The sequence below is a fragment of the Lutjanus erythropterus genome, chromosome 1 (assembly GCF_056507025.1).
Source record: "Lutjanus erythropterus isolate fLutEry1 chromosome 1, fLutEry1.hap2, whole genome shotgun sequence".
Classification (NCBI taxonomy): Eukaryota; Metazoa; Chordata; class Actinopteri; order Lutjaniformes; family Lutjanidae; genus Lutjanus; species Lutjanus erythropterus.
In genome coordinates this window covers 23,841,765-23,907,498 of record NC_139317.1, presented here as the reverse complement: position 1 = coordinate 23,907,498, position 65,734 = coordinate 23,841,765, and the positions used below count along the sequence as shown (strand labels likewise).

The 65,734-nt window shown below is 39.7% G+C and overlaps 1 long non-coding RNA gene across 3 annotated transcripts; it reads left to right on the top strand.

Annotated features, from left to right (window-relative positions):
• Positions 1-6,256: 6,256 nt before the first annotated feature.
• On the top strand, positions 6,257-55,194 carry LOC146332927 (uncharacterized). Of its 3 annotated transcripts, none has more exons than XR_014771292.1 (4): positions 6,257-6,374; positions 10,591-10,681; positions 23,302-23,351; positions 54,742-55,194. It is a non-coding gene; the product is annotated as an uncharacterized LOC146332927 (long non-coding RNA). The 3 variants fall into 3 exon arrangements; XR_014771294.1 differs by lacking the exon at positions 54,742-55,194 and adding an exon at positions 45,465-45,658; XR_014771293.1 differs by lacking the exon at positions 54,742-55,194 and adding an exon at positions 45,462-45,658.
• Positions 55,195-65,734: the final 10,540 nt, after the last annotated feature.

The following is a 65,734-nucleotide window of genomic DNA, read 5'->3' as shown; positions in this document are numbered from 1 at the left end:
TGATATTGTACAACACCATGCCTCACTACAGGGGGTGACATTTGCTTACAGTGTGTAGTCGTCTCCATAGTGTTGATAAACAGTGTTTTATTTTCATCATGGAGAGAGACTTCACTCTGTTGTTCACCATCGCCCAGAAGTAGCATGTCATCATATCTTTGGTGTTTATTGATCAGCACTGGAGTCTTACTACTTGTTTACAAAAGAAGATAATCTATACCTCTTTGATTCAGAAAATGCAAGTATGCAAGACAGTTTTGCTCTCTGGCAAATCACTTCAAAATATCATTATGTCTTAATAAATCTATTCACTCTGCATTGTCACAAATACCACTGTACATTTGCGAAATGTCATAGATAAATCACCACGGTGCGTTCACTACTTATTCACTGAAAACAAATAGTTTATATTCATTCTATTCTGGGTAAAGTGTTAACTCCATGGACAGGTTTAGGAAGAAAAATAAGAGTCCACACAGATACTACCATAAACATTCATTAGTATACAACCATGTGAGGTTTAGGGCGAAGGCTCTTCTTCAGACATGAAAAAAATTCAGAGACACACCTTACTAGTACTGCAGGGGTCACCTGACAGGTCATGTGATTGGAAAATGGTAAAATAGATAAGATAGATAAGATGCACTTATCTATCAGGTCAGTAACATTATACAGTACCAAGAACTTAATCAGAGGAACTTGAATATCACATGACCAGAGCATCAGGTATGAACTGTCATACTTAAAAGCAAAATCAAGACAAAAAAAGGAAAATGTGTACAATGAAGCTTTTTACACTTCTTGTGTGTGCAGCAGTGTAAATATAGATGTTCCAGCAGTGCAGTTGCAGGCTCTGCTTGCACTGGGGCCTGTGGGAGGCCCTGCAGAGAGAGTGGACCCTCCAGCAATGTGTTGGGTGGACAACAGGCCCATCCAAGGGATTCAGAACGACACCTTAAAAATACACCTGTAATCAAAGAAGAGCTCATATTAAATTCAAAATGGTGCCGTTTGTTATGCGTTTGAAAATGCAAACCCGTCTCTCCTGTTGTCATTTTTTGGGGCAAAATAGTCAATATATATTGATTGTACATAAACTACAAAAACAGTAAAACACAAAATAACTAACTAAATAAATAAATAAATTCTTATTTTGGTTACATGTAGTGATGATTGCTGGGTAATATTCATGTTGAGGTTGTCTGATGTTAAATAAGCATTATCCATGATTCTGATTCTGAGCTTTGTCTTAATGTGTCTCTACTTTCCTAATACAATAGCCATGCAAACACCATGCTAAAGGGCCCATCATAACAGTGTGCACTGAGGCCTAGCATTACCTTACACCACTGTGTGTGTGTGTGTGTGTGTGTGTGTGCGTGTGTGTGTGTGTGTGTGTGTGTGTGCGTGTGCACGTACATGAGCATGTATGGTACATTTTGAGTGGACTTTATTGTGTATATTGTGTATTTTCACTATAAATTATATGTTTTTCTCACGTGCTTAATAGGTTTTTCTCCTCTCAATATACCATAGAAGTGATGATTTTGTTATGGTATATTTAGGTGGTTTAGAATTTATTGTAAATATAAATTATACTCACAGGATCCATTATTTTACCATTGTCAGTGTTTACCATTTTCATTCTTTTTCTTTTTTCCTTTCTTTTTTGGATATGTACTTGAAAGGTGTGTCTCTAAATTAGTTTCATGTCTAAAGAATGACTTAAGCCGAAACGTCACGCAGTGATAAATGTTTATGGGAGCATTATCTAGCGTGGTGATTCTATTCTTATTTTTTTGAGTAGAGGTTCTGTGCAGCATAGTATTTATCACATTTGAGTGTGCATGGTTATGTAAACCTTTTGAAAGTTTAGCAAGTGAAAATTATTTTTTCCAGATGCAAGTCTGTCTGATGTTTACTGTCTATGTAATAATTTAATGTTGTACAATCAATTTATCATTAAAATGGCCAATTTGCCATCTCAGTAGCCTTTATGATCTCAGATACAAGACAAATGTATATTTGGTTCTAGATGTTGGGAATATGAGTTAGACTGCGTGTACTTGGACAGTTCTGAAAAAAGTAAAAGACAGGGATAAAGGTGAATGTGGTCATACTTTTTTTTTTTTTTTTTTTTTTTTTCTTTTTACAAATTATAACAAATTATATGTCAGACCACATATGAGCGTTCCCAGTACTGATATCCATCATACTTTGGTGTAATGGGATTTCCTGGGTGAGTAGCACTCGTTCCTTGAATGTCACGCTAGGCCGCAGGTCAGACCTCCCCTGGCAGTGGCTCGCACACTCAAGCTTTGTTTAGGTGATTGATAGATCATCAAAACCTCAAAGTCATAAGAGGACTACAGAGCAGGCTTCTGTGCTCTGTGAGACTCCATCAACAAAGGGTTAAAAATGACACATGAATATTGATTGTCTAGCTTGTGAACCTAGAAACGTCACCTTCAAAATAAAAAAAAATATCTTACACTATGACCTACATACTATAACTATACATTTCTCCCTTTAAACTTAACTGAATATAAAATTAATCAGATACAATAAATAATGTTCAAATAATCAGTTCTGTCCATATTAATTGATTAATTATTGTGGACAAGGAAATCAAACAGACAGATGAACATCATTCAGGACAAATGGTAAAACAGGTTTTTGTTTTTCCACTAGGGGGAGCAAGAGTACACCATATGAGACTAAACTGCCTCAGTGTTAATCTGCAGGAGCCAAAGCTGACTAAAGCAGTGCATCATGAAGGTAATTATAAACACGTTTTGAAGTATAATATAATTGATATTTATTTGTTTGTTCCTGAACATCAATACTACTAAACTGCATACTCAAAAAATGTCAGCATCCATTCATTATTTAAATAAATATAAGTATTGCTGCATTAATTAAACAGTGATGAGAAGTTAGTACATTTACTTTAATGCTGTACTTAAGTACACTTGCACCAACCTTGATTATTTTATTTCATGCTACTTCATACTTCTATTCCACTACATTTCAGAGGTAAATATTGTATTTCTACTCCACTACTTTCATTTTATACTCATAGTAACTAGTTACTTTTCACATTTAAAACATAAGATATGCTAATTTAATGTAATGCAGGACTATATGACTAATCTACTCAGTACTATACAAAGCATCTAAAATTGGCTCCACATTAACAAACTAAAGTATTAAAATACTCTTGTATGTGTTTGTTAGTACTAGAAACAGATTATTATAATATTGTAATATGAACATTCAGTATTCCTACTTTTTGGGGGGTAAAAGATCTAAATGCTTCTTCCACCTCTGAGTAAACATGATAAAGATGTGTTGGCTTGATCATGATTCTTTTATCTGACTAAACCATTGTTAGGCTATAACTTTATTTCCCAGCATACCATCTATTTAAAACTTCCTTTTTTGTTTCACCCCAACAAAATGACTTTTTGTCTTCTATACATGTATATTAGAGCTGTAGTTCTTAAATTTTAGTAACTCAAGGCCCACTTCCGAGGTATGAAAATTTCTGAAGACCACCCTCAAAAAACTGATCCATTCTGTGTCACTGCATCATCACTGCATTAGCTACAGCAGCTAACATGTTTGTCTCCACTTGATGATGTGTCTTGATTTGTTTGATGATAATAAAAAACTAAATGGTCACTGAAATTATGCACTTTAATTGGACATTTTTTATTACTGTGAAATGTGTGGCACACTTGGATATAAAAATAACTAGTTTTGTAAATGAACCTTTTTAAAATTTTTTATTTTACTTTAATCTAAACCTTTGACTGTGCCACTGCCTCCTGGGATCACTAGATGGTGCTCTGGGGTCCACCATTGTGCGAGAATCACTGGGTGAGAATGGCTGGATTAAATGACTAGGAAGTCATAGGGCTGTAACTATTTTTATTATTAATCCACTGATTACTTTCATGATAATTTCGCAATTCACAAAAGTCACAATTTCTCAGAGCCCAAAGTGACATCTTAAAATTGTTTTGTTTAACCAACAGTCCAAAACCCAAAGGCTCTTCATTTACTGTCATAAATGACAAAAAAAAGCTGCAAATTCTTACATTTAATGCAAAATATAATGTAAGAAATGTTTGACAGTAACATGACTGAAACTATTAATTAATTATCAAAATACCTGGCAACTAATTTTCTTTGGCTTGACAAATAAACTAAACTAAATAAAACTTGACTAATCATTGCTGCTCTAACTAAAAATATAAAAAGAGGGGGAAAAAAAGCTAACTTCAGTGATCTTTACCCACTGCAATCCGAAATCACAACACATGCAAAATTAGACCATTAGCTGTCTGGGGGATTCATCACAGAGTGCAGTTTTTAAGATTGAAGCAAGTACATACAGACTAGGACATCCATAAACACAGAGCAAACTCCATTGTCTGGTAATTTATCACGCCTCTGGAGAAAAGAACTCTGTCTATTCTCAGGCCCTCTCCTCTGCCCTGATATACTGTCTGCCTGTCAGTCTCTGGGCTGGGACCAACTCCAAGTGTGACTCTCACTCACATAAATAATTGATGCTTTTCCAGAATTCACAATAGAAATAAAAGACAGGTGTGCTGCATAACAGATACAGCTTAAAAAACACTAAATGAATGAAATGAAATATTCTGGATAAGAGCATTTCCTGTGGAACATTTCTTCAGGCCAAACAAGATCTGACACATTTGTCTGAGTGAATTTGATTAATAAAGCCAGATCTCAAATCTCCACCTGAATACCAATGCAATGATAAACCCTCAAAGATTAATATGATGTACAGTGCAGGATTGAAAAAATGAAACCACAGCCTTTGGAGTTTCATTCAAAAAACGCGGGGAGAGTAAAACAAAGCAGCAAAAATTGGTCATAAAAGCATGGTAAGCGCATGATTTAGTGGGGCGATAAAGAGTGGAAAGGTGGCCATTCATCATGGAGGCTAGCTCACCAGGAGAGGGCCTGTCACAGACACCACCAGGTCTGGGAGGCATTTCCAGAGAAAAAGAGGGAGAGAGAGCCTCCAGTTGCCCCTTCAACCTGTTTGTTCCAATGTCTTTTCCAGATGGACACATACTGACTGTAGATGGGTGACGAGTGCTTTGTCTTTGCCGCTCTGCAACTCCATTGTCACAGCAGTGCTGAAGGATGGATGCTGTTAACTGCAAAGTGGAGGAGCAGACTTAAGGGGGCTTAAAGCTGCAGAAAAAAGATGATGGCAACAGAAAAAGCTTTACTGAAGTAACTTCAGATCACACTGTAACAACACAGGGAAAAACGATTGAAACACTGACACTCATCAATTAATTGCAAAAGAAAAAAGAAAAGAAAATGTCTCTTTCCAGAAATCTTTCCAATTTCTTAAGATAATCCATAGACCTTGTTATGTATTTCATATAGGAAGAATTTTCTTTCTGTTGAAACGTTACCATGCAGCATGCTCACAACAAGGTCTGATAATGTTGAGTGACCAGGTCATGATCACTAGAAAGAGACTGTTGAGTTTTTAAAAGTGTGACATCTAGTTCCATTATATTTGAGATATCTCAAAGAAATCTCCAAAACTCTGCAACTCACACCAATGAAATGTTACTTACAGGTAGGAGGAAAAAAAATATTTTGGGTTGAACTGTCCTTTAAACTAATAATAACCTCTGAAGCAAAACGGTGTGTCACAAGCATGATGATTTGTTTGTCTGTCACGTCATATAGCTCTCCCCTTTTTCACTCAGGTACACATCAAGCCAGATTGACAAGTCAGATAACAGGCATGAGAAAAAGTGACAGATTTAAATTTTACTTTTTACATGAACATTTCTCGTTTTTTTTTTTTTTTTTTTTTTTTTTTTTTAAGCTTGTTTCAGCTCAGCGATTTAGTTTTCTGGCCCTGGCAGAATATGACAATACAATCCACATATCTCACACATATTTCAGAGACAGCAACAAAAACTGCACAGTAAAGATTTTTACAGTTACCCAGATTATTTTGTTCAGCTAAGCAGCTGACTGACACATCTCCTAGAATGATTTTTGTTGTTGTTGCCAAATTGTTTAAATTACATGAATTTCCATTATTTTTTATGCCTTTGTAGCCTACAATACCGCCCTCATCTCCTTGCTGTTTCTAAAAATATTATTAGCATTTTTTTTTTTTAAATCCGCAGTTTCGCTTAATTTTCAACAAGCAAAGAGAAACGTCACTTCCTGCTGTCGTCTTTGGTTTAGCCGTTAATTGGAACAATCGCAAATTCTGCTGAGGAGTTAAAAACTTCTTTATTGTGCCGCAGACGGAAAAAATGTTGACTTGGAGTTATCTGGAAATGGTCTTCAAAACCGTGGTAAGTGTTGTCAAGTGACGCGTGGGGTTTTTCAAACGTGACATTTCAACATTACCTGAACAGGTGCTAATGGTTAACTAAGCTAGCTAAGTCTGTGACGCATACATGACGCTGTTAGTCAAATGCAAATCTTCCATAGAGAAACTTGTTTAACGTTATATTATTGAGACTGAAGGCCACAAATCGGGTCTACAACCTGCCAAACATTTACTGCTAGCTGTTAAAATAAAGAAGTGATGACAGATAGAGTGGGTGCTAAATAGATAAACTTGTAATGCTCAAACGGAGATATAGCTAGCTAACTATTAATTTAAGTTAAAGTCCAGCAGATTTGACTGAAGATTCAAAAAACAGACCAAAGCTAAGCTTCAGGACAGAAAAATAGCACCAGCCAAATGCTGGTGAATAATATTTTATTTTGGTCATAATCTACCAGCCACTTACATAATAAGGGCTGCTAGATTTGCTTCAATCAGAGGTGAGCAGCCAAAACAAAAACAAAAACCAACCAAACGAAAAATAGAAACAAACCTACCAAGTGGCTGGCAAAATTTGATCATTCACCAGCAATTTCGCTAGCAGACAAAGAGTTTTGCACCCTGTTTTCAGTCATTAGGTGTGCCACAGACACAGCACCAAGAAGGAGCATGTTAATATTTGCATCTTGTATCTGCAGGATAGTTTGGCAGTTGATGTCTAGATAACTTGTTGTCTGTAACTTGACCTCGATAAACCTGTATTATTCCATGGGCTTTATATTTTTGTCCTCCAGTGCTCAAATATTGGTTTGAAATTGACTAAAAACTTTTCAAAAAATGAAGCTACCAGGAAAAAAAAAATAATAGTGGCTTGAAAGGCTCAATAAGGGGAAATTGAGTTGAGTACTCAGTAGCCAGTTCTCTTAAGTCAAAGTGCTGTGGGGAAAGGGTCATTGTTTTCTGTAATTCAGTGGACTGTTATTGCTTTTGAAACTTTCTGAGAACAACACAAGATAAGTTGGGGCAGGCTACAGGTGAGGTGGGTAGAAATGTTTGCTGTGCTCCTCCATTGCTAAACAGTTTTTCAATTGTATTAAACATTACAGTAGGAATCTACTGAATTTAATACAGAATAAGGCAGAAATACATATTATTCATAATTACCAATCTTGTTTTTGTTATTTGAAAATGAGCCATTTATTATTACATAGGGTGCAGGACTTTTTCTTTTGAGGCCATCGTGTTGCACCGCGCCTAAAATTGTTTATAATCTAGAGATATACATTTATAAAAATTAAGAATTCAAATTAGAGATAGAGATATAAATTTATTTATAAAGTTGTTTTTTTTTTGCTACTCTTTGACAGTGACGAAACAAGTTGGTGACATAAAAGCTCAGTGCTTTAGTCTAGTGGCTCCTTAACTCTGAATTGTTATGGTGATTGTGCCCTTATGTTACCTTTATTTAAAGTCTCAAGATCATGGTGTCAAAACGACCTTGAGACTGAATTTCTTCAAGTGCTGTTGATTAAGTAAATTGAGATGTGGGTTAAACAGACTGCTGCTAACAGCAGTTAAAGACTGGCTTGAGTGGAAAACCCCCACTGCCTGTTTCCTTGTCAGAATTAATAAAGCAAATCTTTGTGTGGCCTTCTCAAGATGCTTTCATATGCCATTCATCTGTTTTAAGGACTTTTTGTATTGTAAGCAGAAGACCCAACAGCAACACGTGTTGGGACTTTGTGTGTCACGGTTAGTCTAATAACAGTTTGAATCATTGGATGAATCTGTATCATTTTCTTCATGCTCTTTTCCTTTTGAGGTCTGAGCGTGGCCACGACTGCAAATAAAAGAAAAACATACATACTGTGAAGAAAGATTAAAAAAAATGTCCTTTTTCCAAGGTCCTCTGTGAGCCAGAATTTTAATTAAAACCACTTGTTCCCAAACCTGTACTTAATGTTTCCCATTAGTCATGTTTGAGGGATTACAGACAGCACCAATGAAAGTCAAAGATTAAATGGAAAATGCAGATGTGTGAACAATGCGGCTTGTTTTATAGCTATCACAGCTTTTTAGTAATTTTGAAAAATTAACTGGCACTGACAAGGTTCCCTAGGTCCACTTAAAAATAAAGATGACATTTTTCGGAAAAACTTGAAGGGGTTCCTTGGTTGCAGGTCAGCAGGGGAGCACCTTAAGGAAGTTAAGAGATTTTTCACAAAATGTTTTGTCCTTTTTCAAACACATTATTAGTTCTGCCCACTAAAACCTGAAACAGTTAAGCAGTCAACCAATTCATGCATTTCATTTGCATTTTGTGTTAAAGGGACAGTTCTCCCCAAAATAAAAAAAAAAATCTGATTTTTCCTATTACCTTATCTATCTAGATAGTTTTGGAGTGAGTTGCAGAGATTTGGAGATATCACCTGTAAAAAAAATCACTTGAATATAATGAAACTAGATGGCACTCTGCTTGTGCTGCTCAAACACCAAAAAATACATTTTAAAAACTCACTAGTAATGTGTCTTTCCTGCAATCATAACCCAGTCTCTCAAGATTTTTGCTCTTAGCACCACAAACTGAGTGCAATGTAGTTACATTATATTAGAGAAAATGCAACTCACACCAAAACAATCAAGATGGCAGATAGATATCTATTTTTTCATACTTTCATACCTTCCTGGCATTGTACTGGGATATATAGTTGTATGGCTGTAATTGTGTAGAACTTCTGTAAAAAGGCACAAGTCGACACTGCTCCATCATAACAGCGTTATTCCAGGAGTTGGGAAACAGCACACACAGGAGCTTTGCTTTGGTCTTGAGAAACCCAAACCCAAACTGTACATTTACAGTGCCGTTGCTGTACATTTACTGCCAGACCGACAACTTCACTGCTCACCTTTCCTCCGCTCAGTGTGCATTCACCTTTACGCTCTGCCACCATAGACAGTAGTCAGTCTGCCACTCATTCTCACTCATGATGGCTAAAGTTGCATGCTCACTAATAAGCTACTCTGATCAGTCAGTGATCTGTGGTGTTTGCTGGCTCACCTTCTACCTTATCATCGGGACTAAATCCAAAGTACTCCTGGGGCAGAGGCATTTTCCTTTTTTACTTGCTAGTCCTGTGCTGCCTTGTCCACCAGTAGAAAGACTGATGTCTTGTTGTGCGTGCTGCACAGTACAATATGTCACTTCAATACAGCATCTCCCTATCAGTTAAATAAAAAGAGGAGCATCTGTATCTTTGACTGTATTGAAAATCCTACAGTTGTGTTTTTTTTCCTGGCAATTTACCCTGGCAATACCATTATACTGCCCAAGTGTACAGGATATATAGGTAATATATATTTTATAAGATAAATAGCACTATAGGTAAGAGGAAAAATATGTATTTTTCATTTTGGGATGAACTGTCCCTTTAACGTTATTTTAATTATAATGGAAGTTGGTCCACACAAAAATACATTTATTATAGTCATCATGATCATACAGACAGAGGGGTGCCAAGCAGAACCTTGGTTTCATCAAAAGATTAGTGAATCATTTTCATATGTGATGCAGAAACCCTAATAATGGCCCTGTTATCAGGTTTGATATGCTGTAGCTTATCTGTGTGCATTGTTAATCGTTACTGACCCTTGATCCAGGGTTAGGACCCCTGTCATTCAAGCCTTGTAACAACTTCCTCAGAAGTTCTCAAATGTCTCTGGATAGACTGGATAGCCTCTGCCCCTGACTCATTTCCTAGTGACCTCCAGTCAGATATCTGGACCTGGCAGAGGGTTAGTGTCTTTGAAAAGCATGCCTTAATTAGATGGTGCATGTATCTTAGGTATTTGTCTTTAAACATGTTCTCCTTATTTGATCTTTCAGAGATGTTTCTTTTTTAAACCTACCTCCCACAGTGGTGTATCAGCAGTGTGATTCAGCATTTAAAATGCAGTGAAGCGTATTATTCAACTAAAGCAGAAGATAAAAACATTTTTCTTGCTTGTGTCCTGATGTGAGACTGTGAAAGAAGATGAGGGATGGAAGAGCAGTTCATTTTTATACTGCATCCAGCTCCAGAGGAAGGGGAGGCAATGATCAGTAATGAGTTTGGCCGTTGGCCCAGTATGATTATTAAGAATTGCTACTGATAACAACACAGTGTATGAATTATATCATGGCACTGACATTTGTAATCACATCTTTGCTTTTCCCCTCTCTCTTTCTGTTTGTGAGTTAGCACCCTGTCAGCTCTGCAGCAGATTTTCAAAGGGGGAAGAGAAAGGAGAGAAAAAAGAAGAGAAATGACTGTGCAAGGGTTTCCAAACCAGGTATGAGAGTAATTTTTTTGCTTTTCAAGACTTTGGCATATTTATGGGGGCATTACTGTAGGAGTGGGCCATTTAATGTTATTTGCAGAAAGCACACATTGTTCACATCAGGCTTACAAAAGCTGAAGGCACAGCCATGTGATCATGACCTCGCAGCTGAAAGGCCAAGCTGCATGAGGCAAATGGGATTCGGCGTTTGTGAGAGCTCCACACAATTAATAATAGAACCAGGTTATGAAAATAAAAAAATGTAGGACTTGTCCTAAAGCTTTGTGTTAAGCAGCCTAAGGCACCGGCACAATGCTCAACTGGAGAGGCATGATATGATGCAACTGCTTAGTATATCAGAACACTTGCTCAGTAAGAAAGGGAGAAAAGAATAGACCTTAGTAAGTTGTGTGTAGCAAAAATGTAATTCTGATCCCTGCTGGGCTCCCTCAAGATGTTTTACGCATGATTGTGTTGAATACTGCCTGCATCATCATGTTATCTTGAATCACATTATCCTCAGTACTCAGTCAATAGTGTGCTTTTTCTTCCTGCAAGATTAAAACTCCATCACAAGTGTTTTAATGCTGAAAGCAGTACTGAGGATCAAATGTTTTGATGAAAATTTGCTTTTTTGAAAACTCGGTTTTTTGAAATGACAAAAATAGTACCATGTCCCCCAAAAATTCAGAAAGTACAGCAGTATGAATTCCCCCTACAGTAGGGGTGTACCACATTTTATCATTCACAATATATCATCATTATTTATTTCATGATAAAAAAAAAAAAATGTCAGTATTCTGACTTGCTAGCATAATGACATCATACCGTTGCATGCAGCAAAAAACAAGTGTGGCTGAAAGTGCAAGTGATGTCGCTGTCGGCTTTACAGTGGAGAAGTTGGTTCTAAAACGGGGAGCGACTTGAGTATTGTGGAAGTGGTTTGATTACAAAAGATGAGATGTACAGCAAATCACTTTAATATGTAAGAATTCAAAAAGCTGTTGTGAGTTCAAAACCAAAATAATTTCTCAGTGTTCTGACAAGAATATCATCAATGCAGAATTACACTAACTATTTTGCTGTTATTTTATGGTCATATCGCGCACCATGTGTGGATTTTGACTATACCTTGCTGACCGATAATGTCAAAGCTTTGCAAAATTTCCGATTTCCAATTCTGATATCTGAATTCGGATAGACTATACTGATATACTGACACAGTGCTCTTTTTTCTTGATGTTTATTTAGTTATTATTATTATTATTATTATTATTATTATTAGTGATGTTATTCCCACAGCTGGTAACAACACACACACACACACACTCAGGAACCCTACTTCAGTCTTGAGAAGCTACAGCTTTCATTCACCAATGAACTTAAACCCACAGTGTACATTTACAGTGCTGCCACTGCTCATTTATTGCCAGACCAACAACCTTTTCTTCAACTCAGCACCGTTCACATGTATCATTGGGACTGAATCCAAAATAGTCCCAAACAGAAGAATTTTTCTTCTTTTTTTGTAGTTAGTTCTGGAATTTTTTCCTCCAGATGCCATGTTTGTGTGCTCAGCTGCACTGCCACGCATAGACCGACTCTTGTTTGCATGTTTTAAGCACGGTACAATATAGCATCTCCCTATCACTAAAGAGGCGAGTCTCTATTTAAAATGGCATTGCATGTTATACCAACAGGGGTTTTTTAATACTCTAGTATAATAACTCTATACCACCCAAGCCTTTTGGTTGTGCTGGCTTATTGTTATATCATGAGTGAGGTGGCCAATACATTTCTTTACTCCAACTGTATCACTGCATAGAAATTTGGAACACATTTCCCTTATACTACATGTAATCATAGAGCGTAAGTGAACAGTGCTGTCCAGCACTGATTCGTACTGTTACAGCACGGTCCTTATAAATAGAAAACATGTGGCAAATGTGTGGTGCAGACTGGTGTTGTAAGTGAGATGCCTGACGCCAGTATTATTATTATTGTTATTATTATTATTATTACTATAATAACAGCAATGTTGGGCACCAGTACTGATTTTGGATCAGATCGGTCTCATCTCTACCAGCATTACAGTTAAGAGTGCAGTAATAGCTGTCATGTAGCTGCCATACCAGTGCTTTACTGCTTCAGAAGCATTTCTATTTAGATTTTAAGAAAAACAAATATATTGGATATATACTGTTGCTGTCTGTACTCTAAATTGTACCATGATACAAATTTTAGGCCCTACTGCTCAGCCCTAGATTTTAATATCATGTATAACCACTAAACATTGTACTTCCAACATCGATGCCATGTTATACAACATCTGCATGAATGCAAAGATGGAAAGCTAGAGGCCTGCATTGTCCTGACCACAGAAGTGTAACCACTGACTCTTGGGGCTGAGTCAGACAAAAATATGGTGTGCTTTTACTCTGCTCGGCCAAATGTGAAATAAATAAAAAGAAAGGAAAATGGCTGCTCTCTTGGCTGTACCCTTGGTCCCTTGCTCTTTGTTAAAACCATATCTCTGCTGCTCCATTGCCCCCAGCTACATTAAATCCCATTAAATTCACCTTCATTAAAGCAGTCCTCTCTACTCCTTGCAGCAGCCCTGGTGCGGGCCTCTCAAGGACAGAGCAGTAATGAGGGTGGACTGGATTTAACCTTGAAGAGTACAGGTTTTCATTTCCAAATCAATAACTTATGGTTCAAAACTGCCACTAGATCCAGGCTATAATTTTCAAGCATTAATTGTGTGGATTATGTTTCTCCAGCAGTGAGAAGGTATTTAACTTTAAGCTGCAGTGTAGATATTGCATTTATCATTTATTTTTTTTATTTTTTTACAATAGGAATTGACAGCTTGCACATTTTCTATATTAGTGACTTTGTGTGCCTGTGTACACTTTGCTGCACAGATGGGATAACTTAGAGAGATTGTATTTCAAAGAGTCTGTGTGAGTATAAGTAATTATGCTGTTGGTGCAATTTTCTACAGTGAAACCAAGCAAGAGGGCAGTAGGCTGGAATTTCTCCTTCTCCTCAGTCCAGTGTTGCAGTACAGTGTCATCATTCACTCTAAAGAGGTAGAAATATAAGAAATCTCCTCCACAGCTGTGTAAGGCAAGTGTTGGCAGTCACCTGCTGTCAGAAGAAGTCGGAAAATATGAATTATGAATGAAAAAATTAACACGTGGGTGATAGGCAGACAGCAGGGACAAGGGGGAAAGAAAAAAATAGCCTGACCTACAGTAAAGGAGTGAAATTGTTTCAACTCCTGTAATTCTCCACATTTTAATGGGACATTCTCCGTAGTGGGGTTTGCTGTCATTGTCATATGATTGTATGGAAAGCATTAACTTGTCCTGCGGTGATAATTTCTGCCCGGCATGTTCATAATATGAAATATTGGATCTTTTCATAAAATGGGGAGGGCTGAGGCTGTGGTGATCACTGGAGCTTAATTTTTTAATCAACTTCTCTCTTAAATGAAGCTTTATTAAATTACAAAGCTCACACAGTGGGAGTAGGACACAGTCAGAGATGGCCCAGTGTAAAAAAGAGCTTTGTGGGATAATTAAATAAAATTAATAAAAAACCCTCCGCTAGCGTAGACTGAGGAGAATGGGACAGCGAGGAAAGCCAGTAGCCATTTTCATGCTCTGGTTTTCTTTCATTCTTTCTCATTAGGCTCTCAGGAAATTTACCATGTGGAATTATGAAAAGAAGAAAGGGATACAATGTCTACAAGATATTGATGGATAGTAAATGGAGACACAATTACATTCAGGGTTTTTTCACACTCATTTTCACACACAGTGTACAGAGAAATTAAATGTTGCTGCTCAGCCAGAGAAAGGACATCTGATCACATTTGGCTAAGCTTTGGCAGATTTGGTTATACTTTAAGGTCAGTCAGTAAAGATTTAGCAGAATTCTTTGTGTAACTTGTAGTATGTTATAATCATATTGTATCACAGTTGAGAGCAGGGTCGGGTTACTTGATCATTTTCAACTTGTGTGCAGCCTCATGCAGGAACTCCTTAACTACTCTTTAATCCTTGTTAAAGACTAAAGATAGTGATTTTTGTTGTCATTGCTCTGAAACTTTCAAAGAAGCTGTCTGTGAATCCATGAGAGTTTCGTGAGTCAGTCTCATCTTGTGAATTGCATTTTTTTTACTCTTCAGGCTCCATTAAATGGTACCAGTTTCACTGGCATTTTCTTCTCAGTGTAATTTCTCATCATGTCTTCTAAAAAGATGGAACATGATACTAGGGTTTTCTTTATATGTTCTAGTTAAAATGGTCATATTGTCCAATAAAATTAAAACATTTGGTCATTTTAACAGAAAGATTGATGAAGAAATGAGCGTGTTAGCATTCAACAGCTTTCATTAAGCTTTGACATTGCATATGTGATAAAGGCTAGTGCTTTGTCACTTGTATACTGTCCAAGGTTCATGAGCAATTGTTTTGGCTTTACTGGTTTGACAACAGTGAGCTTTAAGTGGCATAGGTGTTCAGCTGGGTTTGGATTCTTTAGCAACATTACGAGCAAGGCTTTTAAGAGTTTGTTTTCTTAATGCAAATTTCTTGAAGCAAATCACACAGAATTTGAATTCTGAATTTGTTGCCTCTTCTCTTCATGTGTTTATCTGTTGTATGCATCAATTGTCATCCCACGGTCTTTAGTTACTGAACCAAACTTTTTACAATTTGTTGTGAACGATGGACAGAACATAACTCAGCTAAACAGTTAATTAATAAATTATTTAATAATAGCTCTCAATCTGCGTAAACTCTAAAGCAGTGTTCAGACTAACTTGAGGCCTGCCTGAAAAAAGCCCTGCCTTGAGCCCTGCCCTGATTAAGCAAGTCTGTTATTGCAGTGCAAGTGCCAAACCTGAACATGGCTCAACTTGCTCTATGTTGGCCAAACAAATACGTACATAGATGAGTTGTAACAGTATTTTGAACGATTGAGCAAAGTTTTGGTAGCTGATAAACTTTCAGACTCCTGAAACTTGAATTCCAGCTGGACCTGCATCATATTTTGTTTCTCATTGTCTCAAAAGTTTTTGAAACAACACAGCCTCTCCAGTGCAGCCCCTAGACTGTTTTAACACATGGCCATTTTCAGTTGGAATCCTTCAAATGATGGACTATGTCTGTCTAGAGCATTTGAATTGAATGACTGGTGACCAGGGTAAAAGGCTTCAGGAAATGTGGACTCCATACCATTTGGAAGAAATAATTCTTACCCAATGGGTACCAGACCTTCACAGAGCAAAAATAACTAAGATTAATAATAGAAATTGTTAAATTACCATTGCAAACCTGGCAGGATAGTCACATTTTACATATATTTACTGATCTGTGTACCTTTCCCTTAATCCTGAATTTTGAGAGGGACTGAGAAGTCTGACCACACTGTTGAAGTGTGAGGCATGACTAAGGAGTGGACGCATCAAAAGCAAAGTTTCATTAAGTGAGGGATGGCAAATGCTAATGATATTTTAACCACTCTGCTACTAACTCAACAACTCTGAATGATATTACTATGGGATGATGTACATCTATCTGAATATAACCACCATATCAATGAATCTGACTATAAGTTAATGTATTAGATAATGTTCTTTTTTTAGGAACTATGGATTGGACATTTAGTAAACAAAGATTACTGGTGGACTGAACAGTTTCACAGACTGGAGGGAGCCATGTTGAGGCCAAACACAACCCCCAGACATCTCTTCCCATTAGATTCCTTGAGAAATCTGCCAGATATATTTCCAGAAAAACCTCCTGTAAGACTAGTACCAGTGCACCGTTCTAGTCATTTGCAATAACAATACCTTGACCAGTGTAGAGTGCAGCATTCTTAGTGGAGGTGAGATAATAATGCAAAACACATTTCTTTGTGGTACACAGCCAATAGAAAACTTATGAATATGCAGGTTTAAAAAAAGACACAACTGTTAGATAATGTGTACCTTTTAGGTAGAGCCAGAAGTTTTATATAGTTCTAAATAGCTCCTCTTTCAGCCTGTAATAATGTATTGTCATTGTTTGGACAATCAAAGGGGTCACATTTGTCTCCATTGGCAAAATATGAGATGGCTATTTCCTCTTTATGTTGACAGCCTTGTCTCATGCTTCCAGAGGAGTAGAATTTACTATATCCTGCTCTGTGAAGCATCTCCCTTACTACGTGGCTTTGTGTTTTATCCACTATAGAAAAAGTTTTTGGCCTACTTGCCTTGTTTTACTATTGCCTTTAACATTTCACACAGCTGTCCTTGACATTTTGGGAAGCCTTATGATTATTTATAGTCTCTTAAGAGGTCCCACATTGTGCGGTGGGTTATTGCTATAATATGTTGTCTCATTTATCAGTCTGTTTTTTTTTTTTACTCTTGCTGTTTTTAATTCTCAGAGATTCAAGTGATCAGAAGTTTGAGGGGGAAAATGAATTCACTCTCTTGTTTTTTTTTTTTTCTCTGGGGCATTTTGTTTAGGCCTAATAAATTTTGATAATTTACCTGCATGGGCAGATTAGTTGGAAAGTTTGGTTAACAGTGCTTGGGATTAACCTGCTCTATAGTTAACACTGGAGATCAGTCTCTTACGCTATATCATTTGGTTGAACAAATGTATTCTTGATGAAGAATAACATATATATTTTTAATCCTGTTTGATGAATTGAATTTTGATTATGTCAATGCAGGCTGCACTTGTTGCCAGCAGAGTTTATACTGTAGAGCAGTGATTGTAACAGCTCAGTTGTTTTTGAATGGAATTTAGAACCTCTGTATTGATGCATATAGGCTTTTTCATAGGACGGCATTGATTGGTATCTTCCATGGCCAGAGACAAGAGAGCTTGTCCCTAATGTAATTTATGTCAAGCCTGATAGTGAGTCAACGCAAAAAATAAAATGATTGATCCCACTGTTACATAAACTCCACACACACTTTGTTTTTTATTTGACACAGGTCTCATTGAACTCACTGTTATTCTGTGATGGATGAAAAAATGAAATGTTTTTGGATTGATGAAGGATCATCAAAGGCAGACTTTAGCTGTTCGAAGCTGGCTGGTATTCTGGCTATGATGCCAGAGGAAGCTTTTGAGCATGGCTAATACATGCTTTGTTTTTGTTCGTCATTGAAAATTACATTGGACACAGAACAGGAACAAGCAGGTAGCAGAATGCAGTAGTTTGCCAATGGAAGGCTTGTTGCAGCGGTACGCATACTGTGAATCACCCTGGGCTGACTGTCACAATGTTTCTTTAAGATTATTTATATATTTTCCCAATCAGAATCAACTATAAACGTAACACTCATCTTCTGCATATCATGTTGTGGCTGACACCATACCATAAGCGTTCCAGCTTTTATCTATGTGGAGTTGTTTATCCCCCTGTGTTTGTACAGGTGATCTAATATCCTTCCACAGTCTAACATCTTAGTCAAGTGAGCTGGAGACTCACCTCAAGAAATTGTCCAAATGTTTACTGTGATTGCTGGTTTTTGTCAGATGAATCTTGTGTTCCTGTCTTCTGAACAGTGCATGCTTGGAACAGTGTTCTTTTGCAAGAATTCATCTAGAATGGATGTAAACTGAAAAATAGATTGTAGTATCTGCAGTGGATTTCCAAAAGATACTCTCTCAACTTAACCCTGTGTGTTTTAAGAGTCTTTTCCGTCAGTATGAAGTTGTCATGTTGTGCGTTTTTCTATTGTTTTTTTTTATTGTGCCTTCACTCAAAAATGTCAATCCTGGAATATGACAAGGAAAGCCTATACTTAACTATGCTTTTAAAGAAAATAAAAACACCTTTTGCGCACACTGTGTACCCAGTTCACTCATCCTTCCATAGCAAGATATCTAATGTCAGTCACAAAATCTTTGGCTGGACTTCAAAGCTGAAAACACGGTAAAATCATATTTCAGCACCTAATATTGTGCTTATACTCTCCACAGAGCGTGTAGTTGGGCTAATTCAGTTAGCCCAAACCTCTTCCAGCCAAGGCTCTGAAGTTTTACACTTGTGCCCAGTATGTTGTGAAATTGCAAACACTTTTATGTCTGCCTGTCTATCAAACTTTATAATGCTCTGATTTCTACCCCACTGGCAGTGTCTTTTAATTAGATTATACTGGAGGAATAACCAGAGTTCAGAATGCCAATTTGTGTCCCAGACGGTGTAAAATTTGCTGTTACACTGCCGCCAAACAGAGCAGGTGAGAGCAGACAAGGTCCTCAGGCAAAGAGCAGCTGACTGCTCCTTAAGACTTTCTCTCTCTCTGTATTTCACCTCTCTCTGCCTTCTTTGCAGTCAAACATTAGAGGCATGAGAGGATAAATAAACATGTTATTCAATAGTCCAACAATCAAAGTAAAATACCAAAGTTTTCAAACAGATGATGTCTCCAGGGTAGAAATTTCTGTACTATAGAGAACAGTGATGTTGACACTGTGTTGGCAATGAAAACATGTGTAGTGTACGTGCTGCATATTGAATCTGACAGCGTGTTAGTTCACTCAGTCATTATACTGATTTATGAGAGGTCAACCGAGTATCTACAGCTGGGTGTAAAAACAAATGATAGCAAGGAACATTTATTTTGCCAGTTGTGGATGTGTGCCAATTGTGATAATTGTCAAAAAACAATAAGAAAATACTGTGTTGCATCTTGCGAGTGCTTGTAACAGTCAGACCTTTTCATTCAGTGTGTTAGAAATGTATAATTTACACAGAAAATACTAACTTTGTGTTTAAATGATATAGCCAATGAAAGCAGCAAAGTGAACAGCTGCAGGTAATTAGAGCTGGCCCAGGAATGGCCAGGGATTCAAAGTAAACATGGACGGTTTCCACCATCAACAACATTTACAAATGCAGAAGAAGGAAGCTACTGAATTTGTGAAGAATGTGCAGTGGGAATGGAAAGCATAGAAGCATGAAGCCAGCAGATGTTGAAAATTAAATACATGCGGCATGTGGCTAACAGGACTGTGGGCTTATTCTTCTGATGGTGGACCCTGGAGTTCTCAGGGGCTAGAGGACAGCTGTTCCGGGTTAATACGTACAGGTTTACATCCAGCCAGCCATAGCTAAGATTTTTTCAAATTTCCTTTAGGGGAAACTGCTTTTACTTTGTTTCATATCTATGGCCTGCTACTGTTGTTTGCAGCAGTACACATATCAAGAATGAATCCATAAAATTGGTCACACAGCACAATTTGGCTGTTGAATTGATTGACTTTAAAAGGTTTGATGAAACCAAACTCTTGTAGATTCATGGCCCCAGAGAGCTCAGATTCTTTCTGGCATATCGCTGAAACATTTGTGCCAACTGGTTCTACTTTAAATTGCTGAAAAGACTTGAATTATAGATGACTGACAGCATGATGCTCACTTGTGGCTTTGTGTGTGCCCTCAGCTGCTGCTTGAAAAGTTTTCACTCAGACACAATGGCAGCATTAGGAAGATTTCTTTTTGTCCTGTGAAGTAAACAAACCAAAAAACAACTTATGTAACAATCCTTAACGGTCCAATGTATAAGATTCATGGGTATTTAATGGCTGAATATAACAGAAATGGAATATAATATTCATGGGTATGTTTTCATGTGTAGTCACTTGAAAATAATCATCATGTTTTCTTTACCTTAGAATGAACCCTTTATATCTACAGGGGGTGTGGATAGTTGCCATGCAGCACTGCCATGTTTTTACTGTGGCCCAGAATGAGACAAAGTGTTTGCAAGCTGCAAGCTTTAGGTGGTCAGTGTTGAGAAAAATATCATAAAGCAAATACATTCCAAAATGTTGTTCCGTTATACCTAGGAATGTCACTATAAAATCAAAAATCAATTGAAATGAAAGGAAGATCTGTGATTTTTCCCAATAATCTCCATGCTCTCCATCCCTGCTTACTTTAGCAAGTGCCTGGAAAAAAAAGAAAAGAAAAGAAAAAGAAAAGAAAAACAACAGTTCAAAGATGACACAGCATTGCTTACTGGTAACCTGCAGCTGCCAGAGGTGGAAATGTATCTAATTCTTTGACTGTCTATTGTCACTACAGTTATTGTTCTATCTAGAGATGCACCGATCAGCCGGCCAGAGAACGGAACCGGCCGGTTTTCAGCGTGACCAGAGTCTTTTCCTCTGACTGCAGTAACATGCTGGCACTGGGAATTTGAAAATGTAAATTGTCAGTGTAAGTTGCCAGTGCGTAAAACTAATGATCCGTTGAGCTTTACAAATTGATCCAAAAAGATTGGATAGTTTAACAAAGGCGTAGCTGTCTGTGCTGACAAAAACTGTTCAAAATCTAAACAAATCGCAACCCTAAAATCAAGATTCACATCTGGATATGTAGACTTGTGACACCCCAAATAATAATTTATCTAGTATTTAATAACACAACTTAGGCCTTTTATATGGTCACAGACATTAGGTGGACTTAAGTATGGGGAGTATGAAAGAACTTGAAACATAAAAGAATTTTACTGTTTTGCAGCTATGTTTCATGCTGAAATCTTGCAATAGTTTCCTAGCTTTCCTTTGCCATCAATAGATTATTCTTCTTTTGATTTGTAGCCTCAGATGTATTAAAATTAGACAAATTCTCGTGTATTTTTATTTCTGTCCTTTGGAAGCAGTACAGCAATGGCATCAGTAATGAATCAAATGGCTTGGAGTTACCTAATGGAATGCATTGTGTTAAGTCTGTCTCTGTGTGGCATCCCTTAACTAAATATTAGCACACTGGCTGGGCAGTCTGAGTGTGGTACCTCCTTCACCAGCTTCCACTGAAACAACCACACTCTGTTTATTCGAAATAGCTGCCTCAAAGTTTACTGTCAGGCACTCTGCCTCTCTTGGCTCTTTGGCTGTTGCAACAAAAACATGTCAGTAGTGTTTAAAGTAGTCGTGTCATAAATTATTTGCACTAATCTGTGTAGGTATTCGTTCTGACTCATGAAGCAGTGGGTGATTCCAGGCTGGAGAGTATATAGGTTTTGTTTTTCAAAGCCAGGCACGACTTCACAGAAATGAAGTTTAACATTTGCTTTTTGTTTAGCCCGACAGCTTATAGAAAGAAAATATGGCTTTTCACTGGGAAAGAAAGCACTTCGTTAGAAAAAATAAAAACACTCAACAAAACATACGGTGCCCATTCATTTCACTGTTAATATATCAAAATGTCACTAATGTGCATAGTTTATTCTGTACAGCAATGCTTTAGTTTTCTGTCTTAGTACTTTATGACACGTTCTGGGACTTCATCAAAGAAAATAGTCTTTATGTGTTAGCAGAGTCTGGTGTTTTACATTTTGAGGATAGAAAAATGTGAGAATAAATTCAGAAAACCTTTCCCAGTGTGAAACCATTTAGTAATTACAAGATCTTTTGTTTGTACTTTTGTACATTCATTTTTGAAATGAAGTAGCATTTGTTGTTTGATTTTATGGTGATGAGAGTTAGAGTAAAACCTTGATAACTTACCTTTGCTAGTGTCAAGTTTAAATGAGATATATGCAAGGATTTTGGTTTAAAACTTTCAAAAATTCACAAAAATTACCATCGGAATGTGAATAAATAACAGTTTTGATGTTATGTCAAAGATGTCTGTGTATTATATTGCAGAGATATGGGTATTAGCATGCTAAGAACAAGCTGCAGCCTGACAAGTCTTGTAATACAACTTTGAACCTCAAGAGTCAATGTAGTGTCCAGTCTACCCTCAGTCCAACATGAGAGGCTGAAAAAGTAGAGCTGCCCAGGGCAAAAGAAATCACGCTCATCAGCAAAGAAAGAGGTTATAGAAATTGAAGCAAATTTTTGCATCACATTCATTTTTACTGAAAAAAACCCAGCAACTATTAAAATCATTATGATGTGACATTTACTGGGGTCTATATCAAACAAGCATGTTTTCTTACATCTGGAGAACAAGATTTGTAGGCCAGGGCAGTAGTACTGTACTATGTCATTATAATGCTTGTTTGGTCCAGGATTTTTTCACTGATTAAAGCATTGCAGCTTCTGCTATGTGGATATTGTACTTGAGCATATGGCAGTTCTGATTAATACCATGATTAATCGTATAACCCCAATGACCAATTCTTACATATAGTTCCTTTGATGCTTAAACACAAAAACTGATTGATACTTGTTTGGAAAATCTCTTTTATTATGTCTATTGTGCCCTGTGTAGTCCAGTGTCAAAAACTTTTAGCGCAGGATTACAGTGTTGATATAGGAAAATAATACAATGTATGGTTTGCAACTGCAAAAGTGATTAAGTATTTACCTTTTAGGCTTCTATCATTGAACTTTTATGTTAGTGTAAATATCCATGGTTGTATGTAGAACTCATGGCTTTCATCTCCCTGCTTCTAACCCATTTCACCTCTTGAACCCCTCACACCTTTTCCCCTGTCTGACCAGGTGTATCTGTTCAGTCACCCTGCGCACGACTGCGGGTTGGGTAGTTTATTATTACTTAATCGCCGCCGTCGGCTCCCATCAGGGTTTAAGATGAATGTTGCCAGCTGTTTCCCTGCTCTCATTATTTCTCTGTCTTTTGCTCTCTCACCTTGACAGATCTGCTCCACATGCTGTGGCCTCATGGTGGTGGTGAAGCTCCTTCAGTGGTGAGTACTTTACTCTGGACCCAGCAAGCACGTTCTTAAAATTCTCTGACGATATGGTGAAAAAGTCTGCACACTACCATGCAGATGAAAGGGAGAAAATTCTGTTGTGTCTCATTTTGTAGGGTTATATTTTATTTTGCAAAGATAGCGATAGATGTGTCAGATAAAATGGGACATAGTCACTCTAACTGCTCCCTTGTGGATTCAGTGATAGTACGATATACATTATGTATCTCATGTTAAATCACTTGTAAATGCAGATGGGTTGGGGGAATGGTCAAATCTCCATTAAAGGAGTGATGTTTTTTTGTGGCCAGGGGGATGTTGGACAAAGTTGAAGCCCTCCTTCTCCCTGGAGGTGGGCTAGGATCATTAGTTTTAGTTTTTGAAGTGTTTGGCCTTTTGATGTTCCTATGTTCTCTTTAGGCAGCCTGGCCTGAAGGATATTTAATATCACTCCTACAAATTTCCAGTTAGGAATAATTTGAACTGAGCATCTGTCAAAGAAACAGCCATTTAAATACATTGGTCATGGTTAAAGAGGCATAAAATGAGGCCAGATTAGACAGAGCACCTTTCTCTGAAGGCTGGCTCTGGTCGAGTCGGGGCCAACCCGGGGCACAGCGACCCAGCAAAACTGCTCCTGCTTCCAATTCATTAAGTATAACTATCTAACACCACTTGGATTCAAACTCTCCCCTGGCTGCCCTCCACATGACCAGCCAAGCTCGCTTTTCCTGCCACTGTGGCATGATGGGGATTGTCTTAGGGTCTCAGTTCGTTGATATTTTATTTATGAATGTTCAGGGGAGTTGAGACTAGATTATATTTCTCTGTCTCTGATGCTCTGAGTAACTGGGGACTGCTATATCCCCAATGTCTTCACTTCAAACATTCTCCTTGCGTTTCCACTAGGGTGTGCAGGAGGACCTTTATCAGCGTATGCAATCTTAGATTATGTCTTATCACCAAGAGAATCATGAAAGAGCATGCATTACGTCCTGTGAAAGAAGCTGTCTGTGCCTAAAGCAACTGACTGGGCCTGACTCAAAAATGTTGAGCTTTTCTTTTTTTCATCAACTAAAACAAAGGCACAGGGACTCTCTGAACCACAGAGGGATACATTATGAGACGGAGGGACTGAAGATTATTTAATTAATTTATTTTTTCTGACAAGGTGTATGAGTTGTCGAGGGACATAATTTTGTAGCAAATAAAAAAAAGTACAAGGCAAGTCGTGCATTGTAAATTTTAGTTACTCTCAGTTCTCTCTAATAACTGAATAATGATTTTGAAATGAGTGCTTTATTTCAATTTTATAAAAAAAAAAGCACACAAAAAAACCCCAGCAACAACAGGGATACACCCCTGTATGTGATGTCAACTGTCAGTTGGCTGTAAATTTAATCACTAGGCGGTTGGACCATTACAAGGTTTAATCCCCAAGAGTTTGGTCTTTAAAAAATAGCCAATAAAAAAAAATGATATATATATATATATATATATATATATATATATATATATATACATATATATATATATATATATATATATACATATATATTCTCCTAGCATAATTGAAGAGTCAAAATCAAAACCCCCTCAAAATACAGTTTTGTCCTACTTTTCAAGAATGAGTGGTTTAAAAATTGATGGAAAAGTAATTCATAATTCAATGTTTTGCACCTAGTAAATATGCCTTTAATGTCTGTAGCATATGATATAAATATATGTAATATAAATAATAACACATCTTTGGACAGAAGTTGTTCAAATTGATGGAAAACATTGTGAAACAGTCTTTCATAGCCCTCTCTTGACGCACACACACCCCTTTCTCTCATCACTCTTGGGTCTAGGTGTCTACAAATGAAGACGGGTTGCGTGAGCAGAACACCTCAAACACTGTCTTTGGGGGAAAATAAACAATGCATTAGTTCCACATTGACTTGGAACAGGAACAGAAGAAGGAAGAAGAGAGGGGTTAGAGGAAGTGCACAGCAGGAGGGAAGCTGGGGAATATTAGTGGGCAGGAATATGTGTGTGCTCAAGCACCTCTTTCTCTCTCTTCTTTCTGTCCTCCAAAGTTTTTTGTGCTTTTTTTGCCATGTGATGTAGATTAACTGCACCTCATCTGTCCCTCCCCTCTGTCTTGTTCTTATCATTTCACATTCATTTAATCTCTGTGTTCATTTTTATTACCTATAAAGCCTGGAAAATATGTTTTTAATGTGGAACAAGTATTTCAGCTTTCATGATCATTCTCTAAAAGGAGCCAGCATGACCTCTGTCAATGATACAGGCCTTTGACTACCAATATGATCCATTCACTTTGTACAAACAGGGTATGTTTATGGTTATGGTTATTCTTATGACCCAAACTTACACTATTATAGCATAGCATTATAATGAGGTTGGTAAAATCTGGGAACTTTTTATTGGTGATTTCTATCAATTTTGCAAGGCTCAGACAAATTATCATCATTGTCATCCTTCCATACGGGTGTGAGATCAGAAAACACTTCTAAAGTTGTTTTAGAGGGCATGAACAAACAACATTTTGTCATTTAATTTGGAGAATTTCTTTTGCAATCCACAGGGCTGTCCCCTGAAAGTCGATGAGTCGAATCAGAGACATCTCAGTCCAGCAGATGTTTTTTCCACTCAGTTTGCATTATAATAACAGCATAAAACAGATAGATGCATACAAAAATGCACATGGATAGCATTTCCACTGATTTTTTTTTTTTTAAATAAGGAGAATCCTAAATATAGTTTTATATTAGCTGGAATACCAATTAAAACTATCCATGTGACAACATGTGCTGATGGTTAACTGTGGGAAAGGTGAAATGAGTGGTTAGTAAAACAAGTTTTGTCTCTTGTTTTTTAGCTGTGTCACTGTACATAGAGCAAAATAACAACCTGGTAGTCTGTAAACCTTACAAACTGTGCCTTAAAAACACCACAAACCACAAAACTAAGTAGAACTGGAGGGCAGGTGAAGCCCTGCTCATTGCCTGATGTGCTGGGATTTTATGCCTGAACTATGAGCAGGAGGATGCACACTTTGTGACGTGTGGAAATCTCCTGTTTTTCGCATCACAGATGATAAATAAAGGCATCAAAACTTGAGTCTTGCTGTTAGAGCACACTTACGTAGGCTGATATAGAAGTTTAGTGTGGTGCTGAAATGAAAAAAGGAACAAATGTATTGAACACAAATTTAACAGCCAAATCTGATTCAACTGACAAAATTCTAAACTGGGTACAGCCCTTGTAATCCATCATCCTGGTCGACTACCATCATCATACAGTACAAAAGAATTGAACAACTTCAGATTCACTTTAAGATTTGTGAGTCTTTTCCCTCCTCCTTGACATGGTTGCCCTTATTCTATCACACAGTCGCACCAACGCAATTAACCCTAAGAATGTTCATTAAAAAATTAGGTAAGCCTTAAGTGTTAATTGTCTAAAAATAGTTATCTCCATGGTAAATAGATCACCTAAGGTCTGAACCAATCACTAATGAACACGGTGTGGAAATTCTAATCTTATACTGAAATGTGGCATATGGCAGAGATCACATGTACGTTGTGTAAGATTATTATTTTTTTTATTTTATCAGTTTTACTCTCCTGATACTGATTTTGATACCTAAACTCTGATCTGTCATATCAGGCACTACACCTGATACTAGAGATCTAGTGTCAGTGTTTTTTTCTTTATTATCTGTATATCTCACAGTGTATTTAAAATTTGTTCTGTTCCATCAGGGCTAAGAGGCTGTGTTTAATGTGAATCAGTCAAGTCTGGTTGATACAGGGCCTAATATTTTTAATAAGTTTGCATATGACATACATACGATCCACTATATTGGCTCAGTGCATCACTCCCAACAGAAGGAAAAACACAAATCAGCGTTTGGTAAAACTAACCCTGTTGTTTACTGTTCTGCAGGTGGAGTAGGTAGTAGTTTAAGAAACCCCGGTCTACAGGTTTGGTGGAATAGGGTGAAATTTTCTTTTAGTTCACAACATTGTTGGTGGCTGAGGGCTTGGCACAACCAAGATGACTTCCCCTGTAGTATTGTGTTTAATGGTAAATAAATGTTTTCATTTGGGTCAAGCAAAACTTAGTTAATTGTGCAGAATGAGGGAGTTGTCAGTGCATTTGATGTGAGAGAGTCCATGCTGCCACTGCACACTTTCAAGTTCGATTGAGTGTTAAATAACTAGATAACAGGGAGTAGTTAATCGGTGTGAAGTGGTAACTTTATCCTCTCTACCTTGGCTTGTCCTGGCGGTGGGAGGAGACGGTGTTGGAGGTGAATGTGCTGTAAGTGTGGAACTGCTGTGGAATGGGCTGTCAGGGTTCATTAGCCCAAGCCATCTCTATCTCAGGAGAAATGTGGCCAGTGGTTTAAAACCAATTTCCATTACCTTCCTTCATTTTATTAACTTCCGTACCATTACCAGGGAGCTTCCCTTTGACAGTTGTTCCTCCTCACTGTCTTGTACTTCTAAGAGATCCCTGCGGGAGCAAGGTTGTGAAACCTCACTTATCCTGTACTCTGTGTTCCCTTTAATCGCCAAACGTGTGCCCCATCCCTCTCCAGCCTTGTGCCAAAAGTGTGTGGCGTGTCAGTCTCAGATTTAAGATCTGTGGGCCCTTGCAAGAACCTCTGTGACATTCACACTTAACACAAGTGTCCAGCCAAAACTGTAGTTTACCCCCTGTGAATCTCTGATTAGCTGTATAGAGAAATTCCTCAATAACATGAGTAAGGTCCTCTTAAAGATTCAAAACAGGTCTCGCAGCCTAGTTTGAATTGTCGCGAGCTGCTGACTTTTGAGTCAGACATATTGTGCTGGGATAATCCTGCAGGAGCCAGGGATGTGTGGTAAATAGTAACTGTGATATCTATCTACTCCATGACCCCAGTCCACCACTGCTGATTAGATCTGTTGGGAGCGTTTGTCCATGAATAAGATGGGCTTTTTCTTGCAGCCTGAGTGAAGAAGAAGAGTATGAAGCTTGTGAGACGCCCCTCTTCGTGAGTGCCACTTGGGAGCACAGGGGAAATGGAGGAGGAGGTGAAAGGCCAGGTGTCTGCCACAGAATTTAATTAGAAAGGCTGGATGCTTTGTCCTCTGTAAAGTTGCTCCAGGCATTCTTTAATTGCCCCATTCCCAATTTCTCTCCAGCAGTCCCCTCACTGAAGTTCATTAGCATTCATCTAGCACAAGCATTTGAATGTTGATTTCAAGGATATTTTACTTCACTGTACTTCAAACTCTTTTCCTAACTCCTAGCCTGATCTTATTACTGCTTAAATGCATGCTGGATACATTTCTAATAGCTCCATTGCAGAATTTGTCCTCCCATCTCAAATGTTGCAGAAGCCACTTTAGGTTACCTGATGAGCTCAGTAATTGACTGAGCTGATTAACTTATAGCTATTAAAAAGCTCCCAGCTGATGTTTGAGAAAGTAACAAGGCATATTAAGATATGGAGAGTTACAGCAATACAGGGACCCAAGAGACAGATCAGCCTATTCTCTTTAATCTGCGTACAATTAACAAGACTAAAGACTTTGAAATTGCGTCCAGTGCAAATGCCAAGGTCCAATTTTGTGCACAGGTGATATGCCAATCCTTGCCATTAAAAAGGGTCAGGTGACGTATAAAGAACATCAGAGTCCATGTATGGAGGAGGTGGGGTGGATGGATCAAACAAACAACCCAAGAGACTGGGATTTGTGTCCCACTTCAAACCAAAATATGTTATTTAAAGCTGCTTCAACAAACTTGAATATTTTGTGGATTTTGGAGGCCCCTATAGACAAAACAGTAGTATTTCCACTGCCATAAGCACAAAATATAGCATAAAAAATCCATTTATCTTTATGAAAAACTCCTCCTCTTCTTTTTAACTGGCTGTTGTACTACTTACTGTAACTTTGCCTGAGAAAATGTAAACACTAGCTTGTTTCATCTGATTTAAGGAGAATCAGCGCTATAAAGAATAACTACAAAGACATACCTGATATTTTTACTGATGGTCTCATTTGCTTATGTGGGTCATATGGAGGCATCAGTATTAAATTGAAACAGTTTCATAACTAGTTAAAAAAAAAACTGTAGTAGCTTTAAAATTTTAAGTTGCATAACGTTACATGCATTACGTGACTTGCTCAACTTGCGTTGCCTGACTTGCATAACTTAACATACTAAATCATGGTCTTTTCCAAATTCTATCCAAGTAGTTTTGGTGCCATAACCTAAACAAACTGTGATAATTTCACAGTGTTAACCAAGTGTTTAATTTTGTTACCATGGTGACAAAGGTTGATGACTTTGGCTCTGCCCTCCACCGAAGGTAATGGGAATGATTGGCATATTGTCCCATGCATTGCAAACAATTTGAAGGGAAAAGTTGTGTTATTTGTACGCTGATTGAAGAGACGGGATTGGCCAGAGAGACATTAATGTGATAGAACATGATGTTATGGTTGTGCACACTATCAAATCTTTTGAGGGATTCTCTCTCTTTTTGAAACTGTGGGCAAATAAGAGAGCAACAAGCATATACTGACACATTAGTCCTGTACTTGTCATTTATTAACTGACCGTTTTGAGCCAGAAAGAGGAATTTTGAGATCAATCATGGATTGATTTTAACATTTAATTAAATCCATCTGGGGGATTTGATCTGAATATTTGATAAATCAGAGTATGTAGTAGGCAATTAACAGTTAAATTTTCATGATTCATATGATGCTTTACCAAACATGTTAATAATGTAGGAAAGCTTTTAAGAGAACGCAAATTGCTTTTTTTTTTTTTTTTTTTCTCAGTCACCACCAGCCTTGAGCTTTATCAACAGTGTTTAGCCCAGTTACCAGCATTTAAGAAAAGAAAGCTGAGATTAACCCCAGCAATAACACTGACCATCATTCATTAAAACTGTAATCATGCGTAAAATGAGATTGATAGAAATTTCTCTAAAAGGTTGAGAAAAGGGAATAGAAAAAGGAATTATATGTCCCAATACAGGATTTAATGGACAGAAAGTTAATTCAGCTGCTTTCAAAATATGGTAAGGCGGCAAAATCCTCCTGGGCAAATTATAGACTTCTCCACCATCATCACAACATTTCTAACGGGAGACAGAGGTTATGCCCCCTCCCTCACACACACACACACACACACACACACACACACACACACACACACACACACACACACACACACACCTTACCTGTACTGCAAACTGCACACACAGACACACACACGCACACATATTCTGCTCTGCAGTATAATATCTGGTTTATCTAGTTGCTGGGAATAGTTAAACCCTTCATGGGGGAAGCACTCTGTTGGTAGGATTACCTCAGTATATATACGCCAGCTATTTCTCTCCTTATTATCACATTTTTTTTCTCAACAGACGAGTTTAAGGCCAGTGTTTTAATGTTCAATCCCTAGCTTTTACACTGGATAAAATATTTATTTGGTTAATCACTTAAGTATCACGCTGAGCTCAATATCTTCAGTAGCCGTAACAGGATTATGTGTATTATGGGTGAAAGTCAGGGCACAAACATAGTTTTTATAGATACTGCATTAAAAAGTTTCCAAAGTAATTTTTTACCTTAAAACACCCTTGGCTGACAGCTGTAGTCTGTCCATTTCACTGGCTCTGTCTGGTGTAAATTTTTTTCATACATCTTTTGCACTTGGATCCATAAATGAAATGGAAATTTGCTTGCCCCCTCCCCTCAACCCCCACCACCCCCCTTTAAAGCGTTACAAATAACTTACTGAATATGGATAGAGTTTGCCAAAAAGACACAAAAAAATAAGATTAATGTAATATAACATTTTTGCTGTGCCTGTTTTTCTGTACTTGTATTTTTTTATTCACTTTTTCCACAGCTTGCGCAGCCCCCTGCCTAGTTCACTAAAGAGTGGACTCTGTGCCTGCTGTTTTAAAGGTTCATTTTGAACTTACAACCATGGCTGACACCTGAGGAACCCTGCCTTTGATTGATTGTTGAGACCATTGATCTAATTTTGAAACCTTTGAATTTCTCCTCTGCATCCTTCCTTTTTTGTAAGGAGTGGAATAAACCTAATTTCCTTGTGCCTCATGCAGGGCTTTGCTCTCCAAGGCGGGAAAACAGAGTGAATAAATAAATAAATAAACCCAAGAAACAGGTCTTTCACAGCAGCACAGAGATTTTTATAGACTCGGTCAATTAAATTTGTCTTATTTGGAACGATGGGGCTCCGTAACTCAATAAGAAGTAATATGGTTGAAAAGGCCTCTCACTGTGTGGCCATTAGGTGAGAGAATGTTACCATGGGAGTATTAACATGCAGGGATTACAGATGCATAAGGCTGGTCTGAGCCAATTAGAATCAAGAGCAGCCAAGAAAGTGGAGGTGTGGGTGGGCATCGTGGGCTACCAGGTCCTGTTATGGGGGCGAAAGAGAGAGAGGAAATCACAGCTGGGGTTTGATGGAAACCAGTAATGCTTCGGAGAGGAGAGGAGAGACACTGACTTTTAGTTTTAGCATGGCAGAACAAGAGCCCTCCATTACTTAACTCAGTTATTCCAAGAACATGCCCAACTAGTAAGGGCTTTATTGTTGCATTAATACTGTAAAATTATTATTGCCTAGCTAAATGGTTGTAAATTAAGATACTGACAACATATAGTTAGATTGAAATATGCCATGCAGTGATATTCTGTAGTAAAGGTTTTTATGCCTCCATGTAGGGCCAGAGGCATTATGTTTTCAGGTTGTCTGTCTGCATGTCCACTTTGACTTGAGCATGAACTGGAGTTTAATTCCTTGAATTTTAATGACCAAAGTCTTCATCAAGATTGATCAAGTCTATCAGTCCCTTTCTAATGAACGCTGCATCTTTGACTTTGACAAAGATCAGAGGTCAATGGTGATGTCTCTTGGACATCATAATGTTCAGCTTTCTTTTACTCTACCATACTCTTCTGTAAAAGTAGTGTTTGAGTGAAGAGAGCATGTTTCTCATTTGACATTATTCACTGGAATTGTACATGTCAATATAGTAGGGCTGGGCAGTATGACAAAATTTTCATATCATCGTTTTTTAAAAAATCATATCGGTTTCATGGTATTTGACAGTATTTTTTTTTTTTTACCCACATTTTCTTCTAATGAGAAAAGAATTACTGCTGTTGATTGGGTTTAAATAACCAATTTTACTGTAATAAGGACTTTATTACTTTTAATAAACCTTTATTATATTATTATTCATTTTGATGAATGTAGACTGTGACAGAATAAGCTGATAGATATTCACTCGACTGGAGAAACGTGACTACATTAAGCACAGACACAGACATAAACCTGCAAGCGGAGCTGCTGCTGCTGCTGCTGCTGCTGCTACTGCTAGCACTGCTAACGTTAGCCACACTGTGTGTCAGGCTGGCAGCTAACGTTAGCTCTGGGTCCTTTACCCACAGACACTGTGACCCTCTTCAGGGTATACCGCCCAGGCCTACAATATAGTGATAAAAAATACACTATACCTTTTCAGTTTTTACTACCTATATTACAGTATGTCACAAAAGTGAGTACACCCCTCACGCTTCAGCAACCATTTTATTATTTCTTCTCAAGGGACAATACTATATAAATGAAACTTGGATATAACTTAGACTAGTCGGTGTACAGCTTGTATAGCAGTATAGATTTACTGTCCTCTGAAAATAACTCAACACACAGCCATTATTGTCTAAATAGCTGGCAACACAAGTAAGTACACCTCACAGTGAACATGTCCAAATTGTGCCCAAAGTGTCGATACTTTGTGTGAGCACCATTGTTATCTAACACTGCCTTAACCCTCTTGGGCATGGAGTTCACCAGAGCTGCACAGGTTGTTACTGGAATCCTCTTCCACTCCTCCATGATGACATCACAGAGCTGGTGGATGTTAGACACCTTGCGCTCCTCCACCTTCTGCTTGAGGATGCCCCACAGGTGCTCAGTTGGGTTCAGGTCTGGAGACATACTTGGCCACTCCATCACCTTCACCGTCAGCTTCCTCAGCAAGGCAGTTGTCATCTTGGAGGTGTGTTGGGGTCGTTATCATGTTGGAAAACTGCCATGCGGCCCAGTTTCTGAAGGGAGGGGATCATGCTCTGCTTCAGAATGTCACAGTACATGTTGGAATTCATGTTTCCCTCAATGAACCGCAGCTCCCCAGTGTGGGCAGCACCACCATGCTTGACTGTAGGCAAGACACACTTATCTTGGTACTCCTCACCAGGACACCGCCACACATGCTGGACACCATCTGAGCCAAACAGGTTTTTCTTAGTCTCATCAGACCAAAGGACATGGTTCCAGTAATTCATGCTCTTGGACTGCTTGTCTTCAGCAAATTGTTTGCGGGCTTTCTTGTGCGCCAGCTTCAGAAGAGGCTTCCTTCTGGGACGACGGCCATGCAGACCAACTTGATGCAGTGTGTGGCATATAGTCTGAGCACAGACCGGCCCCCCCTCGCTTCTTCAACCTCTGCAGCAATGCGTGCAGCACTCATACGTCTGTTTTTTGAAGCCAACTTCTGGATATGATGTAGAGCACGGGGACTCAACTTCTTTGGTCGACCCTGGCGAGGCCTGTTCAGAGTGGAACCTGTCTTGGAAAACTGCTGTATGACCTTGGCCACTGTGCTGTAGCTCAGTTTCAGGGTGTTACCGATCTTCTTATAGCCTAGGCCATCTTCATGGAGAGCAACAATTCTATTTCTCACATCCTCAGAGAGTTCTTTGCCATGAGGTGCCATGTTGAACATCCAGCGGCCAATATGAGAGAATTGTACCCAAAGCACTTGACAGCTCTCTGGCTTTGCATGTTTGAACGATATGTTATATTATATTCTGAAGAATTCAAATTCCAAATACATGTAAAATGACCTTCTTCATGTAACCCCCCGAAAAAAAAAGGGGGGGCGCAAAATTGGAGTTCACATGGACAGGAGGAACCCTGGTTTGAACCACCAACCCTAGGACTGATGCATGACCCCCTTTACCTCATGAAAAATACACAGCTTCTGGTTCAGTTATTATGGGCCAGCTGCATTAAACTCATTGTACATTCACAACTTAAACTGTGCGCACACAAAGGCAGAAATATGCATATCCACTCTTTTCTTTAAAATACCAGTTAATGTGTGGGAAATGGTGTTTGCATGTTTTTGTGCATATGCATGATTTAGGCTTTACATTGTTTATTGGCCCCTGAACTGGTGTGGGAACTTGTTTTTGTACGTACGAGTACTTGCCTTCCATTCTTCCATCTTGCAGAATATTTGATGATCTGAAATCCTAATGTATTTTACTGATTGGCTCCTAGGCTTGTCCTTCAAACAGTTTCCTCCTTCATAAAGAAAACCAGAGGGCATGTATTGTGTGTAAAGCAACACATGCAGTGTTTGGAACATAGCTAGCATATGGATGAAGAGGAGCAAAGTTGATTTTGCAGATTTTTTTTTTTTTTTTATTGTTTTAAAACTTGTTTACCACCATGAAAATAGGCCTATTTTTGGAAACCATTATAGTCAGTATTATTCAAACTGACCCCAGCTGCTTTGTTCTGTGAAAACTTTTTACTGCCACCTTTCAGCCATAGAAGGGGTGAGGGTTTAACACTCAAAAGATAGATTTTGGTTGGAGTACCACTTTTATTCAAGTGTTTCTTATTATCGTGTAATAAATCAGCTATTGGACAAACAACGTGTGTAGTGCATTATGCAGTTTTATTTATTTAGTGGTTTTGTCACTCTGTAGTGTTTTGATTTTCATAAATAGATATCAAAAATCCTTTTGCAAAAACACTTAAAAATTCAGGCTTATTTGCTGCCTGTCTGGCTGTTTGGAGAAGAGAGCATTTAGAGGAGGAAATTCAGCAAACTGTTCATCCTTTCACGTCTGTGCGTGTGTGCGTGTGCATGAGCGTGTGTGTGCGTGCGTGTGTGAAAAAGAGAGAGAAGCACTTTCCTATCGGTGAACTCGGATGTGTCACTTGCTATGTCGGAGAAGGATGGAAACACAAAGTGCCTCAGGACATTGTAACAAAGTCCCTTGTGCCACCAGCCCCCCCGACACAATTACCCACTCATGTCTAATTGGCATTTGAGGCTTCTCTGCTTGATCGACCATGGCCACATCAGCATGAAGTGGCAGGGCAGCGTTTGCCAAGCTGTGACTTAGCTGGTATCACGCTTTGTTACTCCTCTAGCTGCTTACATAATTTGCTGATGTAAATTTACTCTGCCTAATTAACATCGTCAGCCTCTCATTTAATCTGAACAGACATGGGATGCATCCGGTCCCTGGTGCTACTGTCCGTTTTGCTGACTTCTGAGCGGCGGTGCGTAGGCCTGTCTGTTGGCTGCGGCGCTGGAGTTTATGCGACTTGGTTGAATAAATCCATTACTCAGTACATACACAACTTAGCCTTGGCATGTGTGATGCGAGAGGAAGGGTTGGGCCTGAAACTAACTTTCCAAAATAACTGTCCTGAATTAAAAAATTAAGTTCATCTCCGTTGTTGGTTGATTGGTACTGAGCACTTTACTTGAGAATGGTTTTGACAGTGGTGCATGGACACAAATCTGACTGACAGGACTCGCTGTGTGGAGGAGTTTTGTGATATTTGAGATGACGGATCTACAGACAAATAATAATACTCTCAATTAGAGTCCCTTTCTCTACTTTATGGTCTCTGCAGCGCTTAATGGCCTGTTCCCACAGAACTGTCTCTGGATGCCCGCACAGTCATCATTATCCAACCAGATCTCCTGTGTTAATAAATGACAAGCGAGTGGAATATTGATTTGTTAACCTTCAAAGTGGCGCCATCCAGTGCAGACTGCAAAATTATACGAATTTAACAAATGTAGGGGAATATGCTCTGAGACTGGAGTGTGAGTTTGTCTACATGTAAGGATTGATCCTAAGTTGTGAGTTTAACTTCTGAATAGGGAGTAAAAAAAAAAATCTGGTATCTGCTGATATTCTTTATGCAGAACATAATATATAGAATGTATACATAAACACACATTTTTTGCAATGATTCCTCAAAACCCTTGTGATAAAGATATGTAATGGAGGCAGAATATTTTAAAGATCACAATAAATTTTATAATACAAAATGACTATTGGGGCACTGAAATAATAAACTTTCACTGATAATTTTAATAATTATAAATAAAATAATAAATTAAAAAACACAAATGGAACATTTATGTATTTATTACATGGCTTAATCAATTCTGACTGCTCAATTACAGTATTTTTAAGTCTGTTATTTCTGTAGAGCAGCTGTTGCTATGAAGAATAGACTCTGGAAGAGCAGTACAATCATTTTTAAATCAATGAAATCATTTTTAAATTGACATTTTGTGTCAAATTATTGTTTTTCTTTAAGTAAGCAGCCAGGGATAATGTATCATTATAATTTATCTGTTATTATTGCAGAATAAACCCCTTCAGGGTGATTCAAAACCCTGCACCCCCTGTTGTGGTTTATTTTGCAATAACAACCTGTTCATTGTACATTATCTCTTACAAATTAAAAATCAATTAAGAAAAAGGATCAAATATATACAGAATGTTGGCTATAAAGCTAACAATTAAAAACACTTTTATATTATTCTGTTAAAAAAGTTTTTAAACAGGCGCATATCTGATAACATGCATGACAACTATGACTGATGCTATGGTCAATAATGGGCGACGTTATCGGTTGACAGGTTTATCGGTCAACTCTACTCCTGAACTGCTTTTACTGTTATTTCAAACCTCATCAGAGCACACACACATCAGCCTCTACCAACTAACAGCACTAGTTGTGTACCAAGCCACCCACTCATTCAGCCAGTCAGGATATTAGATCAGACTGGTGGTTTGTGATGGTGGCAGGGTCAGTGAGCATCTCATTCGCATACCCCCCCACCCCGCCCCCTCCCATTGCTGCTCACCCATTTGCTTCTCTGCCGCACTGCAGGGTAATCAGGACAGTGACACTTTATGAGAGAGGGGACGACAAAAGGATTTACACACAAAGCCTGGCAGAGGAATGTATCTCATTTGCCTCCAGAGTTTGAACCTGAGTGCATGAGCTCAAAAGTTAAAAGGAATTAAGTTTGATTACGTTTAGTTTAGCCTAATTGTTTATATTCATTAGCATCAGATGATTCAGACGCTGACACACTCATAATTCATTTGGATTTTTTTTGTCATTTGTTGTAGTAAGCATTGGCCAGAAATGTCAAGGCTTTTATTGCAATCTTTTCAAATAATGCCCATTTTCTTGGCTACTTGCTTTTTACAAATCCAGATAATTTTAAATAATAATAGTGATGAATGCTCTACTTAGAATGGTCATTTGCATTAACTCATGCTAATTCATAGCTACAATTTTACTGTACCTAAATGTACCTCAAAACCACAAAGAGAGGAAAAATCAGTTTAAACTGTACTGTGACACAGCAGAGGCGTTCTGTGTTGCATATGCTTCTAAATATGTATGTTGTAGTTTTGCGTGTGTACAATCCACTAAGTAGAAAAGGTTAAGAATATGTATTGGGACATTGGTGGCAATCTGGGAGAGCGAGTCTGAAATTAGAGGTGAAAGTATTAAAATATTGATAGCACCTCTCTGTGTCCATTGCTCGCCCATTTATTATTCATTCTACCTTGAAGGTAGCATGCAAGATGACCCCTTTTCATTCAGGCCCCTGCCTGCTAACTCCTGCTCTCATAAGTTCTGATTCCATGTGGCTCCGCTGACATTTTGGCTCCAGTTCAGCTGTTGTGAAGACATGATTTAGTTTTGCGTACATTTTTTGTGGTTACTTCTGTCCACTATGAGCTTTCATATACTGTAGATGTGTTTTTTTTTGTGTGTTTTCCCTGCTATTCAGATATATGAACACAATCAAGGCCTGCTGAATGTTTCTGTGTGACAGAGTGTCATACAGTCCAATATAATCTCTTTTTTTAATAAGAGAGTATGTCTGTGATAATAAATAGCAATTATGAATTTCATGACAGAGCATTTTATTTTGTCTTGAGAAAGTTGGTGTGTGGACTGCCTTAACATTTTTATTTGACTGAATTTGAAAAATTAGAAACTCCTCCTTGAACCGCCACCTTATCGTGGTGGAGGGGTTTGAGAACCTAAATGATCTTAGGAGCTATGTTGTCGGGGGCTTTGCCCCTGGTAGGGTCTCCCAAGGCAAACAGGTCCTAGGTGATGGGTCAGACTAAGAGCGGTTCCAAAGCCCCCTATGGAAAGTTCAACACCAGGGTCAGTTACGTCGCCCGGATTGGCGTTACCGGGGCCCCACCCTGGAGCCAGGCCTGGGGTTGGGGCTGGCAGGCGAGCGCCTGGTGGCCGGGTCTTTGCCCACGGGACCCGGCCGGGCCCAGCCCGAAGGAGCGACGTGGGCCCGCCCTCCCGTAGGCCCATCACCCGCGAGAGGGTTCAGAAGGGGCTGATGCACTGTGATTTGGGTGGCAGTCGTGGGCGGGGGCCCCGACAACCCAACCCCAGGACATGGAATCTCACAGTGGGGACATGGAATGTCACCTCGCTGGGGGGGAAGGAGCCTGAGCTGGTGCGGGAGGTTGAGCGGTACCGGCTAGAGATAGTCGGGCTCACCTCCACGCACAGTCGGGGCTCTGGAACCCAACTCCTTGAGAGAGGCTGGACTCTTTTCTACTCTGGAGTTGCCCACAATGAGAGGCGGCGGGCTGGTGTGGGCTTGCTAATAGCCCCCCAGCTCAGCCGCCATGTGTTGGAGTTTTCCCCGGTGAACGAGAGGGTCGCCGCCCTGCGCCTTCGGGTCAGGGATAAGTGCCTCACTGTTGTTTCGGCCTACGGGCCAAACGGCAGCGCAGAGTACCCGGCCTTCTTGGAGACCTTGGGAGGGGTGCTGGAAAGTGCTCCGACTGGGGACCCCATCATCCTGCTGGGGGACTTCAATGCTCACGTGGGTGGCGATAGTGTTACCTGGAGGGGCGTGATTGGGAGGAACGGCCCCCCCGATCTGAACGCGAGTGGTGTTCTGTTATTGGACTTCTGTGCTAGTCACAGTCTGTCCATAACGAACACCATGTTCAAGCATAAAGGTGCCCATCAGTACACGTGGCATGGGGACGCCCTAGGTCGGAGGTCAATGATCGACTTTGTGGTCGTGTCAACTGACCTCCGGCCGTGTGTCTTGGACACTCGGGTGAAGAGAGGGGCTGAGCTGTCAACTGATCACCACCTGGTGGTGAGTTGGATCCGCTGGCAGGGGAGGAAGCTGGACAGACTTGGCAGGCCCAAACGTACTGTGAGGGTCTGTTGGGAACGTCTGGTGGAACCATCTGTCAGAGGGGTCTTCAACTCTCACCTCCGGGAGAGCTTTGACCAGATCCCGAGGGAGGCTGGAGACATCGAGTCCGAATGGACCATGTTCTCTGCCTCCATTGTGGATGCAGCCATTCGGAGCTGTGGCCGTAAGGTCTCCGGTGCCTGTCGCGGCGGCAATCCCCGAACCCGGTGGTGGACACCGGAGGTAAGGGATGCCGTCAGGCTGAAGAAGGAGTCTTATCGAGCTTGGCTGGCTCGTGGGACTCCTGAGGCAGCCGACGGGTACCGGCAGGCCAAGCGTGCTGCGGCCCGGGTGGTTGTGGAAGCAAAAACTCGGACATGGGAAAGGTTCGGGGAGGCCATGGAGGAGGACTACCGGTCGGCCTCGAGGAGATTCTGGCAAACCATCCGGCGCCTCAGGAGGGGGAAGCAGTACCCTGCCAACACTGTTTACAGTGGTGGTGGGGAGCTGTTGACTTCGACTGGGGATATTGTTGGACGGTGGAAGGAATACTTCGAGGACCTCCTCAATCCCACTGACACATCTTCCGTAGAGGAAGCAGAGGCTGGGGACCCAGAGGCTGACTCATTCATCACCCAAGCTGAAGTCACTGAGGTAGTTCGGAAGCTCCCCAGTGGCAAGGCACCGGGAGTGGATGAGATCCGCCCTGAGTACCTCAAGTCTTTGGATGTTGTAGGGCTGTCTTGGCTGACACGCCTCTGCAACATCGCGTGGCAGTTGGGGACAGTGCCTCTGGACTGGCAGACCGGGGTGGTGGTCCCTCTATTTAAAAAGGGGGACCGGAGGGTGTGCTCCAACTACAGGGGGATCACACTCCTCAGCCTCCCTGGTAAAGTCTATTCCAGGGTACTGGAGAGGAGAATTCGGCCGATAGTCGAACCTCGGATCCAAGAGGAACAATGCGGTTTTCGTCCTGGTCGTGGAACACTGGACCAGCTCTACACCCTCCGCAGGGTGCTTGAGGGCTCATGGGAGTTTGCCCAACCAGTCCACATGTGCTTTGTGGACTTGGAGAAGGCATTTGACTGTGTCCCTCGTGGCATTCTGTGGGAGGTGCTTCAGGAGTATGGAGTTCGGGGCCCTCTGCTAAGGGCCGTACGGTCTCTGTATGATCGGAGCAGGAGCTTGGTTCGCATTGCCGGCAGTAAGTCAGACCTGTTCCCGGTGCATGTTGGACTCAGGCAGGGCTGTCCTTTGTCACCGGTTCTGTTCATTATTTTTATGGACAGAATTTCTAGGCGCAGCCAGGGGCCAGAGGGAGTCCGATTCGGGGACCACAGGATCTCATCTCTGCTTTTTGCAGATGATGTTGTCCTGTTGGCTCCTTCGAACCTGGACCTTCAGCTTGTACTGGGGCGGTTTGCAGCCGAGTGTGAAGCAGCTGGGATGAGAATCAGCACCTCCAAGTCTGAGGCCATGGTTCTCGACCGGAAAAAGATGGCTTGTTCCCTCCGGGTCGGAGAAGAGTCCCTGCCCCAAGTGGAGGAGTTTAAGTATCTTGGGGTTTTGTTTACGAGTGAGGGGAGGATGGAACGCGAGATCGACAGACGGATTGGTGCGGCGGCAGCAGTAATGCGGTCGTTGCGCCGGTCTGTCGTGGGGAAGAAGGAGCTGAGCCGAAAGGCGAAGCTCTCGATTTTCCGGTCAATCTACGTTCCTACCCTCACCTATGGTCATGAACTCTGGGTCATGACCGAAAGAACAAGATCTCGGATACAAGCGGCTGAAATGAGTTTCCTCCGCAGGGTGGCGGGGCGCTCCCTTAGAGATAGGGTGAGGAGCTCTGTCACCCGGGAGGAGCTCGGAGTAGAGCCGCTGCTCCTCCACGTCGAGAGGAGTCAGCTGAGGTGGCTTGGACATCTATATCGGATGCCTCCTGGGCGCCTGCCTAGGGAGGTGTTCCGGGCATGCCCCACTGGGAGGAGGCCCCGGGGAAGACCCAGGACACGCTGGAGTGACTACGTCGCTCGGCTGGCCTGGGAACGCCTTGGGGTCCCTCCGGAACACCTGGAAGAAGTGTCCAGGGAGAGGGAAGTCTGGGTGTCCCTGCTCAGACTGCTGCCCCCGCGACCCGGCCCCGGATAAGCGGAAGATAATGGATGGATGGATGGATGAATTTGAAAAGACAAGGTAATATTGTAATGATTCATAACATAACTTTTCTTGTCATATGAGCTTCATATTAATTCAGTTGCGTCTGAGAAAACATGTGTAATAAGCTTAAGGGTAACAACAACATATATTCATCCAATTCATCATTTGTAGTCACAAGACTTGAGGTTAGAACTCAGGTTAATAAGACCTGAAGTGTTCTGAAAATAAAAGGAATAAAAGGATTTTTAGGTTTAATTGACTTGAATAAATAAAACTTATATATTTACATTTAGTAAATGAGAAAATATTACTGATGAGTTTTGTGATTTATTGATATTCGATGCCCAGTTAGTCCACTTTCTGGAGCAAGTATTTTGATTTTGTTTCACAGCTGACAGATTAAGTATAAATGAACACATTAAATGTTTTAAAATATCTGTCAGAGATTGAGAGGCCTACAGTGGTAAAGTAATGTTCCCTGTGTTTACACTGTGCATTGACTTTTATCTTTACAGTATATGCAATGGAGTACACTGACATGACACAAGGGTGAGGGTTTTATTCAATTCAAATATATAAACTTGATCCTTGTTTGCAGACATTTGACTGGTTTTAAAAATCAAATTCAGTTAGTAACAGTTTTATTAAACTGTGTCTTTTGTCAGACTCAAATTTATATTGTCTGTGCTGGATTTCTTTTAAAATTATAATCCATAGCTGAAGATCAAGGATACATGTTGATTTATCCATACACACAGAATTATTTTAGATTTCCAGATCTCTCCCAAATGATTCATATTTCATAGGGGGCATATTTGCCAGTGCTTCTTTGAAGATCTGTGCAGAAGCTCTGCACAGACTTTGGTCAGTAATAAATAGGAATCCCCCTGAGGGTACGGCTCATAGGTGCTGTTTATGTTGACCAATGGAACCACAGCCTGGATACCGGAGGAGTAGCGCTGTTGGGATTGAAGCAGGTGGGTTCTGGGCTTCAAAGACCAAAAGATAATCTGCCAAAAAAATCTAAAGCCAGGCTCTGAAATGTGCCGAACATCTACGAGCTTCTGCTCACAAAGACACGAGGCTCATCATGTGGTTCGAGCCAGCCCAGGAATGCTTTGATGCTGCTGATCCCCTAACTTTTGTTAGTTTATTTGACTGAGTTTTTATGTATAATATGTATTCCAAATGCTAGCTCTTCTTTAAAGAACTTAAAGGAAATCCTGAAGAAATAACCTTGGAGTTGAGGGCTTGTGCTAAAGCATCAGTTGATTCAAAGGCTCAGCTGCAAAATCTTCCATAACACAGAGGGAGAAGTGCCAGGTCAATCGCTGGATAAATTGTGGCAAAAAAAATGGTACCATGTAAGCACAGGAGATTTTTTTTTAACCAGCTTATATCTTTTTAATTTTCTGAGCAGAATCATAATGTGGAAGTATTGATCGGCTTATTGTGTTACCTTTTTAAAATGATTTGATATTATGCAGTGACCAAATCTAAACTCTTCAAAGTTGTACTCTTAAGCAACTTTTTATAGCGGTTGTATGTTTTTTTTCTGGCTTAAGGACTGTGTTTGTTTTCTATAATACAGCAAGCAACAAGTAATGTATATACAGTGTTTAATTTTCATCACAGTCTTTGTTAATATGTGGGTAAATGTGTTTCAGGAGAGAAACACTAATTTTTGTTAATGATGTTCTGTCTGGAAAGAATTAACCAATTATTTAACTGTGATTTGGATTGAAAATTATTTCAAAAGCAGCAGTAGAGGTTCTCATGTGACTGATATCTATCCTGAGAAACTTAAAGAAGCTGACACTTGTGGCGTCATCGTGACATCCAAATCCACTCTTCTCCAATCTCCATTTCTAACCTTTTCCCTTCTTGCAGCATAAAGATGAACATGTGCTGCATTTTTCAAGCTCATATGAATCGAAGCCGCCGACATCCAATTTTTTATCATCTGCAAGGTGAAGATTCAGAGCAAGTGTTAAAATATGGAAGTACATTTACGCTCAGTCCCAGTATATTCACAATTCTCTGGAGTGGCAGCAATATTAAAAAGCGAAGCAAATTTAGTCTTCTGACTGAGCATTTTGAATTTAGTCCAATGTGTGACCCATTAAATTATATAAAATTCCAAGTATCTTTCATATGCATGCTGGACTTAAAACAGCTAATAAATCTTTGCCTGGGCAATACAAGGAGGAGAGAGCTGTGGTTATGTACATATTTGGTATGCCAGGGTGTTTTCGACTGAAATTGCTCTGCTCACATGATTATAAGGGCAGAGTGGATAGAACTAAGGCTGAACCAGGGAATGGAAGAAGTAAGTTGATTTTATTTTCCCCTTGCTATTCAGCAACATTTTAGAAGTAGGCCTACCTCTTATGTAACCACTGTGGGCTGAGGTTTTCTGCGTGTGTGTGTACACTTCTTGTGCTGTACAGTTATCTACACCCCTTGACAATATGAATTATTGGCTTTCCTTTTCTTGTCCAAGCAACATTTTTCTTTTTTTTTTAATGTGGACTATCTTAAGTGGGCTTCAAATGGAAGCAGAATAACATGAAATAGATGGAAAGTAATGAAGGAAATGGCCTCCAAGGCTCCATCTTAGTTTATAAAATGTTTTTTTTTTTTTTTTTTTTTTTTTTCTTCTCTTCTGTGGCGAGTGATTGTGTTCTCTTTGCCTGCAGAGGGGGATGTTGCCCTGGACATGGACTCATGTTCTGTGTGTAAAGGGAGTCATACGCTCACTACCTGCACTGACTTTTCCCCCCTCGCATCTGCTTAATGTTTTTGTAAGCAGGTCTACAGCATTTTATTAAATTATGAAAACCTGTGTATCTTGATATTTTGATGTCCTTTTCCCTCTAAACTCTAAAGTTTTCACATTCAGCAGATTATTAAGAAGCTGTAGATCATTTGGTTCTCTCTTTGTTCACTTACTTACTTGTTCTTGATACAGTATGGACATGGAAATTTTCCTCTGCAGTCTCATAGACAAATTATAGTCTAAAGTTGACTGTAATTTTGTAATTTACCAGAACATTAAACTGAGCTTTAAAAAATGAAATAACAGATTTTATTTCTTCTAAAAAATGTGCAGGTAAAAAGCCACTCAGCAGAGTGTTGTATGAAAGCAGTCCATAAATATGAGGAATAGTTGAGGTTGAAGAATAGGCTACAGAGGTGGTAGATGAGATAGCGGCGGTTCAGATGGCCCCCCTCCTGGTGCCGGCCGTCAGAAGGAACGAAGTAGCCATTTTGTGGCGAGTGCGGTGGTGCGGTAGAGATGAGATGGTTAACACCCTTCTGCAGTATAGCCACCCTCCTCTCTCTCCCTCTAATTTTCTCCCTCTCCCTCTTTCTTTCCCTCGCTCGTTCGCTCAGTCGACTATGAAGACACTTCATCTTCCCTGACAGTATGACCACTGCTGCATGTTCTGATGCGTTCAGCATACCTTCATTGCATCATAAATAAATCAGAGAAATGACTTTTTTCTTTCTCTTTCTCTCACATGTTCCTTTATCTCTCCCTCTCCTGCGCCCGTTATCTTGAGGAGTCGCTGGAAAACGGGAAATGGTGTGCCGGTGGATTTCCTGTGCGCTCCCCCCTTCTTCCACTGTTCTTACTCCATGTGCGTGATCATCACCCTCCAATCCCATTTTACATTATCTCAAAGGAAAGAAATTATTTTTGCCCCATAATGATATTCAGTCCTTGTTATGACATTATCTGCTTTAATTTTAATTTAAATGTCATGGATGTGAGGAATTTTCTTAATTAATGTGCACCAGGGATGCAAATACAAACTTGTATAATAGAAACAAAGTCGTGTCATTTTTCTGTTTTGAGAGGGGGTTTTGGGGGCTGCATTGTGACATAGGGGCTACACAAATAAACTTGACATGCTTTGTTATTTGTGCTGGAACCAACACCAACACACAAGCGCACATGTACATTTGTGGGGCTGTAGATTACATGAGCAGGCGGGGTAGGGATGGGTGGATGGAGGAGAAGGGGGATGTGGAGAAAGATTGTCAAGAACCCCCCCACCCTCCCTGACTCCCAGTTACCCAGTCCCTCCACCCCTTCCTGTAATCTCCACTCCTCCACGGGTAGTCTCAAACCTTGTGTTCGTCCACCACCAACCAATTACCTGGCAACCCTGCCCTTATCCCCAGCACAGGCGTGATGCTGCTGCATGATGGGGTTTTTGTATATTGAATTCCATCTCCTGGTGAGATAAAGGGTGTAGGAACAGGGCTCTGCCGCTGTGCTAGATAAGTGTTTCTCACAAACCGTTCCTCGCCGCTTCTTCTGACACTGATTGTGGAGAAAAGAGACATTGGGGATGGCAGGGGGGAAAAGGCGTGGGGGTGGGGGGTTGTTGTAGTGAGATGGGACCCAATTTCAGTATGATTTTCCTCTTGTTTTTAATTTGTTATAAAGCAGCTCAGCGAGAGAAGTTGGATCCAGCTCCTAAATGCTTTCCTGTCTCATGTTTGGAAAGTCTACTGTTTCACTGTTGAGATCAATATTCAAATAGCAAGAGAATATTTTCCCCAGCATCTCTTCGTCTCATTGTAGACTTACCAAACACCAGATATTACTCTGTGGATCGATAGTTTATCTTCATTTAGGATGGCTGTTCAATCTGCAGAGGTGACAGTTATGGGTTGAGCAGCTCTGTGGAGTATCAGCTTTTATTCAGCTTCATCCCTTCCCTCTCAGTCCTATTTGTAAGCTGTCCTGAGAAGTGTCCCTTGGTACGTATGGCCTGAGCCAGGCCCATCTATCTGTCTTTGTCTGGCCCACTGCAGGGAACCACACACTCATTGGTTGTCCTGGGGAACAATGTAAGTGATGGACCACCGTTCATACATCAAACCTGCAAGGCGTTTGACAGTGCAGGACAGAAACATTGAAAATAATGACCACAGCAATATGTATCAGAGGTTAAAAATAGAGCGCTGCAGAGAGAGAAGTGCTGGCAAAGTTGAAGCTGAGAGCTCTTCTGTGTGACCCGCCCAACCCCGGCCCTCCCACTGTTTTAGAGGTTAATGGAAGCTGCCTTGAGCACAGAAGAAAAGATGTTTCCAGTTAGCTACAATGAGTGATATTCAACTACTTGGACACTAATATGCTCCAATTGAATTTCTGCCTTTGTCAGAGGGGAGTCTGTCCTGCTGTGGACCCTCCCTCACAGCTGTGCCCTTGCCTCTCTCTGCTCATCCAGCACTGAGCCAAGCCCCAAAAGGTCAAGAGTGAAGGGTCAAGTTTAACCTGAAACCAGACAGAGTGAGAGTGACGGGGGGAGGGGCTGCATGGGGTCACTTCTGTGCACCATATTGCTCAGCACCAGTGTGTAAGTTTGTATGTATCTGTGTGGCATTATCTGTTGTGTGTGTGTGTGTGTGTGTGTGTGTGTGTGTGTGTGTGTGTGTGTGTGTGTGTGTGTGTGTGTGTGTGTGTGTGTGTGTGTGTGTGTGTGTGTGTGTCCAATGATGATCCATTCTCACAGAACCAAATCCAAGTTGAATGAGAGTATACTGGGATCTAGGGGTGCAACTAATCATTATTTTCATTGTTGATTATTTTGTCCATTATTTTCTCCATTAATTGGTTAGTTTTGGTCTATAAAATGTATAACATACAAAAAAAAAAAAAAAAAAAGACTATCCTCAAATGTCTTGTTTTGTCTACAACCCAAAGATATTCATATTCGTACCATCATAGAGTAAGGAAACAAGAAAATATTCACATTTGAGAAATGAAAACAAACTTTTTTTTTTTCACTCAAACAGATTAATCGATTTTAAAAACAGTTGGCCCTTAATCTAATAGTTGACATCTAGTCGGTTAACAAATTAATTGTGCAGTTCTACGAGTAGATATCATAGCTTAAGCATTATGAGGTAGTCAGAAATGTGCTAAAGAGCAACTGTGCCAAATAAGTCTGACATTATTTGACATTTTTGACTTGAACCTAACAGTCATCTTCATTGCTGATTAATCGTGTTGGTTGTTATTTTCTCAATTAATTGATTAGTGTCAGGAAATGGTAGAAAATGATCGGAAAATGGTGAAAAATGGTGATCAGCGTTTCCCAAAGCCCAACATGATGTCCTCAAATGACAACGTAAAGACACTCTGTTTACTTTCATAGAGGAATAAAGAAACCAGGAAATATTAACATTTTAGAAGCTGGAATCAAAGAAGTATTAATTCATTCTCTTAAAAAATTACTCAAACCATTTAAATGATTAAAAGATAGCTGGCAATTAATTTAATCACTGATTGATCGTCGCAGCTCTAAACTTAATGTGATGTACCCACGGAAGCCCTCTTTTTTTCATATATACAGTTTAGTAGACAAAATCAAATGCCAACAAAATCTGATCGCTCGTGGTGATCAAACAAATATTCTAGTTCTGTGTGTGAACACTGCAATCATTCATTGCTCTACTGTTTTAGTTTGCTGAACTGCTTGAGGATCTCGAATCTGTTCATGTAGATAAACATCTGTATCTCCCTCACTCACTTTCTCTCAGACACACACACTCACAGCGTGAGTCAGCCCACACCTGGAACAGATAAAGGGTCTTTCATGTTTGTAGGGCTATCCCGAGGTCAGCGAGTGCTGGTGTTGAGAGCTAGTTTTACTAGGAGTGAGTGGAGCTGGAGAAGAAATGAAAAGAAACCATATATATCCAGGTGTTGCAGAGTTAAGGAAGTTTTATTAGTCTACAATTCCTTCCTTGATTCCTTCCTTCACCGCTATAGAGATACCCCCCGTGGCATTATACCTAGCCCATCTTTTGCACAGTTGTCTTTGGAGCAAGAAGATGGATAATAGTCTGCTTGGTGCCTTTTGAATTATCAACAGCGCGGCACATAGATAAAAGTCTAAGTTTTTGTCAAGCTGCCTTTTTAATCTTGTTTCAGGCTTTTTGTTGGATCCTCCGCTGAGTATTAACTTTCACTGTATTAACCTCCATCGTCAAGGCTTTTGCCTGTCAGTAACTTTGCTATGCCACAAACCATCATAAATGTCTCTGAGCTATGAACTCTCTTACACATGTAAACAAACACGAAGAAAAATGTAAAAATATACACAACAAAGAGGCTTTTATAGGAGACATCACCCATAGCTTAAACTTCAGCTGATCCAACACACATTTACTACTGTATCCTGTGTCCTATTTACATGTGAATTTTACTTTTACTGATGTTTGTCATGAGTAGAGATTAACCAATTGATCGGCAGGTGGCAGGAATTGACCACGATGTGTGACCAGGCGGTCAACATCAGATATCTGATTATGTATTGGTATGCATGCTCTGCATATTGGTTCACATCATGCGCAATGACACAAAGAGTAATGCACAGCAATATTCAATGGAATAACAGTCACACACACACGTTAGCATGTTGTCAGCATTAAGACAAGCAGTAGACTCCAAAAACAGGATAACAAGAAGAGAGACAAGTCTACAAGGTGACAGGGCAGCTGAGCAGCTGACGGAGTTTGCGAAATAACCATAAACTTTCTCGCTCCTCAGGCTAACATTAGCAGTATACTACTGTTATAGACTGGCAGTTAAAATCTCACCTCCAGTTCTGGATGAAGAATAAACAACCCGTTTTGACCATATTTTCCCAAAAATGTTCTCATCCAGACTCATTTAACTTCTGATTTTGTTTTTTCTAAGTACAAAGCATTACTACATTAAGTTATTGCACCATGTCAGTCTCTGTTTTGTTTACGTCTGCTTTCCCATGAGATCACATTCGCCATGAAATCATGTGAGATCATGCTCCCTCTGGTACACAATTTTGATAATATGACAAGACCTGGGAGTAACCATGAACACACAATTTAAATTTCCATTTAAGAAATAATACTTAAATGTTTGTGTATTTGTGTATGTCATTTGCAGTTCTTGGAAAGGAAAAAAATGGAATCGGACAAAATTGGCATCGGTAGGTCAGTCAAAAATTGGAAATTGAAACTGAAAATTGGAATTGGCCAAGAAAATTGCAATTGCTGCATCTTTAATCATATGTTTGAAAACTCACAAAAACAACTCCCACACAGGGCGCTGTTTAGAGCCAGTGTTTTGTTTGTCTGTGTAAAAATATTTCGGTTGAGCATGGTTGCCTACATGGAAGACATAAAGGGCTCATTCTAAAGTAAAGAAAACTCAATGATTTTTATGTTATTACATTCTTATCAATATTCTATTCAATTTCTGTCATATTCTGCAAATAAATCCCTGTAAATCTTACATACTGAACTTTTGATACCTTTAATTTCTGATCGAAGTCTAAAATGAGGCATTTCTAGAGGAGTAGCAGGCTACAGTTACATGTCACCCACTTTCTTAAACAATTTACGCTGTTTCCTGTCACTGCACCACCAGCAGTCTAGTAAAGGTAAAATGCCATATAAATGATCTTTGAATGCCACAATGGTAGGTCTATACAATTGTTTTGTGCTGTGGGAAACCTCTCTTTACATGGTTGTGTGTGAGTGCATGCTTTAATGTGTGTGATTGAAAGGAGTGAATAGAGCTCCCAATGTTCAGTTTCCCACAGTCATCTGTAGAAGAGTGTAAGAGTGGTCTGTGACACCCGTATCCCTGTAAAGTTTCCGGTGCAGGTGTAATTCCCTGTAAAACGCCCTATAATTTACTGCCCTTTGGGAGCACACTGTCTCAGGGTGTGAAAATCAATAGGATGGCGGAGAGGGATTGGGCACAGTGTCTATGCGCGGCCACACTATGGCAGCAGTTAGGGTAATTCTGTAATGGCAGGGGATGAGGTTCAAGCTATCTAACGCTCTATCTGAAGCAGATAAATGTTTTACAACACCGTCGTTTAACCCTTCCTACCCATTCCACCCTGCCCCCAACGTCTCTCAAGGCTGTGCTCAGGGACCGCCCCTAGAGCTGAGGTCCAGACTGTGGCGGTGGTGGTAGTAATGTGTGAGTGAATGTGTCTGTGTGTGTGTGGGGTTCACCCCCTCATCTCCCTGGGTGTGCATTCCAACTCTTAATGCTCTATAACCTTGTAAAGATAGCCTGAGGCATTTTAGCATATAGCTGATCTTCAAAACCCCCCAGTTGTTTCAGAGGGAAGCCATGCGGAAAACATGCATTGAATCTTACAAGATGCTGCATGTATAATGTAGCATACAGGAGATCATATAGACCACTGAATATTATAACCCTAATTCAGTGCACCTCTGAGCATGCAGAGTGGGTAATTTTACATTTTAAACCAATGAGACTGATAAGGATGATCATAGAGGACGCGGGCTAACGAGGAATTCGTGGAACGATGGAGGATAACTCCCAGAATCAATCAGACTATAGAGCTATTGCCTTGACTTTGTTTCTAATAAAAGGAGTGTGAGAATGAGAGCCCAAATGAGTGTGATGGCAAGGAAATGGCTGAAGAGGGAGATCCCACGCAGACTTACAGCCCGGTCCGCATGACGTGTCTCAGCTTCAGCAGGGACACGCAATTCATTCTGTCAGAACGGAGCGGAGAGATCTCATTGTGCCTGCCTGGATTGGCACCAACAGCAATCACTTGTTTCTGATTTATTAGATAGCCAAGGAAATTAATTTTGTTCCAAAATGCATGGTCGGAAATTAGATGGTGAAATTGTGTGAAAGAATCAGTGATTGTTTTCCCCCCCTGCTATCCCTCCGGAGGTACTGATAACTGCTGATCTCTGTGACACCATTAATGAAAAACTTATTCAGATTCAGGAAAAAAAAACTGTCTTCAGCAATGTTGTAATTAACTTGGCTATCTTTCCAGCCCTTAACGTGATTTGAACCACCCATTAACATTCCTTCCCAAAAAAGCTGGCCACTAGCACTCAGGTCATGGCTCGATACAGACCTTAGGAAGTTCTGCCCTCCATTCCTCTTCTTGTTCACATGTCTGTGGATATCCGGTCCTTCATAGAGTCAAAATGATTTGCACAGCTGGATTAGCCTTTTGGCATAGTTTGAGGTATCATTCATGCTTTCACATAAACAAAATACTCAAAATAAATGAAAATAAATTAAAAGTAACCCTATCTTTGTGCATTGTTTAAATATACAGCAATATCTAAAACAGTTTAAATGGCGTCACTGTAAGTAATACAGGGGCACAGCCTCTTTGATTGTACCTCTGCATTGTATTTTAGTAATAGTTTCATATTATTTGCCATTGTGGTCACACTTCATCATTACCATGTCCATGGCTGATCACATTCATTATCTGCCACAGTGTGTACCAGCAGCTAATAGCTAATGTAATCTCAGTGTGAGACGATTGACTGTGGAGAATATCTGTCTCAGATTTTTAGCCTATCACCTTTTTTTGGACCATGAATAAATATCATTGCCTTGCAAAATAAGCCATTTTTTTTTTGTTTTTACTACTTTATTTGCAGTTTTCAATTTTACAATGACAAAATGTATTAAAAGAATATACAAAGCAATACAAAAATATCAATAAATTGAACAAAAACACAATAAAACAAAAAGACTGCCAGAGACGTTACAAGATTAAAATGCACCATCTTCACACTCAAGTTAAATGTGAATGGAGCTGATAGGCTATGATGATTCACCTTTTGTTTAAGTTCTTGCTTGGTCCTTGTGTACTAGTATGTAGGGCTGGGTATTGTTCAGAATTTTTCGATATGTCAATACCTTGACTTCAATACTGGTTCCTAAACAATACCTTCTTTTGATACCAATTGTTTAAATCAATTTTAAGGAAAATAAAATTACATCAGACATTACACACTTGAAAGGAAGCTGTTCAAGTACCTGGGAGCAGCTGGAGAAACAATTTTTTACTTAAACTTTACTCAAACTGGACAACTGCAGCAAAATTTAGAAGGTGATGAAATGTCTGTCCAGTATTGAACTATATAAAAATATAAACAACTGTCAAAATGAGCATTAATACGAAAGAGTAGTCTGACTTATCCAAAGATGAAGAAAGGAATGACTGTCTAGGTGATGTTTTGGTGCTGGAAAATAGTGGCAGAGTGAGACCTCTTACTTCCTGTGTTCCTTCGAGGAGCTGCAAGTCAACTTCAGGTGTTTCTCTACTTTAATCTGATAATCTGAACAACACCATGTCTGCTGTCAGAAATGCTCTCCACCACAGGTCCAGGTTATATGCCTCTCACTGGTGAGAAGAAGATGTGGTGGATTAACTCACCAACGAGCAAACAGCTTAGCTGCACTGGTTAGCTAACAAGAGGCACGAAGATCACATAGTTATCTGTGCCAATCAGTAGCTAGTCCCTTCTCTGGGCATGATGTTATTATAGTGTTAGCATCATTACATCTTGGTACAAGTATGCTGTGTACTTAATGGCTCACTGATGCTGATGTGTTTTACTTTTTAGATAACGAAAATTTGTACTAAATGAAAACATTTTCAATAATCAATAGTTAGTAATTCAGTTGGTGCTAAGTCAAGTATTGAAGTTTAATACCCAGCCATATTAGTATGTTTTTTCCACAACAAGTGTGTAGGATTTAGTGGTATCTGGTGGTGAACTTGCAGACACCTCGCCACCTTCTCCCTTTCCATGCCTTAAGGTAGGAGAATCCACAGTTGTTGCGAGACTCAGGAAAAATACAAAAGGCCGTATTTAGAGTCAGTGTTAAGTCGTCTGTCCTGGACTGAAAGCGTGGCAGTTAAACATGGTGGACTCGTGGAAGAGGACCCGCACCCTCTGTAGATATAAACAACTCATTCTAAGGTAAGAAAAACACAGTTCTTATTTTCAGGTTACACACTGGGACTTTAAATTTGAGTTCATTCAGTGCCATGGCACTTTAAACGATTTGCTTTAATAATTTTGCACCTAGCACGAGTATGCATCGTATGAGCCCTTTATTTGTTCAATAGCATAAACTTTGTGATAATATGTTTTTGTTGCTCTGCCCTAAAGTGAAAAAAGGTTGTCTGAAGTATATTTTCTCTTCTCATGATCCTAAAGGCAGTGAAAGTAGAAAACAAATGGCTGTCTGTCCATGTTACCTATCAGCCAGCTGAGCATGCCAGTATATTCACATTGTTACCTGTCTACTTTAACACTTACCATGGTTTTGTAGCTGAATATAAATAAGCATTAAAGTCTAGTCAAGCTATTTTATTTTGACCACTTAGCCATGAAAACAGTGACAGACGACCATAAACATGTAACATACGCGACCATACAAAACTTACAGCATCACACTACTATAAATTCACACTAATCCCTGCTGGATATTTGATAATTCACTCTTATCCCCCCGTGCCTCACTCTGCTACTCTTTCCCCAGCATTTTCTCCTCCACCAAGGCTGTTCCACCATTTTCTCAGGATTGAATGCAAATTGGTTAAAACACTGATCAGAACTTATTACAAAATGGAGCCTTGCTTAGAGAAAGAAATGGTGCATCACTATGAGAGCGAGGATGGAAGGGGCAGGGGGAGCCTGAATGTGGGCTGGGAGCGGTGGTGGGTGGGGCTACTGGGGGTGTGCATGCGTGTGTGTGTGTATGTGGAGGGAGGGTTTCTGTGGCAGGGATGGGAAAATTAGATTTATTTTTTTCATGGGGTGAAGAGAGGGAGGATGGAGGGGGGGTTGCGGGGTTCAGTAATGGCACCTCACTGTATTTTATATATTTACAGATGGAAGAAAATGAAAATGTTTTCTGAATAGCTTTCCTTCATGCATTTTCTTTCTCCTCTTATGTGTGTGTGTGTGCGTGTGTGTATTTCTGTCTGCACCTTTCTGTCTGTCTGCATTTAACCCACACAGATCCACCCCCTCCTCCTGCTCCCCTTTTTCGCTGGCAGATCCCCAAGGTTATGGCATGTCTGGACATCTAATCAGGCCAAGTCTTGATGCTGAATATGTTGTGCCCCTCATCCCCACAACCTATACTGTTTATCCTATACCTGCTATTATATATTCAAGCCTTTGTCCGGTCTCTGCTGCACACCCTGCTGTGATAAATGAACACGACCTTGGAAAATAGAAAGGTTGAAGAACAATGATCCCACTTTTTATGAATTCATTTTCTACTATGTAGCCTGTGTTCAGCAGGTATGGAGGTAACGTGTAACTCCCTCTTGCCTATGTCTAATAAAGGTTTGCATTTGAGCATTTTGAAATTTACTGACACAAAAATGAGGCACAGGCTACATATGTGATCCATTATGGGCAATTTTAGGCAGTTATGTCTCTTGTCCCTTTGACCTAAAAGGATCATTTTTGCACCTTGTCAGTAGTAATAAAAAAGGAACAGCTCCTTTCTCAATGTTGCCTTTCATTTTTCTGAATGATTTGATTTTGTATCTGTCCATCTGTAAGTCTCTTTTGTGGCTTCTCTGGCACTGGAAGTGGTTTTTTGTGGCAAATTTGGCAAAAGTTTTGGCAAATTAAGTAATTTCCTTCTGTTGCTCAGTTTTTTAATATTTCGGAAGCTGTTCACAGATGTTGACTTGAAAGGTCTTAAAAAGTTTATTGGATTATGAAGATGTCACTTTTGTAAAGTTGCATTAACTTCAGTCTTGCTTTCAAATCTGTTTTTGTTTTTGAGAAAATATTGTATTGATCATGCTGTAATAACTACAGAACAAAACCAGCATGGAACCAATAACCACAACTTCTATAACACACAGTTCTGTGTAGTCACGTTCAGTTGATTGTTTTAATTCTGGGACTCAAATTTAGCATCATATTCTTTATGTTTTTATGCCAGTGCGGACATGAATTTTGTCTTAAAGCCATAACAGACAGGTGGTGGCTGTATCTACAGACACCCTACCCTCTGGCTGTATTTCCTTATTTTCTCAGAATTTCTGTGTTTACCAACCCAAAATGTTGGTATTTGACAATAAATTGTTTCTTGTGTCTGTATGACCCCCTCAGACTGATTCTACCTTTAAATTACATTCACAATGGTCTTTAAAACATCTTAAAAAGTCTTAAATTTAACTTGTTGAAATGTGCAGAAACCCTGAGACTGAAAGCAGTAGACTATGTTTATACCTTTTAGTGAGGGGAGTTCTCTCTGTCCAGCCTCTTCACTCACAGCAGGCTGCAGTACCTGCGTCTTGCCAGTAGATGGTGTGCCTCCTTCAGGTTTCCCCAGTTTCCACTCACTGAACCTTACTTGCTCACCCGTGACTTGTGAAAGCGCTCTGGGGTAGGCCTCCCTAACCTATCATCCTGCACCCCCCTCAACACCCCTCTGAGCACCCCTTCCATCTCTGCCATCACCCCCCCCCCCCCTCGACACACACACCTCCCTCTCCATCCAGGGGGCAGAGTCACCGAGGTGGCAGTTCTAACAAGCTGCCGGGGACCGCACTGCTCAAATGAGCCAAATCAAAGAGAAAAGGGGGAGTTGGATAGGTAGCACCATGAACCCCCTGCAGAGTACAACCATTCTGATGAATATGAAATGAATTTGTATTGCTTGACATGATAAGCCCAAGGATAACCCCGTGCTCGGTCGACGTCCTCACCCTGACATTAAAAGATGCGCAAGAAAACATCACCAAAAAATGACTATAACAACAACTGGGCAACTAACAGGAACGTTACATAGTCAGTGAATTACAAATTAACAGGATTTAGATGTCTGTTTTGTTGGTGATGAGGTGAAGCGTTCATCTAACCTTACAATGTGTGTTTGTGTCCTTCCCCCTAAGAAGGGCATGGGACAGGTGGATGAGTGACGCACTACAACAGCATTGAGTTTTTTTAGATTCATTGACTGCTGCTGGACTGGCATTAATAAGAGAGCACTCCTGTATCATTTTCTTTTTCTCTGTCAAGTTCCCATCCTCTCTTCACCCCTGTCTTCATTCTTCATTCTCTCTGCACCTCTTTGATTTCTCATTTCATTTCGTGGAGCAGTTGCTGTCCTTTTGCATCTTGCATCTCTCTTGGGCTGTCTTCTTGGGGTCCATGATGAAATGGCGTCAGGTCACTCCAGCAAAGGATCATGGAAAAAACCCACTACCATATTGTGTCCTCCCCCCCATCACGCAGCTTTAGTCTGCCACTTTCTCAGTGCACATTCAAACATGTGTGAGTGAGCATGCACGTGCGTGTGAGCAGGCACACACATATGCACATACATACACATGGACGTACACTCATGTGGTTGTTGCACACTTCATTTAACACATACAGATGCAGGGCTTTATGGTTCTCCTAAAGCCAGAAAACAAGGAAGTGCACATTGATTGTAAAAGCCTGTGTTATCATTTATGTTCACAAATGCTCCTGGCATGGAAGAGGAGCCATTGAAATTGTTCAGCCAAGAGAAGGGAATAGGAAACGTTGTGTATAATAACATGAATGGTAATGCTTCAGTTTTATGCCCCTATTTCATCTGTATGTGTGCAGTCTCAGAGCCCTGAACCTAGATTTCACAATGATTTCACAATTTACAAAATGTAATGCATACAGAGATGACAATATCCGAAATGTTTTCTCTCCTGCCTTTTCTCCCTCTTGGTGTTTTTAAGCTTCCGCTGAGTTTAAAGAATTACACAGTGAATGTGGCTTCACCTGCGGTACTCAGCCTTTTATTTTCTGCAAGATGTTCTTTTGGTAGATTCTCATCTGAGAGAACCCTGCACAGTTATTTAAAAGTAATGGAACCTGCTTGTGTGCGCTGCTTGCTGGAAGTCAGTAGAAACCCTGATAGTGCTCGGACGTAAATGTGTCTTGGTGCTTTTACTGTTTTTCTTTTGTGTTGATGTCTTTTAGGTTTAGTAGATGTAAAAATAATAGAGATATATCAGCGTTAATGTATGGAAAGGGTGTCCAAAAGTCTAAAATCCAATAATCTGATTGTTACGCCTTAATGGTTTTAAAATGTCTTAAATAGGATTTTGGCTGGTCTTTAAAACTGAGTGGATTAGTGAAGTTAATGTAACTTTTAGAAAGTTGCAGTGTTCAGTCTTGCTTTTAAATGTGTTTTGGGGAAAATTGGTCCTGATCACCCTGGAACAACTACAAAATGAAACCAACATGAAACCAATACGTGACAATAATAACAGCTTTTCAGACCATCTATATGTTATGATTTGTTTTATAATTATTTGTGTCTCAAATTTATATTTTTTCAAGTTAAAAGTAAGTATATGTCTTGATATGAATAGCCTAATATTTTGAAATCACAAAAGTTTTTCTCCTATTCTTGTTCAAAAAGATTTTTTAGGGGACAATTGAGCTGCAATGATTAATCAGTTTTAGTTACTTTAATAGTTTACAACTAAACTTAAGCGCCAACTCTTTTGCAAATTGATTAATTGTTTGAGTAAATAAAAAAAAATTAGATGAAGACAAAATTTATGCTCATTTCAGCTTCTTAAATGTGAATATTTTCTGGTTTCTTTATACCCCTGTGACAGTAAACTGAATTGAGTTGTGGACAAAACAAGATGTTTCAGGTTGTCATCCGGGGCTTCTGGGAAGTCTGATCAAATTTTTTCACCATTCTCTGACATCTTTTCGACCAAACAACTAATTGACTAATTGAGAAAATAATGTCAGATTATTTGACAATAAAAATAATTGTTAGCTGCAGCCCTAGTGGACAAGTTTAAGACATAAGTATCTCTCAGGTAGTTACACCTTGCCTAGGCACTACTGGGTCTGTGTATTTTAGTAAGGTACTACAGACTTCACCTGTGACCCCTCTCTAAACAGTAGGTCAGGAAGGCACTGAGGGCTACTGCCACTGTGTAGTTTACTGTGGAGCGCTGTCACTATATTACCTTCAGTCTAGGCTGTGCATCTATCAGCCTCCGGCTCAGACCTGGAAGTGTATCCTCCGTGCCCTCTTTCAAAGACAAACAGATGTTTAGTTTGTCTGTCAGATTTACCTCTGTGGTCTTTACTCTACTTCTGTACCATCCCGAAATTGTCAGGGGAGGTGCATCACGCACTGAGAAAGTTTTCTTTGAAGGAGCAACATGTGGCGAGGTATTTATTAACAGTCAGATGTCATTTAGAACACCTGAGAAAAACTATCGCACATTGTTGGCACGTTGATCCTGGTTGGTAACTCATTTCCTCAACGCTTTTGTGAGCATTGTCTTCAGACTGAATGCTGGAGGTGTTTTTTTGCGTTTGGTTTTCCTGAGTGGACACAATAAAAGCAATTTCTCTATAAAGCCACTCAAACATGGAGTGAACAGACAAAAGGGATTGGAGAAAATCTGGGCCACAGCAGAATCCAACCTGCCCCTCTGCTAACCTCCTCTCAAACAAACACAGCAGCCATTTCCTCCCTCTGTCCCTGGAGCCCCGTGCCCCTCGCCCCCTTGCTGAAGCACCAATTCAGCCGGCTGCAGCACAGGTGTTGTGACGTGTGCCATTTCTATCCTATTTCATATTGTAGTGAAACAGCGTGTTATCTCAAGTTTTTCACAGCGTTCATACAGTTCTGTATGTGTACAAAACACACTCTCAAATTGATGTTAAATCAAAGCATGGACAACAAAGATCTCAGATATTTTGTAGAGGCTATACGTTTATTTTTGTAACAGAATGTATTTTGAATTCAAAATTTAAAAATATGTCACAAATCAATTTAAAGCAGTCAAAGCAAAGAAATATAATTTATATTTATATTTATTTATATTTTATTTTATTTATTTTCTAAAATTTCTTATAAAATGAGATCTCAGCTGCAAATAATTTAATACTGAATATTTAGTTTAACAAAACAATTTACCAGCTGTGTATTTCAACATGTCAAAATTATGTTAAATTATGACATCTTAGTTTCCTGCTTTTTTTATTTTGACATGCTTTACTGTTTATTTAAACCTCACTGAGGGACTTCCTCTGGCCGAGTCTAATGGTGTATTTTATGTACAGATGCATCTGGTAGGAATCAGTTGACCCTGCCGAGGGAGCTGAAAGTGAAAGAGGCTGTTATGCTTTAACACTGGCCGAACTGCCAAAGTCACAGCCAGATCGGACTAAATCCCTGGCGTGTCCACGGCACAGCAAAGTCAAGCGTGATGGAATCATGCTTGACTTTGCTGTGCTGTAGGAAACAGTGAAAAACTCAACAAATGTAGGAAAGGGGGTAAATATTCTAGTACTGTCCCTCTTCTTGAACAGTTATGATGTAAAAAATTACTCAAATTATCATAAATATGTATTAATATTTTTTCATATTTTGGATATGTTTTTTTTCTTCCCTATTTAATTAAAAAAAGACTCAAAACCTGTAAATTCTCTCATGTAAATATAAATCAATATATTCATAATTCATGCATTTTATTATATTAATTAAATGTGGTGGTTTTCCAGCCTATATTTAAATGTTACATAATTTAGTCAATTGTTTGTTTTTATTTTGTTTGTTTTTTGTGGTGTCCAAGATAAAATGTGATTTTTTTTTTGTTCTTGTTTCGTCCTGATATGGGTGGGGTATTGAGGGATTTGGGGACAGAAGGAGGGGGGTCGGTGTGTTTATTTATTTTTTATTCTCTTCTCTCCGTCTCCTGACATATCTGTATTCCTCATCTTCTGTCTTCCCCCCTTTGAAAAGAAATAAAAAAAAAAAGAATAGAGAAGCGTTCATTTTTTTGAATCCTCCTCTCACCTTACCATTTTCATCAGCTGCTCTGATAGCCATGAATCTTGTCACTCATGTTTTTCATCAACTCATGTCCATGGAGCGTGTGGCGAGTCCTGGAGATTCCCGCTGAAGCGAACGCAATGGTCAGAAATGGAGTCACACAATCAAGCCAGAAAATAACACAAACACACACCGCATGGGCGATATCAGTGTCTCCATAAGATCCAGCTGGAGACGTTGTACTAACATGCAAAAGCAACAACAGAAACATAGTAAAATGTCGCCTTCTTCTGTGAATTACATGTACATCTTTTAGAGGTGAATTGACTGAACAGACAAAAACTGGAACAGTGTGTACACTTGACAAAAACACATCTTTGCACGGACTTTCGTTTTTTTTCTTTTACTGGCAAAATGTTTCGTGAGACGTGCAGGAATTCGATAGGAGGAAAAACGTGTTTTCTTGTGCAAAGAGAGCAGAAAACAAGGGGAGAGGAGTGTGTGTACTGTAATGTTTCCTCCTGGTTCGATTCTCAGATGGCAGAAGCCAGTTACTATCACTGGTGTTCCTCTCTGCATCTGGGTTCTGCCGCTTGTCAGTTCAGCTGTAGTTGTTTTCATATGTGAGCCGTGTTTCTTTTAGTGCAATTTTTTTTCCTGCCTCCCGGATACTTTGTTCTTTCAACCTGAACTTGACATTGTTCTCCCTGCTTATGTTCAAGGCTGTAATGATTGGCTGTGACAAAAGGGGTATCTCCCTCCATCCTCAAAAAAGAGTGATGGCCTCTCAGACAGCTGTCATTTACCATTAGTCATGCTTCATTCTCCTCAACTAATTTTATTTCATATTGCTTTTTGTTATGTCCATGATGTTTTTCCTCCTTTTTTTTAAAAGGTAATATAAAGCTTGTTCTTCCCCCTAAACCCACTGCTGTCTCTGTGAATGAAATGATCACTTATTCTTTAGGCGTTAATTGTGATTTAATTGCCCTAATTACTTCATTATCTCCTACATGATTAAGATAATTAGCTTAGTGTTAAATACTGTGACTTTTTTCCGGTAAGACAGGAAGATTTCCCCTTGATTAGTTAATGAGATTAATTACACTCAGTGTACCTGGTGTAATTGTGAAAGTTCCCACCTGCATTTCCAGTTTCACACCATTAATGAAAAATCACTGTAAATGAAGACATGCATGTGTCTTTATCAGGTAATTAATTAAAAAGATAGCGTTCACAGTTTAAATGTGAAATGTGGATAATTCTGCATGTCTTGTGTGTTCTTTAATACAATTTACCTATGAAAAAAGGTGCTACTGTGCTGTGTGGGGGTCAGTCGATGTTAACACTTCTCTGCCTCAGGATTTCATATAAAAGAAGGTTTTATATATAAATATATTTTTTCAGGTTCGAAAGTTTTTCAGATATCTTTGCCTGGACTGGACTTTACATCTGTTAAATTGTAATTACTCATTAAGCATGGGACAGACTCTGAGAAGTGACCTAATATCTGGCTCTCTGATGAGTTTGAAACAGATATTAGGTCCGTTTCACAGAGACTGTAGCTTGAATAAGGTCAGCATGTGTTGAATCAAGCTGAATCAATCAGCGTGGTTAGCCTTTAGTGGAATTCATCCAATGAGAACATGATAGGCTAAGTTTAATACGGGATGCAGCTGGAAAATCTAGCAGTGTGCTGAAAATCAGAAGATGGCTGGCAGCCTCGTCTGTCTATGTCTGCGTTTCTGTATCTTTTCCCTTCTCCACCCTCCGTCTCTTTCTCTCTGTGTGTCTGCAGTCAGAGGGTAGAGTCAGTTTTACTGTCACTACCTGTGAAATTGTATTCCACGAAGATGGATGCTTTCTCTTATATTCATGACATCCAGGGAAGCACAGTCACCTCCAAAACTGTTTAATATGGATGCCGTGGAGGCGGACACATATATACACACGCGCAAAAAACAGTACATGCGCGCGCACACAAACACGCGGACATAAATGTACTCCAGCACACTCGCACACACATTTTTTTTGCCCCAAAGACAATGCATGGCTGGTGTTTTGCTCCTGCTGATGATGAAGAGTGGTAGTGACAGTGCTGCTCTCAGTAGGGTTGATGCATTACAACACAGTGCTGCCATGTTGCGTAAATTCTCTGTCTCTCCTCATTGAGAACATGGAGGCTTCTCATCTAGCATGGTACACCAGTGCACTTTAGCTCCTCTACTCCTCTATTGTTTCATCTCTGGAGTTTTCCTAACGACATTCACTCTGTGTAGTCTGCTCATCCATTTTGATGGTACAGTGACGTTGCCTGTAGTCTTCAGTGTGTGTGTGTGTGTGTGTGTATTCTCTGTTTTTTGTGGCTGAGTGGCAGTCCAGTGCCGTGTTGTACTCCGAGGTGTTTGCTGTGGATCCTTGTGCAGCCACTGAAGAGTACATGTGCTCTGCAGGTGTAGCCCACCTTCCTTCCCTCACAGAGGGGGAAGCCATGCAGAGTAATAGAGAGCCCAAGTCCCTCCCCATCCGGTGCACCGCCCTGGGATCTTACTTCAGAAAAAATATGAACCGTAGCAGGGTTCAGCGTTAATGTTTGTTTCATTTGCCCGGTTGGGCAAGTGGGTCAGAAATCTCCCTGCCTGAAATTAACTTTACTTGCCCCCGAACAAATTGTTTATTCTATTAAAAATTGTTAAATGTCATGCTTAATCTAGGGCTGCACCAGCATTAATATGTTGAAAAATAGTGAAAAATGTCCATCCCAGTTTTTCAGACTCCAAGGTGATGTATTTAAATGTCTTGTTTTAAGTTATCAAAATGGTTAATTAGTTTAATTCTTTTTTACCACTTTTATGGTTGGGCATTTGAGTAGCCAGGCTTACAGCCCTACAAAGCATTTTACTTGCCCCTTTTTGTTAAGTCCTGTGTAATCTATGACAAGATACAAGTAATTTTTTTTTATCTTAATCTGAATTGTGCCACATTACACATTTCATGTTTGTCAATTTAAAAAGATCTTCACAAGTAAAGACGTATTAAGACTGTGAAGATATGAACTTAGAAAGACTTCATGACTTTCTAACTGCAAAAGTTAATGTTAGCTGCCGAATTTACAATGCCTGTTTTCATACCGGGATGTAGTCACATGAGCAACTTTCTTTCTTTTGTTCTTTCTCTTCCTGCCTGATAAGATTAGATCATGTTACAAGTGATGTGTATTGTGTTAGACAAGAGATTTAGTTCACTAAGCAGTTTCACATAAAACTAAACTAAACTTCACCAAAAAGGCGACTTTATTGACTTGTAAAATTATATTGTTATTTGATAAACAAACAAAATGCCATTTCTGACAATTCAAACAGGGACAAAAAATCATTTGTCTTTCGCCATTGACTGGCGTTCGAATTTTTTCTGAAGCAAGGTCCCATGGGACACACCAAGGGGGGAGCAACTTAACCTCCCTATCTGCTCAGGTTGGACTGGGAAAGAAGGAGCCAGGGTAAATTGGTGGGCTCTGTGTGTGCAGGATTTGTTTGCGCATGTGCGGTTGTGTGTGTATTTATTTGCACTGACAGAGAGGGTGAGGGTGGAGGGGTGTGGTCTGTGGGTCAAGAAGGCAGAGGAGACTCACAGTTGAGGGGTTTGTGGGCTGCGGAAATACACAAGATTAATAAAACAACACTGTGCACAGGATAGGACTCAGAGGGTACCAACAGACCCCTCACACCCCTCCCCTTTTCACTCCAGCCCTCCTTTCGCTCATCCACCACTACCTTAATATAAGTAAGAGATGGATCCCCACGAGTCCTTGGGGGGGGGGGGCATCGTTATGTTTCATTTGGGCTGTTTTCCCTCTCGGCACAGAGCTACAGTACTTAGCCAGCACCCTGCTCCTGTCTGCATAAGGCCAGTAGGGCCTCTTGAGTATACAGGGTTCCTCTGTGCTAGGGTTGGGTATCATTTGGGTTTTTTTCCCCAGTACCAGTGCCTAAATGATGTTTTCACAGTCTTCATTGCTGAGGCAAATTTTGACTTGAAATTAAACAATATCATTAACTATTTCCAGTTTAAAATATACAGTATTCTGCACATCGCCACATGCTTCTCCTGTTTATACGCAATAATTAATAACATTTGTTGGATGTTCCACCCGGTGTTGGAATTCTTGAAATTCATCCACACTTAAGACCGGCCATTCCCAAACTGAAGAATTCCTTGGCCCAGTTTGACATCTGAAAATCCTCTGTGGCCCACCCAAACCTTAAATCACAACTCTCAACACACAACACTAATTGTATCAGTGATGAGACATGAGATGCATTTTGGTGTTAAGGTGACGGGTCACAAAATACTGTGTTACACTTGTTAAACTAGGTCAATAAAATAAAATATAACACTCAATTTAACTGCTATGTCTTTGTTTTATTAAAAAAATATTGTAAATATTTGATGTAATCTAAAGTTACAAAATCAAATCTTTAAAATGTATTTATTTATTTTTTTTTAATGACTGCTCATGGCCCACCTGTAGGACTATCGCAGCCAACCTGGAGCCACGGCCCACACTTTGGGAATCACTGATTTAGACCATTTACCTTGGCATTTTAAGCATGTTTAACGTAGCTACTACCTAACAGTAGGTTACCTGCTGCCAGACTCATGTAAAGAGAGTGCTGCCGTAATGTTAACTAGCAGTGGCACCTGTGGTGATGTTTCTGTTTGTAACATCTGCACCAGAGGGCAACCAAATTGGCCCAGGGCACCAAACTGAGGCACTGACATTTGGGTTGGGAGTCAGTCTGATAGGCACTGGGCATGTAGAAATATAGGTTTCGGTACCCAACCCTACTCCCCTTTACCAGGGATGGGAGATTCCTGAATTGATATTTTAATTCCTGATTTCATGTATGTATAATATAATACATATATGTAAATAACTAGTACTTTGTCTGTTAGCTTGATGTTAACACGCAATGGGAATTCCCATTGACACAGTCATCAGTATTGTGATCGCAGAAATATTATGGAACCACTTTACTTCACAGCTCAATATAAAACAACGTGCGCTCAGACTTTAAGACATGTATTTCCTCTGGTCTGTGGAAACAAATTTATAGCTTTCTAATTTCACATTAACTCAATCTGTTGCTTTGGCTTTAACATGTTACACTGAGCAGCTACAGCAACGTC